At 35.7% G+C, this 72,089-nt stretch overlaps 1 protein-coding gene across 1 annotated transcript; it reads left to right on the forward strand.

The window, feature by feature from the left end:
* The first annotated feature begins 9,099 nt into the window (after positions 1-9,099).
* Positions 9,100-29,705, forward strand: LOC107877803 (WD-40 repeat-containing protein MSI4). The gene is made up of 15 exons (XM_016724528.2): positions 9,100-9,466; positions 18,143-18,206; positions 21,263-21,349; positions 21,439-21,501; positions 24,000-24,065; positions 24,188-24,262; positions 24,465-24,540; positions 24,843-25,029; positions 25,572-25,653; positions 26,189-26,262; positions 27,865-27,976; positions 28,071-28,145; positions 28,855-28,934; positions 29,147-29,246; positions 29,322-29,705. The coding sequence occupies exons 1-15, from the start codon at positions 9,243-9,245 to the stop codon at positions 29,427-29,429; spliced, it is 1,473 nt and encodes a 490-aa protein (XP_016580014.1). The 5' UTR covers positions 9,100-9,242; the 3' UTR covers positions 29,430-29,705.
* Positions 29,706-72,089: the final 42,384 nt, after the last annotated feature.

Here is a 72,089-nt window from a genome sequence, read left to right on the forward strand (position 1 = left end):
GGAATAGATCAATCCCAAAATCAATTTCCCTATTGGGAGGAACACCGAAAAGATCATCGGGAAACTCATTAACCACGGGAATGGATTCTAGAGAAAGCCCTTCCGAGTTATAATCTTTAACTTGGACCAAATGATACAAATACCCCTTTGAAATCATGGGCTTTAAGATAAGAAATGAACCTTTCCTTAGGCACTAAAGAACCACTTTTTGATACAATAACTGGCTCTTTAGGGAATTTAAACATGACCCTATGGGTCCGACAATCTAAAGAAGCATAGCAAAAGTGCAACCAATCCAACCCTAGAGTGACATCAAAATCGACCATGTCCAACTCTATCAAGTCCACAAGAGTATCTCTACCCCCAGCAGATACCATACACACCCTATAGACCCTTCTAGCAATCATAGTCTCCTACCAGGTTAGAAATTTAAAAAGGAATTGATAGACTCTCGAGACCACAATCAAAATGCACATCCATATACGGGGTCACATAAGAAAGCGTAGACCTTGGATCAAGCAAATAATATACATCACGGCAGAAAAGTCTCAACATACCCGTGATACCATAGGAGACACCTCCAAATCCTAGCAAGTAGCAAGAGCATACAAACGGTTCTAGCCAACGCCGGTGCTAGAAATAGAAGCAGAAACAGATATAGCACCCTTTGGTGTAGGAGTGGATAGAGTAGCAATAGGAGCTATATTGGCTCAAGAAGCTTTTAGAGAGGGGGACTCACGCTACATATGCCTGATCTAACCATAACTAAAACATTTGCTCCTCCTCTTCTCATACTAACCATGAGGACTCTGACCATAGAATCTGCAAGGAGGGTGGGGTGGAGCCGACTGGGCATCACTAGACTAAAATTAGGTACCCTGTGCCCAGAACCTACCACTAAATTATAATCGATGATCACCCGACGACTTTAAGTAAGGAGCGCAAATACTAGCCGAGTAGAAAGAACTCAAACTCCCCCAATTCTTCTATGGCCACTTACCCCCATCTTTACCACTATGCTCGGAAGACCTAAACTTCTTCCTTTGCCTTTCACTAAAATTAACTTGCTTCTATTTCTCTTCTTCTACTTATTGCATATACACATTCAACCTAGAAATATCTATATTTTAAATCAACAAAGTTGCCTTACTCTTAAGGACTAACTCACGAGACAAGATCGAGACAAACTTACACATCCTAGCCCTTATGTGAAAAAACATCTCGAGAGCATACCTTGACAATTGATGGAATTTTAAGGCATACTCTTAAACAGACATCTTTCCTTGTTTTAAGTTCATAAACTCTTCCTTTATCACTTTCCTCAACTCTTGAGAAGCGGTTTAAGAAAACCTTGGAGAAATCCTTCCACATGGAGGGAATAACATCAACACCTCTAGACAACTCCCACCCTTCATACCATTGGTACGCAATATCTTTCAATTGGTAGAAATCAAACTCAATGGCCTTAACCTCCGAAACATGCATGATTTGGAAGATCTTCTCCATTTCATTAGTGAAGCCTTGAGGATCTTCCTCAACCTTCATACCCATAAATATAGGAGTGTTCAACCTCATAAATTGGCCAATTCTTGTGGCCTTAGAAGAAACAGTAGTCAAAGCACCATGCTTCGATTAACAAGCTACCAATTGAGTCAAGAGGTTGATAGAGCAATGAAACTCAGCATTAGTAGCATCTCCAGGTGATGACTGGGGAAAGGGTCACTCTCATAGTCGGGGTTGGTAGGGACAGGTGGAACCTCATGAAGATAGTCAAATGCCACAACTCTAGCCTGAGTCTGAACTTCAGAAGTTGGACGAGCTTCATCTATAGGGCCCTCAGTCGGGGAAGAAATGTTTGCCTAAACCTCAGATCTCCTTAAAGGCATGATCTAAAAGATAGCAAATGCAAATCAGAGAAATCCAAAACCTTAGACTCTATAGCTTGAGATTGAAACACAAAAAAGGGAAATATTTCCCAAAATGTCTCGTAGTCCCTCTCCTACAAGTGTGACGCACTTGACACGGCATTGTGGACACCCAACTGACCATGAACCTAGGCTCTGATACTAAGTTGATATGTTAGAAGAAATTGGACTTAAGAGTAAATTTAAGACCTTAGACTCTTCGAGGCATGATCTAAAATGCGAACAAATTGGACATTAGAGAAAATTTAAGACCTTAAACTCTATAGCCCAAAAGTAAATCACAAAAAAGGGAAACATTCTTAAATTCCTCAGAGCCTTTCCCTTATAAGTGTGGTTCTCTACACATCCATAAAAAAGAATCTACTTGACATGGCTTTGTGGCCACCCAATGACACTAAACCTAGGCTCTGATACCAACTTTGTCATTACCTGAACTAGGGCCTGGCCGTGACGGGTATCTTAAGTCCACTAAGGATCGGAGACCACCTTCTTTTCCTAGCCAAATAAAACACAATATCCCTAACATTAGTAGAAATCTAAACATATAATAGATAACTTTTAACCAACCAAAACAACCCAATGCGACCTAAGTCCACAATAGCCCACAAAATTTTCTACCAATATCGATAATAAATCTAAGTCGGGATATGCCCTCAAACCTGACAATGACAATAACAATGTTAATGATGATGTGAACTCTTAATTCTATTCTATGAAAAGAAAACCAATGAGCTGATCAAGTCTTCTAGAAAATAAAAGTTTACCATTTCATTACAAGAGGCCAACGAACCGAGCTGATCCACCTAACTTTGTACAGGAAAAGTAGACTCGCTTTCGGACCCTACATCATATAGGGATACAACATCCAAATATGGTTAGTGGGTTAGGCACTAGTATGTAACTTAAGGATAGAGGATAAAATAATACCATCGTACAAGACTAAGTCAAACCAATACACATGGACACATTCACACATATCCATGAGTATATACATAAGTATAGATACTGGTAGAGAGAACCGATATTAGCATGTACTTTAAAAAACATAACTTGGATTGTGTATCTTAATCGTCCTAATACCACCCATGGGCTATATGGGTCCAATTGTAACCCACTAGTCGAGCCCAATACGTATTAGCCATACAAATCGGGGATATCATAAAAGGTTGGTGATTTCTTTGTACCCTTCGCCAACCATGATACATTTATATGAAGTGTGACACAAGCATAAGGGCATTTAGACCAACCCTCATGTCGGCAAACATGAGTTTTTGGTATCCGTTCTTTGGACTCACACCTTCACAGCCAGCTATCACAACCCCCATTAATGCCCAATTTAAACATTAAACACATAACCTATCCACCAATTATATGAGTTAATTATTAAGAAATTATTAAGTGGTATCATCATACCAGCTATATTTTGCAAGCAATATCACTAGCCAATACTTTGGGGATTCCTTCGTACCCTACAAACTCCATTAATAAAATTACTTGGGGGATTCCTTCATACCCCATGAGGTTTTCAAGATCATCACTATTATTATCCAGTTAGCCATTTATGCCATGCATTAGTTTCAAAAAGAATGAGCCAAACCAAATGATAATTTACATTCCAAAATCCATTATGCAAGTGGCTTGAGGTTATTATCAATTTCCATACTAAAACCAACTATTTGGGGATTTTGTTGTACCCCTGTTACCATAATTTACAAATTTGTGGAGTCCATTATACCCCTATTCCATCCACCATTCCTATGTACCCCAATGAGTGTACGAAAAAATACTTTAATGTATAATAGTTCAATAGTAATCTTGAGAAAACATTCAAATAATTATATCCAAAACCCTCAACCCATAGTTCAAAACCCAATATCAAAACCATGGATAATAAACCAATTTTCATTTCATTAAGAAAAATACAAGTATAGGCAAAGAGGTACATGTCTTAATTACTAAGAAATTTGAAGAAGATAGCACTCTTAGAACCCTAGATGACCATTTTTCTTGAAACCCTAGCCTTTACTAAAATGGGGAATTTGAGAGAAATGAAGAGTGTTAAATATGCCAAAGTACTGAAATAACCCTCCTTAGATATTTTATGGGCGTGGGGTTTAAGTGGGGAAAGGAAGAAATTACCAAGCTACCCCTAATTAAAGACTAAAAATTATTGCCCCATCGATATGGGTGACTTCACGACTCGTAGGGTCACCCTATGACTCATTTAGTCTAGTCGTAGTTTAGACAGTGTCCAAGGCCACCCTACAATAGTCTGGTTATAAGTTGCACCTTACGATTCGTATCTAATCCTTACGATTCGTACCCTCCCCCTGTACCCAAGATAGGAATTTTTATGGCATACACTGGACACCATGCGATTTCCTCCTTACAACTTATATGGAGTCATTACGACTCGTTACCTCTAAGTAGTCACCAAAATAGTAACTTAGGTAAATCTCACTAGCCATCTTACGATTGGGTTCTATGACCCATATAGTTAACCTACGACTTATAGGGTAAGTCGTATTTAAGACAATAAGGATAAAATTTTAGAAGTTTTAAAAGGCCAAAAATTTGAGGTGTTACAGTGAGAAAAGAGGGAATATACCAATATGCCCTTAATTAAAAGCCGAGAATTTATTGCCATTGACGACGAGTCACCATATGACTCATAGGGTCTCCTTACGAGTTATCACCACGACTCGTAATCAAAGCAGTACCTTAAGGAATCCTCTCTGGTCAGGTAACGAGTCTCACCCTATGACTCGTAACCAAACCATACAACTCGTATAAAAAATATGGGCAATCACATCGGTGAGACCACGAGTCACATATTACAACTTATAATGTCTCATCATGACTCGTCGAGTCCCAACCATAATCAGAATAAAAACTTAGGGAAATCTTGGACAACATACTGGTCAGGCTATAATTTGGGTCATACAACCTGTAAGGAGTCATCACGACTCGTTAGGTCCAATCATTGTATGGGCAGTGAGCTCAAAGATCAAGAAATTTTCAAGGGCCAAAATTTAGGGTGTTATAGTCTCTTACCTGACGATGATTTTACCACTCTTTGATTTTATCTTTCATATAGGATAGTAATCCCACAATTTTAATATAAATGATATGATAAATATAATAATTTTAGAATTAACTAACACTAATCAAATTTGAGAGAAAAATTGATTTTATACTTTATTCCAACATTTTTATCCTCATCTCCTAAAAAATGCTTATTCTAAATTACATGTTTGTAAAAAAAAATATATAAAGAAGTGTAATGTAATGACCCTTCAGTTCATTTTCCATATTTACACTTACTTCTGTCGTTTAAGCTTCTCCATAGCTGCCCCGAGTCATTTATGACTTCCTGAGATCGACAATTCATCCACCGGATAGTTCATTTGGTTTTTAGAACCAATTCTCTATTTAGAAGTCTTTGTTGGTTCCAAATGGACACTAAGAAAAAACTTCAGTGAAACGACCTCAGATTGAAAATCCGACTTAGCCAACACTTTTAAAACATTGAAATTTATATGGTTCCATATTTAATTTGCTCATATTAGATTTTGGATGAATCTTGAGGCATTGGCCGAAGCTTGGAGTCAAATTCCATGTTTCAGTTGTCATCTGTCATGGATGGAGATACCGCGATCATTGTGAGTTGAGTGCGATCATGATGGCCACAATCGTAGCCTAGCGTTTATGCATAATTGCACCTTTTGAGAGTTAGGTAAGGTCTATTGAAAGACTCTTTTGGTTGAGAATTGGTCATTTCTTCCATTGTGTTAAGTCCCCAAACCATAATAGAGTGTAAGATCATTAAAGTGAATCTTGTGGGTTGATTGGGAGCTTGAATAGCTTGTGTATTCACGATTAACATCAAATCTAAGGTAAGATTTCTTTAATTTTGGTGTTGATTTCTTGATTTTAAGACCTAAAACCCCTAATGTCTTGAGGGTTGATTGTAGCCCCAAATATGGTTGTTTTGTACAAATTTCTTAAGGGTTATAACTCTCTAATGATATTTGAAGAATGGGATAGTCTAGGAAACTCATTTTCCATATGTGGGACCCACTTGGGGGTTTTGGTGTCGTTATTGAACCCGAAGCACAATAGTACAATATGGGTATTATTAGGCTCTCATTAATGAGTAGATTAGGGTTTTGTTAGTATGATTGCATTTTGGTAATTATGAAGTAAATGCGAGTATATAGTGCATGATGTGATAGTTTGCAATTCGGTTTCGAGGTAGGCCTCTGTCTACTCCTCTTTATAGATAACGTATGATATTTATTGTGTGTGATATGGATGTTAGGCTTGATTATACATAGAATAGCTTAGCCTTGATTTTTGATTCTTTGGGGATTAGATGAGTGTTTTGGACCCATAATATGATATATTTATAAGCCTTTTTAATCCTAGTGTCTTCTCTCTCTAGTTTAGATTAGTTGTGGCATGGTTATGATGTAATACTATGTTTGGGTTGTGGTATTAGCATTTGAAGCATGAATTGTGGATTTGACCTTATTGGACTAGTATGGTAGCCTTGAAATCGTAACTTAGGTAGAGTAGACTTGAGTACCCTTGTTTATAGTTAAACCTCTTGTCTTAAGCTTGAATGTGGCTTATATGATATCTAGAAGTTGAACTAGATACCCTAGCCTAGTTTGGGGCATGGTATGTCTAATTATGGAAATTGAAGTTTAAAAGTGAGATCATCCGGCCCACTTAGGCCTAGACTTATGTTAGTCTGATGGACTTAGTTGCAGATAATAGACAAAGATGAGGCTAGTAAACCTTAGTATAAGGTTACTTCGTGACTTGGTAGCTTGTATTTATGGTCCCTGAATTGTGGGCTTTGAGCTAAGGTTATGTACCCCTTGTGGAAGTGATATTGGGCATTTAGTGATAATATTCCCCTTAGATGCGTTATGTGACCTATAGAGACGCTATTTTCTCTTAGACTTGATGATACGCCTATAGAGATGCTACTTCCTCTTATACTTGATTCTTGGCCTATAAAGATGCTATTTTCTCTTAGATATGATATTGGCCTATAGAGATGTTATTTCCTCTTAGATATGATTGTCGTGCCTATAGAGATGCTATCTCCCTTTTGGTAGCCTATAGAGACGATATCCTTCTTATACATGACAATTGCCCTAGAGAAGTGATATTCCTAATCGTCATGATGTATAACCTATTGATATAAGATATCTTATACGAGAGATGATTACATACTTATTAATATTATGTCTCCTAGATGTGCGATGTCTCCTATGTGTGGGATGATTACATGCTTATTGATATTATGCCTCCTATATGTGAGATGTCTCCTATATATGAGATGACTAGAGATATGCTACGGCTTATAAATATGATTATTGATATGAGTTCCGGCTGTGCATATGGGCCTAAGGTCGTGATTATGATATTGTGATTATTTTGGATATATTATTGGGCCAAGGATCGTGTAATGATAATGATTGGATATATAAGAAATATTTATCATTGTAAAGGATACAATTACAATTATTAATTCATATATATGTTTTATATACACATCTCTCCAGTATGGGACGGAGGAATATGCAGTATGTTGCTTATGACTAATTTGATTGGATACTGGTGATTGTATGCATATATTTGGTATATTCATGATTATTGTATTGGTAACTTATGTAATTCTTGATGAAATGTGATCTTATGATTGTTCTGCTTAATTAAAAGTTAAGCTATGTGGTAGTTAGTTGTCTATTGGGAGACTATAGCACTTGGTGGCTAGGAATCAAATATATTAGTTAATGAATCTTGCTTAGTTGAAATATTGTAGTTAGAGATGGTTGATATGTGGCTAATAATGACATCGGGTTTAACATAGGCAAGGATTAGTGATATTGATGCCTAAGTTTATAATATCGATTAGTTGTTAAATGAGGAGTTGTGTATTAATGAGTCTAGATAATAAGTGATGTTGGTAATAATAGGTGGCTAGTTAATAACGATAGATATTGCTAACTGGTTGATTAATGAATAGTTAAATGAGGATTAATTAGTCAACAAGGGTTAGTTAATAAATGATGTCAGTTAATAAAAGATGGTTAGATGATAAGTGGTTATGTGTTGTCTAATAATGGTTAACGGATGTATGATGATTAGTTGATAATATGGAATAGTAAGTAAATGGCGATTATGGTCTATTGATGAACCTTGGCTAGTTGTTAGATGTTGGCTATCTAATAAATAATGGTTAGTTGTGATCCCTTGAATAAGGTTAATATTTATACTAGTAACTAGAGGTCATGTGATGACTAGCGAACTAGTGGTTTCATTATAAATAGCATTGGTTAGCTAATAATAAGTAGTTGAGAAGTATTTTCTAGATGGATACTTTGTGGTGATATAGTTATGTTCATGAGTATAGTAGTATATGTTATTCCGTAATAATAATTGTGATGATACTGATACCCGGTAAGGTCGAAGGATACTATTGCAATGATATTGATACCCGGCAGGGCCAGAGGATACTATGGTGATGATATTGATACCCGACAAGGCTGGAGATGCGTTCGATAAAAAATATTTTTATTTTTAGTATAAGAGAAAGATAAATTTGGGTAATAGCAGACATGTTATGAAAGCCATGTAGACGATGTAGTGGCTGCCAAAACCACGTGACTTAGAATTATTACAAGGCATAGAGTTTAGAAATGAAAAAATATCACCCATTAATTCATTTTTGGCATCAAACTCATATATGGATCCTAACTTTTAATCTATACTTCCACAATAGTAGAAAAATAAGAGAGGAAAAAAGTGGACCAAGATTGTATTTCGAAAAAACTAAGGCCCTGTTTCGTCATGAAAATAATAGTTTTTCGGAGTTGGAGGTGAAGTCGGAGTTGATGTTGTGTTTGGTTATGAATATAAATTGGAGTTGTTTTTGAAATATTGTGAGAGAAATAGGAGTAAAGAAAAGTGAAAATAAGTAAAACTTATTATTTTTACTTTTTCAAAAATAATTTTCACTAAAGTAAAATAATTTTTATAGCCAAATACCATTATTTTCACTTTTTTTAACTAAAATAAATGATTTTCCCAATAAAATGTAAATTTCCATGGCCAAAAGGCCTACTAATACTACATATTCCAAAAATAGATCCAAGTTGGGGTTTAGGTCATTTTAATTTTTCTACAAAACCCTCTGGAGTTTCACCATCTATCACTATTCCCCTACATTTTGGTAGGTCCGTTCTCTGTTCCAAGGGTTTCCTCCAAGTGTTTTAACTTTCCCCCCACAAATTTTCTACCATGGAAACGCCTTCTTCCCATCCAAAAAGGCGTGGCAGGCCAAAGGGTTCTTCTACCAAATCGAAAGAGGAAAGAGGAGAAAAGGAACCTCACAGTAGCGGCAGGCTGAGAGGTAAAGCTGCTGCTGCTGTCGACGAGAAATATGTTCAGTGGAAGTCACTCGTTCCCGTACTCTATGACTGGTTCGCTAATCACAACCTCGTTTGGCCTTCCCTCTCTTGCAGGTATAAATGTCTTTTTGCTTTTTAATCGCATATTCAGTATGTTGTATATTTCGAGAACCTCTGCCTTTTGGTTTATGTATCTTCCATGTGTGCAGGATTATGTTTTTGCAATGATATTTGATTACTTTAGGTCTAGGATTTAACAACCTTTCCTTTTTGGTTCATCTTTGATTCGTGGCCCATGGCATTCAGGGTTACATTGCCTTGTTGTTTGTGTTGTAATGTTTGTGCTACTCTTTTTCCCTCTTGCTATTGTGAAATAATTGATTTTTGGATTCTGCTCGTAAGAGCGGGCTCAGTGTTATTAAAAGGAAATAAAGCAAACGAGAAAAAACAGAAAGTGAGAAGGGAGAAGTGAAGTGCACATTTTCTTTAAGTGAAGCACACAACTTATGAAAAATTAAAAGATTGCAGACATATATGAATTTGGTCCTATATGCAGTGCTGTTGAAGGTGTGTTTAAGTTTAAGACTTGAAGCGAGGCTCAAAGCATATTGAATGCTTCTCCTTGCTTAATGTGCACTTCGGTGTCCTTTAAGACAATGTTTCCTTGCGAATAAGCGTTCCTTGAAGAGCCATCCGACAGTAAACAACTGATATTTTAATTTATCTTTAAAAAACCAATTTCTTTGTCCATATATTTGCTATTCATGCTTGTATTTATTAGTCTTAGACTAAACATATAAATTTGTATTCTTTTCTATTTGCGCATTTTATCATTAAAGCATGCTTTATTTGCGCTTTATGCTTAAAGCTGCAACGAACCTACGAGTTTTTTTGCGCTTTTTGCTTTTGCTAACACTTCTATAATGATTAATTTCAATTAGAATGACTAATTTCAAGCTTGTTTAATTATCGAGAAATCATTGAGGGGCAGTGTTTCATGCGTCGAAATTTGGTGGTTGATGCCTCTGCCTGTCTACCCTTCTCTACCTTAATGCTTTTGTTTGTGGAGGGTTCAAATTCGTGTGTCTAACCCATATATCATGCGTTTGCGCTCTTATCTTAGATCAGAACCCTGTTGACAAAACTAATTTCAAGTTTTCAACATCTAATATACGATAATGCAAGTACTAATCCAGCTCCCTTTTTATGAGATTAAAAGAATCGATCGTTTCACATTGGGGCCATTTTGTGAATCATTGTCTGAAGCTTCTCAAAAGCACATGATTTTGCCTAGGAAGCACTAACCCCTCACGTCACATTTCTTCATCAATTTATGCTACAAAGCCATAGCCTTCAATAACACTGCCTAAGCCATTGTTGAACTGTCATTTGTAGTGGGTAGTAGGTAGTTTTTCTTTTGTTGATTAACACTGCCTAAGCCTTGTTTCATGCTTTATTACGAATCTGTTTACTTTTCTCTGTTTGCTAGTACTTGTGGGTGTCGTATTTATGTTATGCCATCTTGTTCCATGCTTTACTATGAATTTGTTTTGTATTTCGTGTCTCGAGCCGGGGGTCTATCGGAAACAACCTTTCTACTTCTTTAGAGATAGAGGTATGGACTACGTACATCTTACCCTCCCCAAACCTCACTATGTGGGAATACACTGGGTTTGTTGTTGTTGTTGTTGATTAAGTAAAATTTAAGATAGTAGTAATATGGATATTTGCAGAACATGTTTGAGTAAATATTGAAGGGGAGCCTTCGATTAACCGGTAAAGTTGCTGCCTGTGACCAGGGGGTCACGGGTTCAAGCCTTAGAAACAGCTTCTGGCAGAAATGCAAGGTAAGGTTGCGTACGATACACCCTTGTGGTGGGGCCCTTCCCCGGACACCGCGCAGAGCGGTAGCTTTAGTGCACCGGGCTGCCTTTTTTATGTCTGAGTAAATAATTTATATGACATAGATCCTATGTTCGATTTCCTTAATTCAATACAATCACTGTAGTAACTGAGTTTCTGTAACTATTTGTAATTATCCTTGGCTGACATCTCCTTTTTTGCTGGGAGGTTTCTTCAATAGAATTATCCCTTGGTCATAAAAAATAAATAGGCCTACTATATACCTAAATACACTGTGCCACATGTTTTCAAGTTGACAATGACAGACGTCTCAAACAAATTAAATAGCCACGATTTCCTCTTAGACAGATGCTGCCAAATCCAGCTGCCCCAACCCCAAGAGGTCTTTTCTACTTTGGCACTCTTTTGTGTTTTTATTTGCTGAAATTTTGTCTGTCTTTCATGTCTCTTTCACTATATAACAAGTTTTAAAATTCTATCCATTTGCGTTACAATTTATCTACTCAATAGAGTTTTGTCAAATGTGCAACAGTTTAGCAGCTTCCTTTTCAGTAATGACCAGCGTTGTGCAATATTACTTCTTGTTAAGGGAAACAGTTAGCACACTTTTATAGATCCTTAACTCGACTCTGATCGTGTGTTGTGTTGCTCAACACGCGTGTTTTGCCAGGGAAAAAATTATTTCGTGTCTCACAGCTTCTTTTTGTCACAAGTTAGTGGACTCGAATGTATAAGATTTGAGGTTTAAAGAAGCCTCAGACAACTAACATAACAAAGTTTTTTTATTTATGTACTCAGTATTTCACTGAAACAGAGAATTTTTTGTTGGATCCCATATTTAGTTCCATTTCTTCCGCAACAATTCCAACTTGTTTTCCTATTAGATTGAGGCATTCAATTGCTGGTTGTTGTCTCTAGCCTTAAGGATTGGCCTAAAAAAGAAAAGTGAGAGGATCACTTTTCAGAGCTTTGACATATTTAACCATCAAATTTATTGGCTATGCCTTATTAATGCCATTTCGTTCATAAAGCCCATGGGTGGGGATGCCTATCAGCAGTTTCTATTTATAGAACTCAAAATCAAGACTTTATGTTAAGGGTTGAAGAATTTCAAACTCTTTTGACTTGGTGGTACAACTTCATGCGAGAAAAAGGTATATGCAAACTTTGTTCCGTAGTGCTATGTGTTGACGATTGGCTTTGATTCTTGATTGTTTAGGCTTCCGTTCATGGAACTTTAGCTTCCATACTACAGATTGACGGGGCAATTTGAAGAGCGTGTATGTCCTTTTTTTTGCCAACTGTTATCACACAGAAAAGCCCTATATATACTGTTAATTGGCCTCGACAACAAATAAAACCATCGTCCACCTGTTTACTTGATCTTATTCGTTGGCCTCAACTGCAATATAAATAGGAAACAGAAGAACCATTTAATATGGAGTCCAGTGAGACACAATGTTTCACAAAATTGACCAAGAAGATACCTGGTTGCTATGGCCACACTTTTTTTTCTTGCAGTTGACAGCACTACGGTGCAAGCGGGCATAACACCTGCGGAAGAAGAAAATGCATAAACACCTCCAATAGAAAGGACAAAAAGACCATAAGTCATTAGTCACGCCATGGAAATCAAATTCATAGCGTGCGGACTTGTGTTCACTCTATTTGTTTGCACTTAATGGAGGTCTGAATTTGAATGGTTCAGACTTTAGACCATTAAGTGCATTTGTTTTTAATTAAGATTTTAGCTTTTAACAGGTCTGAATAGGTCTTAATCATTCAGATTTAGAATCAAGTCTTATTAGGTCTGAAGAGGTATTCTGGTGTTGGATAATATTCACCGCTACTCTATTCATAATCATCAGTCACCACCACTAACCACCTCTGCCATCATCACCATTGTCAACCACCACCCACCACCACCACCAACCTCTACCATCACAACTATCATTGACAACAAATATTGCTACTGACCACTATTTTCAACCACTACCACACCTACTACCTCTATTATTCTAATTATATTCACCGCCGCCAACAACACCACCATCATCAACCACTACCGACCAATCCCTACTATCGACTAACTCATCTATCACAACTAGCACCACCGCTAACTACCACTAATACATCATAACCTCCACACATTCTTTGGCTGCCACCACTATTGTCACTAGCAACGTCACCTCTACCATCACTTCAACCACTACCATCGCTACAATTTGTCTCTACTAACAACCGTCTCCACCATCAGAACTAACAACATCTAGCACCAACGTATTGTCCTACTGTCATGCATTCATTTTTCAGCCATCACAATCAACACTTCCAACTACTAACATCAAGCAACATCACATCACAACCACCACCACCACTATCAACCACCACCATCATATCACTACAATACCAACCATCACAACTATTACCACCAACATTACTAATCGCTAACATCAATCATTGTCGCTGCAACCACCATATAAACCATCTCTACTATCACTAACAAATATAAATATTTTTTTTCAATCAAATAATAATTTTATTGTATTAAATTACATACTTTTTTGATATATAATTAGTTTTTTTATTGTATTTTTTATTTTATTATATACACAAATAAAATTTTTTTGCACATTCAGATGTTGAAAAATAAACAGTGTTAATCATTCAGTTTTTAGATCTAGAGACAACATCTTAATTATTCAGATTCAGACCTCCAAATCTTAAAAAAAAACAAATGCAGCCCAACTTTATGAACATAATTGAGGGATGTTTTGGACTTGAGTCAGAAGGTGGATTTTGTTTTTGGTGGCCCATGCTTCAGTTATTTGAACCACTTTGTTGGATAAATACTATGGGTTGCTGCATATTGTTTTCTATGCATTGCTAATGCTCTGGTCTAGTAGATATGGTAGCTAATCCAGTCGATTGTTGTGCTGTTTCATGTTTCCTTTTGAGTATGAGCCTGCTGATTTCACTGACTTGGCTTTAATGTACCTCTATAATTATCTAGAAAGCTACAACTTTTCATGAAGAAGGGTTTATAAATGAAATCACTGATAAAGAATAAACCAGGCCAGCTTATTAAGTAAAACCATAAATACATCCAAATGAAGCTAAAAATTGAATCTACTGATAGAAGCAAAAGATTGACTTCGTTAGAAAGATCTGACCAAAACATTTAGGGTCTGCTTGGAAAGTCACTTGGTAATTGGAATTGGTGTAAATACGAGGTGGTAATTACCAACCTAGTAATTTTACAGCCCTGTTTGTTTGCTACAATGTAGTTACAGTGTATTCCAAGTGTACTATTTGGTTGCACAAGTGTAATCATATGATTATATTAAATTTTTAAAATAAAACTTAATTATCTAAATTTTGAAATTTGTATTAGACAAACAAGGGCCTTTATAAATGATATTGAATTAAATATTTAAGATATATATTGTCTTTTGAAAATGTATTAATTAATAAACATATAGTCTTAACTAATATTAAAAGAAAAAGAGCAGCTCGGTGCACTAAAGCTCCCCTATGCGCGGGGTTCGGGGAAGGGCCCCACCACATGGGTGTATTGTACGCAGCCTTACATTGCATTTCTGCCTGAGGCTGTTTCCACGGTTTGAACCTGTGACCTCCTGGTTACATGACAACAACTTTACCTGTTACTCTAAGGCTCCCTTTCAGTCTTTAACTAATATTATTAAAAAAACTAATTGATTTATATTTTTTAAATTAGTATATTTCTATTAAATTAATCGTAAAAACTAAAAGTACAAGATCTCTAAGAACATCATTAAATGCATGTTTGACAAAAGGATTAAAAAGGTTGGTTTGATACACTAAAGCTCCCGCTATGTGCAGGGTTCGTGGGAAGGCCCGACCACAAGGATCTATTGTGCGCAGCCTTACCTTGCATTTTTGTCAGAGGCTATTTCCAAAGCTTGAACCCATGACCTCCCTGTCACATGGCAAGAACTGTACCAGTTACTATGACGAAAAGATTAATATAACTATAATGTTATAAAATTATTAAAACATTTGTCGAAAAGATCATGTATCAATTCTAACTAAAAAATAAACAACTTGCAATGTGAAATATCAATCCAATACTTCTAAAACAAATGAAACTTAAATATAGCTCAAGTTCTAAATTCAAAATAAAAAAAGTTACCATTTTCTTAATTAAAGATAGCCTTAAGGCCCTAGAAACAAAAGCTCTGTACAAAGGACGCATCCCAATCCAGTAACAAGTCCATACTGGTTTAGGACAAAAACAACAAAAAGGAAATTAAACAAGGCAAAGAAAAATCTAGAAACAAAAGCAAAAGAAAAAGCCTAACGTTGCAATTGCTTCTTCAACTTTCTCAACACCATCTGTGCTTTAACCAGACAACAACGAACATCTAGAGGGAGGCATGACTAGTATCAAGATCTTTTTGTGCAGAAAGCCCCGAATCCATGAAGTAAAACTGAGCTTTAGTTGATTTCACATGGGACATTTACATACTCTCACAAATGTCATGAAATCGATCCAATTGAAGGCTTCTACTTTTCTTTTGATAGATCGGTTCTTCTACTTCTTTTCTACTCCTCTTTTCACGGTTATTTGAGTTTTTCCCTTTCCATAGTGTCAAATAAAAGTATTTCTTCACCCCCCGCCCGCGTATGCGAGGCTTCACTTTTTTTCTACTTTGGTAGTATCAAGAAGAAACCCCTAAGATTTTCCAAAAGGTTGCATTTGTGCGTGCCTCCAACAACTTTGCATGAGTATTAAATAGTAATCCAATTATTCCATTTATGTGGCATTCTTTCTCTATTTGTTTGTTCTTTTTTTTTTTTTTTTTTATAACTATGGTGTCTGGCCTGCCTAAACGCACCTTGACTAAATCCACGTGATACCTGCCACCTCCCACCAGTTCTTGGAATGCCACCTTTCTATATTTGAAAACAATTTACTTTACAATTTAACTTTTAACTTTCCAAATGACATGTTTTCTTAGCCACCCACATAAATGTCATGACACGGAGCCTAGTCAAACATTGCCACATAAAAAGGAGAAGATTTTTTTTTCCAATTACATTCCTCGGCCTTTTTTATTTGAACCAACTAGAGTTTACAATGTCAAATGGACTTTGTTGTTTGTATTATGTTTTAATTCTGAAAATGGTGCTCATTAGTATTTTTGTGTTGTTTTTAGTATGTAAATGTAAATTTCATTAAAAAAAGTTGATAAAAATCCGAATATTTCTTAATGAATATTTACTAAAAGAACAAAGATTGTTCAAATCATTTGTTGTAATTGGTCAATTTAGGATGATTGGAGGTGGCTTTGATGTTATTAAATCAAAGAACACATTTATCCCATGCAAAGTATTTTGTATGAAGGCTTTACAATTTCGTGTTGATCTCTGTCAATTGTCATGTATCTAGGCTATGCTTTCCTTAATATTTTTCTCACATCATACTAGGAAGTCATTGCATTCCACAAGGGCCCAAGAGCATGAAATAATCATAGATGTTATACTATCATTTTGGTGTTTTTAAGTTACTGAGGTTCTGTAGCGATATTCATTTATCCACTTTGAGCCATTAAAACTTTGTATTGGTTCTTGCTTATGTTTATTGTAAAGATTTGATCCATCTACGAACCAACATGCTATTTACCCAAAGTGCTGTAAGAGGCAAGGGCGAAAAACGAAAATGGCCTCGTAGGGATCAAGTAGTGAAGATGGGGAGAAGAGTAGCAAGTATGGTGAAGAGTATCTAATGTGGAAGTCTAATATCCCCGTGCTGTATGATTGGTTCACTAATCATAGCAGTTTATGGCCTTCTCTTTCCTGCTGGTATTAAGAATATCCTTTTTCATTTGCAATATACTATAGTTTTATTATGCTAAACCAAGTTTTATTAATGGAGATCAAAGTCCATTTTATATTTTGCTTTCTTAGGCATGTAGTTGACCTCATGAAATTGAATATTTGCTTATGTTCTTTGTATGTATGGTGGCAGGTTAACGATTAGGAATCAGCGAGTTTGATGTCGAAAGTTAAATCTGAGTATATGCCTAATTTTAAAACTTAGGCAATTATTGTAATAGAACTTTGTAAATAAGTTTTGTAGTTTAGAAATGGAAAACCAATCTTTAAAACATGGAAGTTAGATACTAATCTGGTATATGACTTTGTGATATGCTTTTTGATTGTTCCCTTTCCTCCTTAAAATGAAAATCTCTTTGGGAGAATCTTGTAACCCTTTAACCAAGATCTGAATTCGAGGTACCAGGGGTAGTGGAATAGCTGAGGTGCGTTATAAAAGAAAGAATTTGTATTCGAGGAATAGATGAGGTGCGTTGTAAAAGAAATAATTTGTATCCGTTAAACCAAGATTTGAATTCCCAAAAGAAACGAAAAAAAATATCTGAATAACCATCTGTGTGATTGCTTTGTTAAGTGGTATGATCTGAATGATAAATGGGACACATGCTTATGTATTTATGAATATATTATATCCATACTTGCACATGATGGTCACTATGTGTATGATAGAGTATATGCATCTTGCACATGGTTAAACACGCTATATGGGATGTCCTTTCTACTTGTGAGCTAGTTGGTTTCATGGTTTATTATTTTCTAGTCATGTTGTTTATGTCCTGATCTTAAATTAAGTAAATGGGTTGTTTTGTATATGTTAGTTTTTTTTTGTGTGTGTTTTAAGAGAGAGAGATGTGGCTATTATTCCTATATGATAGTTATCCACAGATTTCTTTGACCTTGCATTTATATGTTTAATGAAATGGGTAACAATCCTGTTTTTTATATTAACGTATGAAGATTGGTGTCGCTATCTCATTGTGATCTTGGTCTTGTCAAGTTGTTCGGTATAAAAATCGATCAGTCACATCGTTATGTCTTTGACAACAGGTGGGGTCCAATAGTTGAGCAGGGTTCTTTGAAAAACCGCCAGCGACTCTACCTCTCCGAACAGGCAAGCTTCATTGCACATAATTATTGTTTCTCTGCTTGATATTTTTCAGCATTCCCTTTATATTTTACATTGATATCCAAAAAGTTCTACCATATCACCACGATTTTGTCAGAGTATTCTCTTTCCTCAATGAAAAAGGTAATCTTTGGGTAGGTGATTTATGTCTTGTTATTTTTCTTTTCTTTTTGGTCTTGAGGACACCTACTTTCCCCCCTTTAACAATATCTCTTTTATTATAAAATTAATACTCCCTTCATTTAAAAAAGAATGACTTATTTTGACTTGGTACGGAATTTAAGGAAATCAAGAAGACTTTTGAATCTTGTGGTCCTAAATTAAAGTTATGTCAAATATACCAAAATGTCTTTAATCTCGTGGTCTTAATATGCCACGTGGAAAGTTGAAATAGAAGTGTTGTCAAAAAAGGAAAGGGGGCATTTTTTTTTAAATGGATTAAAAAGGAAAGTAGGTCAATCGTTTTGAAACAGAGAGAGTATCAATAAATTACTTGTCTTGGGGTATACATTCCTTGATATTCTCATGTGTAGATACTTAGGAGTTCCTGTTGGTCTGTTGAAATGTTTGAGTCGAAAAGGTTTTGATAAAATCTTGTCTGATGTTGACAAGAGAGGGTAGCTCAAGTGGAAACACCTCCCCCTCTGACCTTAAGGTTGTTGGTTCGAGTATCATATAAAAAGAAAGATCTTGTCTGAGGTTTGGCGAATCATGTGAGGAATAGGCTTAGAAATTTGACTTATTGTGGTCTTAGATTATCTATTGCGCTTCTGGGTTGGTACTAAGTTATCATCCCTAGTAAGGAATTTGCAGTTCCATCGTAAAGGTGGAAGTAAAATCCATGAGTTTAGGTATAAAAATACTCTTAGAAAACATCTTTCTTCCTTGTATCCTCCCGAAGCAAAACCCAACAATTTTCTTTTCTTTGAATTTTTGTTTTTAAGCTTCCATTGTAAATTTTTTGATATCTTTGTTGTATAGATGCCCCACTGCCTTTATTTCTTTACTTAATCATGTTTATTGTTAATTTTCTTTCTTCAATCATCTTTACAAGTAGATATATAAAATTCTCAAATTAATCATAACAGGTTCTCTAACATATTGTTGTTGATGACACAATGGGTGCTATTATAAAGCTTTCTATCCCTATCTGACCCTTAGTATGATGAGCCAAGTGCGACATAGAGGTTGTGGATCCCAATCAGAGTAATCCCGTTTCTGCCATCTCATGGAAAAACCTATCTTGATCCTCTTGCTAACACCCTAATTAAGTTCTAGATAATCCAGCCTTGAACTTCCACCATTTAAATAATCATTTAGTACTTTTTGATACACATTCCAAGGATATCTTCTGCCCAATATGTCACAGACAATTGATGTTGATTAATTAAGGAGTACCTCTTTTAAATTGAGAAGCTTTTCTATTTTCACATGGTATCAAAGTCTCTACGACCTTGATTGACTCAAATAGCTTCCCTTGACAACAGTGTTGTCAAAGGTGCGCTTAAACCCTGATGCGAGGCTCAAAATGTGTTGAACGCGTCGCCTCACTTAATGTGCGCTTCAGTGTCATCATCAAGGCTCTAAGGCATATTTTTCCATCTAGTGAGCGTCTCCGATAGGCGAGACTAAACAATATTAAATCACATGCTTTATTTGCGCTTAAAGTCCCAATGGACCTTGGAGCTTTTTTGTGCTTTTTGCTTTTTGATAACACTGCGTACCAGGAAGCGGTATTTGTTGGACTTAGACCTGATTGGTGGATCTTCACTTTCTCTCTGGCTCATTGGTCTGGTTCAAGTCTGGTTCCATTCTATAGGGGAAAGTCTGGAGCCAGTAAGTTTTACAAGGGGATGGGATTGGTCTAGTGCACAACCTTTAACAGCTATATAGTGGCCTGCTTTGTGTTGGTCTAGTTGATTTTTTTTTTTTTGAGTTTCTTCTATTTTATTCTATATTAGTTATACTGACCTAACATGCCACAAAGTGTTGATTGTGTTTATAGTACAATGAATAAAATAAATGCCAAATGTGAGAACACGAAATTACGTAAAGCAAGATTGATATTTCCAAAGCAACTTTACTTTGTGACTGTGTCGCAGTTCTTCTGATTTTTCTTTTGAATGTGAGTACATTTTCAAGATCTAGGTCGCTGATTTGGTGTTTGACTGGTCATTTATTTAAAGGCTTTATTTCTCTTTCCCTTTACATTTTCGCTAATGTTGCAAAACAACTGATACTTTTACTCTTAAAAAGCAGTAAAGTAATAGCATATGAGGACTGAAACCCATCCATATTTTTTACAAGAATATCAGTATTGATTATTAAATTTGATATTTTGATGTTAATTGCTTGATTTGTGAACAGGTTATTTGTTGAAATTTATAGTTTTAGTAGTAATTAAGTTTTTTGTATTAAAGTGTCTGTTCTAACAAGTAGCTATTTTTGTATTGTTGCTTGTGACCGTAAACTTAGAAACATAAGATCAAAGGGATCAAATTTGGAGTAGGATCCTGAAAATTACTTTTGACTTGTGGAGTTAGGAGCCGTTTAGGGGCCACTTTAAGTGAACCAGGTTTGGGCGTTTTCATGGGCTGACCAGGTCCTCCTACCACAGATTGCTAGAGTCCCTACCATTATTATTAGAGTTTAAGATTGGTGCACCGTCGGTGTATTTTCTTTTTACACCATCATGTGACTTTTACCTGATGTAGCTGGTCATTTATTTTTATATTTTTGCCTGAAAAATGGATATTTTTACCTGAGAAATGGATGACCTGTTATAACAGATAATAGTTACTTGATAGTGAGAAAAAAAATACACCGACAGTGCACCAAACTTAAATTCATATTATTATTATTGTTGTTGCTGGTATTGGTATTATCAAATAATGTCATTTTTATAGTTTGCTTTCTGACAGGCAAGTGTTGACAAATATGATAATTTATTTATTGTTTCATTGCATGTACAGTAAATGAGTTGAGTTTTTGGATTCTATAATTAGGCTCATATTTTTTAATCTCTTAACTCGTCTTTCCAGACGGATAAGTCAGTGCCTAATACTTTGATCATCGCCAATTGTGATGTGGTTAAGCCCAGGGTTGCATCGGAAGATCACATTGCAAATGTAAGTATGTTTCACATTTTTAATATGGTTTTGTCCTAGTTATATTGTGAATCAATCATAATGACTGTTTTTTAATGGCTTGGTTCTAGTTCAATGAAGAGGCACGCTCGCCATTTGTGAAGAAGTACAAAACCATAATACATCCGGGAGAGGTAAAAACTGCTTGAACACTGAAAAACAAAACTTGACGTGAACCTATATTTACAGACAAACTAAGTTAACTAATGGTTCTGTGGCTCTTGTTATTACAATGTTGTATTTGGCTTCTTTGATGTTGCCTGCTGAGCTGATAGTGCTCTTACCCAAAGATTTTAATGTGAACTGCACTTCGTATCCTTGCTGTTTCATCTTTCTCTATATCTGTTGTATAGTGAACACTAGGAATAATGCAGTGCCCTACATTTTGTTTAAGAGCCTATTTGCAAGGACACCTTGTAATTGGGTCTTGTGTTGTTACAAGTACAGTAATTAGACAATAATTAGATAGACATGTTTTCTTTGCCATTGACGTAATTACGATGTAATTCCATGTTTTATATATTTTTATTGACAAAAGGTAACATAGATATTTTTGTACTTTAGGAGAAAATTAAATAATTTTTTGTAGATGAACAAGTAGTATACTTTAATGAGTGACAAACATATGTGCATGTAAGAAACATCAAGTTTTATTTATTTCTTGGTGCTTAAAATATATATATTTTTTAAAAATTATATTTAATAATTATAAATTGATAAATGATAACTAATATTGTAAAGAGTAATCACAATGTTCCTGCTTATGTGAATACTATTTTAACCGCACATGCCTCGTTCGTGTATAGTTTGATTATATAAAATTAAATGATTTTGTCTATTGCGGAGATTTTTAATGAACTGTAAAAGTTCAAATTACTTTTTAAAGATCCTTCACACTTTAATATAATTTTAATATAATAATGTAAACATAAACTTATATTTTAGTGTAAGCACATATATATTTTACCATCAGAAGTTTTAAGTGGTTGATGGATCATCACTTTTGCATTTGCCATGCAGTGCTCTTTCGCTTGCTGCTAAAGGCTAAGAGAGACACATCAATTTGAACCATATTTGTGGTACATTATTTTTTTCCTATGTTTAAAACTTTTCTTGTTTTTAAAGTCTAATCTTTGCAAAATCATGTATTACATTCTTATTACGCAATTAAAACTTTTAAAAATTTGGTACTTCATAAATTTTTTTTATACTAACGCTTTTATATTTATTTTAAGATTTTTCAAATCTTCTTAAAATCAAATTTAGTTGATTTAGAATTCTTAAACTAATGAAAAAAATATTAGTTGTCATTAATTCTGGTGACTTCTAATAAGGAAGGGTTTTACCATAAATATATTTAGTTATTTTTAACTCTTAAATATCAGGAAAAATAGTGAAAAGACGATTTTGTCTAAAGTAGTGACTTTCAATGAAGGACAAAAAGTTCAAACGACATTTTCAAGGCCTTCACACTTTTAACATAGTATAGATAATGAGATTCGTGATTTTATCAATTTTTAAATAACACATGAATATGTATATACTAATAAATAGGAAAAAAAACTATTAGATTTCGAAATTGTTTTAAAGAAATATTCCACACATATTTGAAATGAAAGACATAATTTATTTGAAAACTAGAAATATAAGAGAAATTGAAAAATCACCCAATTTCACGCTGACAAAGCAATAACTTGGTCACACGTATTTGAAAAATCATCCAAATTTCATGCTGACCGAGTAATAACTTGGCCAAACAAACAATCCAAAATTTCGAGATTGATTGTAACAAATACAACAACATACCTAGTGTATTTCTACAAAGTGTGGTTTGAGGAGGGTAAAGTGTATGCAGTCCATACCACTACCTCTGATTAAGTAGAGAGGCTGTTTCACACATATTTGAAATGGAAGACATATATTTGAAAAATACAAATACAAGAGAATCTGAAAAATCATCTGGTCATTACAAGATGCATTTACCAGACTCCCTTGAGAATTAGAGTATAATTGCTCCCTCTCAATTACATCCAATTTTATGCTGGCCAAGTAATTACTTGGCCAAACAAACAATCCAAAACTGTGTAATTACACTCAATTGCACCCAAATACAGTTAGAAGGTGTCCTTCCGAATAGGGCCTATAAGGGAGTACAGAGCAATTTTGCTTAATATTAATGATTTAGCTGCTTGGAACCGAATGGATTTGTCACTTTCACTACTTGTCAAGACATAACTTTTTGCATTGCCGGTTTCCTACTGGATTTTCGTTACTTGGTTGTATCCACATTGAGCGCATCAGCTCTTTTGGGCGTAAGGGTTTACTTCATGTCAATGTTCAGTGCTATATCTTTCTGTGTATAATAGTAAAGGTGAGATTTAGTTGCATTCGTAGTTTTGTGATTTATTTAGATGAGTACCTGAATGAAGCAAAGTTTGAATTTTAAGAAAAGACTAAAAAGAGATGTATAGTGTGCTCTATTTTGCTTAGAATATTCATTGTTACTTGTGACATTCTGTGAAGAAAAACACTTGTTGAAATTATTTAAGATTTATTCTCTTGCATAAAAAAATGTGCAGTTTGGTTCTCCATTGAGGATTCTGTTTGAACTATTTTTGGTACACTTCTCCAGGTTAACAGAATCAGAGAACTCCCACAGAACAAAAACATAGTGGCGACCCATACCGATGGTCCTGAAGTAAGTGGCCTCTTTTTGTAAGGTGTTTTATGGAAATCTTTGTTAAGTTACTGTGGCATTTTCCTATTTTAGGCATATCAATATTTTTTTAATTTGTTGAAGTTTGTTATTTATCCATCTAGGTTCTCATTTGGGACATTGAAGCTCAGCCTAACAAGCATGCTGTCTATGGTGCTGCTGCTTCGCGTCCAGATCTGGTCTGTGTACTTGCTCTCTTAAGATCTTTTTGATTGGTCTGTATTTTTGGGTTATCTTCATTATGTTTATCATTCATTGTACCTCTTTGGTGGATTTCATTAACTTTCTTGATTGTGGAATGTGCTTTAATAATTGATCCCATTGCCTGTCAATTGGCACCAGCAATATGATTTGGCATCTTAAGCTATAGATCAATTACAGGTATTAAGTGGACATCAGGACAATGCAGAATTTGCTCTGGCTCTGTGCCCCATGGAACCCTTTGTCCTCTCTGGAGGTTTGAAGTTTTCTCTTTTTAGATGTCTAATTCTCATAATATTTTCTTATATTTTAGAATCAGGTACTTATGTTGCCCATTTTGTGTTAGACTTCATCTGATAAGATACAAGTTTTGATATGTAAGGCTCATAAAAGCTACTTGTGCTAGTACTATTGCGAATCATATTATGAACTTTGGCTCTTTTGGTCTGATGTTGCATCCCCTAAGATGCTGTCTGGAATGTAATATCATAATTCAGTGGGTGTTTAAGTGATTTAGCCACTTCTGGTATCTGCTCATTAGAGGTAATTTTCTGTCAGGAAAGGACAAAACTGTGGTCTTGTGGAGCATTGAAGACCACATTTCAACATTGGCAGCAGATGCGCCCAAGTCTGGAGGATCTGGTGGCTCTATAATTAAGTGTGCTGATAATCCTTCCATTGAACCACGTGGTATCTTCCAGGGCCATGAGGATACTGTTGAAGATGTTCAGTTTTGCCCTTCAAGGTAATGTCGCTTGAACTGGATCCCGTGGGAGGTTGTCTGGGTGGAGTTAGGCTTATAAATTAGGCTTTCAAGTTATTAAAGTTTCTGCTGGTAAATTCTTATTTTCCTTTGGTAACATCCACATCTACTAAGCTATCATCCAGGGATAGAAATATTAAGATATTGTCCTTAGTCCCTGAGCTCCACCTGTTGTTTCCCATTTGCATCGTCATCGTGTTCTTGCTAGATCCTCCTTGGTCCCTTTGGATTTTGTGTAGTTTAAGAAAGTGAAACAATTAAGTTTGCATTGATCAGTTGTTCGTTGATGTTTAAGATTCTCTGTTTGATGTTTTCGTGGAACATTCTGAAGTTACTGACAAGAACAAAGATAAGCTAAAATTCTGCAATTTATGTACTTCAACAATTTGTTCTTGACACACCCTCCGACTTCTGTAACATTCTAAGCAGAAAGTTGGAATATGCATCGAGCGTGTGAGATTAACATGTTTAGAAGTATCTGATCAGTCTTCTGAAACTGACATTTTACTTTACCCTTCATGAAGTTCGCAGGAATTCTGTAGTGTTGGTGATGATTCATGCCTCATATTATGGGACGCTCGAGTTGGTAACAATCCTGTTGTAAAGGTCTGGTGATTGCTTAATGGCAAATTTCATCTTTGAATGAGACTGTTAATAATATAGAAATAGGTAGGATATCATGTGTCAAAACTGATAGATGTGCAACTCATCTAAGGTTTCTGAATATATATCTTGTATGCGATTCTAATGGTCAAATGATGATTTCTTGAACATTTGTTAAAACATAGGCCAATTATCTTCGTACCAAAATATATACCTTTTGAGCAATGATCATATTCAAAATATATACCTTTTGAACGCATGTTAAAACATAGGCCAATTATCTTCATACCAATATATATACCTTGTGAGCATGACCGTCTTCAGCTTTTCCTAGTATTCACGTGTTATTGCTGTCATCATCTGTAACTGGTTTTGTTTAACTCTAGCACCATATATGGTCTTGTTCCCAAATATAGTTCTCATCCATCATATAGCCATTTCTATTGAAGTGTTTTGAGATGTTCTTGATAGTAAGATCTCAGTCGACTCAGTAATATCTCAAACCTAATGAGGATACTGGTATTTGCTGCTTTTACAGGTTGAGAAAGCGCATGATGCTGATCTTCATTGTGTCGACTGGAATCCTCACAATGACAATCTTATCATAACCGGGTATGAGGTTATATAGTATTCATTATTAGATAAATTATGTGGAGTCTGTGCTTAACCAACAAAGAAGAAAAAGGAAAAGTAGTCACGTAAGGGCTTGTTAATGGGGCGTGCTGCTGCAAGTGTCTTTTCTTTTTCATATGAACGACAAACTTACTCTTAGAAATATAAGAGTGAAGAATATTATTGAATTGTTGTAACTACATTATTACATTGAGGCCCTATTTATAGACAATATATTTCAATCCTTTTCCTAATAGGACACTACATTACAATCCTTTTCCAAGTAGGATTTTATATGCTATTTCTATTCCTACTCATATTCTAACACTCCTCCTCAAGATGGTGCATAGAAGACATATGTACCAAGCTTGTTATGGATGTAACTAATATGAGAATCGGTGAGGGACTTGGTGAAGATATCTGCAAGAAAACTGATAAGGACTGGTTTGGATGTCTGGGAGACCTCAGTTGAAACGGAACAAACTGAAAAAATGATCCGAAAAGTAGTAAATATTGTCGTAAAGTCGATGTGTCGCTGGAAAATTGCTGAAAACTGGTATAAAATATACGGATCATCTCGAAATCAAGAGATGAGTAGATCTTGAACATGAAAGTCACCGGAAACTTAGCCGAAACATGCTCACATGCCGGATTATTAGATTTGATGGCTGAAAAGTGACTACAATCTGAGAAAAAAAAATATATGGGTAGGGTCGGAATGATGACACGACCCTACTGAGAAAGAGAAATATGTGTAGGGTCGGAATGATGGCATGACCCTATTGAGAAATAGAAATTATATGAGTAGGGTCGGAATGACGGCATGATCCTACTGGAAAAGAGAAATTATATGGGCAGGGTCAAAATGATGGCACGACCCTACTGAAAAAGATCTGAGGAGCCACCGAAAAGACGTACGGAACTATGTAAATTAAATCTGAAGAGTCACCAGAAAGATGCATGGTGCTATGCAACTCAGATATGAGACAGTAGTACGGAAAGATGCACGGTGCTACGCGAATCGGATATGAGAAAATAGTAACCGCAAAGAAGTATGGTGCTTAGAAAAATAGATATGAAAAAGTAGTCACCGGACAGATGCATGATGCTACGCAAAGATATGAGAAAATAGTCACTAGAAAGATACATAGTGAGTCAGTGACCCAACTTTTGCTAACATAATCATTGGCCAGACGGGCGACATATATGGATTATAGCCGCCCGCCGGCAACGGAAACTCTTCGATTCTTTACCAAGATCATGGAAGTTCTGATACCATGTGAGAAATATAAGAGAAAAATATTATTGAATTGTTGTAACTACATTATTACATTGAGGCCCTATTGGATTTTCCAATTCTTTTCCTAATAGTACACTACATTACAATCCTTTTTCAAGTAGGATTTTATATGCTATTTCTATTCCTACTCATATTCTAATACTTACCATTACTGGTATATTATATCATAAATTTGTATAATATCACTCATCAGTGGTCACCTAGATAGTGCCTCTTATGATGTCTACAGCTGCTTGGGTGCTTTTTTCTTTCGATGTAGTTTATCTAGTGACAGATTTCATACCTAGCGTGGTATCACTCAGGTCTGCTGATAACTCGGTACGCTTGTTTGACCGGCGAAATTTGACTTCAGATGGGGTTGGATCTCCGGTACATATGTTTGAACAGCACACAGCTGCAGTTCTCTGTGCTCAGGTGTTTCATTTGCCGTGTTCTGTTCATCAGTGAGATTGTGTTTACTGATATCTCTGCGTTAGATCGCTGTTAACTGATGGCTTTTCCTTTACAGTGGTGTCCGGATAGGTCTTCTGTGTTTGGGAGCTCTGCAGAAGATGGCCTCTTAAATATTTGGGACTATGAGAAGGTAGAGATACTCCTGTCCTTGGCACTTCATCAGACTTTGTCTCTTTCTCCCTTTATCCCTTCTCTCGTATGTTATAAAAAAAAAGGTTTTTTATTTGGAAATGCTGCTGTGTGATTGTCATCTTCTGTAACAATGCTAGTCTTCAGATAACAAAGGGTTTGGCTGCAAAAAGATACATGATAATTGATAAGTTGATAACTGTAACATGTAAAGTGATCTTACATTCTGCAAATGCAAAAGGGATGGGAGATTGGAGTCATTTTAAAATATGAGATGGCGTATCTGCTTCCAATTAATACTTTTCACAAGAAAAAGAAGCAAACTGAAATCTGCTCATGATATGCTATAAATATAGTTACACGGGGATTATCACTTATCAAATTTATCATCTTGTTGGGCTTTTGATGCTTTATCATACAAAGGCCATGATTCTTTATATTCTAAAATGTTCTGAGTTTGAAATTTCATTCTTCACCGGTGGGCTCAGGTGTTGTACTATGGATTACTTATTTATAAGTAGTGGGAATCTGCCAATCTGGATGCGTAAAATGTAATTTGTTGACTGTTGAGTGGATGTAACCATAGGCAAGTGATCCGTTTTAAGGGGCAAACTCAAATAAAGCAGCCCAATAATGAATTGAGATGTTCTAGATTTATGTACGTAAAACCAAGTAGTTCTCCTTATAGATTTTGTTAATTTTCTTGACAGGTTGGTGAAACAAAAGATACTGAAGCTAAATCTGAAGATGATTCTCCTCCAGGGTTATTTTTTCAGCATGCTGGCCACAGGTTAGAACCTTTACACTAGGTTTGCTGCTTCTAGTCTGTTTTTCCACATTGGACTTGAAACAAAACAGACTATAAATTCTCAGTTTGATGACCCTTAGTTTTGGGTCGTGGTCTTATTGATACCATATGGATGTTGGGGGACAATTGAAGCAATGAGTGCTAACTGCATACTTCTGTATATTGGCAACTGATTTTTTTTGGGTTTTACCCAGGGATAAAATTGTGGACTTTCACTGGAATGCATCAGATCCATGGACTATTGTTAGTGTATCTGATGACTTGGAGACCTCTGGTGGAGGCGGCACTCTACAGGTTCATGATCATTTCTGTTGTTGCCATTTTCAGTATGATTTAATTTGCCTCTAATTGTTAGATAGGATCCTACAGATATGGCGCATGAGTGATTTATTGTACCGTCCGGAGGAGGATGTTTTGTCTGAGCTGCAACAGTTCAAGGACCATGTGAGCAAGTGTGCTCCCAAGTTCAAAGGCTGAGTTATTTTAGCGCAATGGAAGAAATATAATAGTAGGCACCAGAGACACCGAATATGAGTGTAACAGTATCTGTAATAGTTGGAACGGGGTTAGCCTGGACCATTGATATTTGCATGCAGGAGCTATGCTTGAAAGTGGTTACTGTAGTAGACGGTACCTGGAAAGTAATCAAGACTGTAGAGCATGATGTTGTATGTTCTGTATCTGCGGCATTTTGCTACTCGGATGTTTTGCATTTGGCATGCAAAATCCTAAGGTGTTTGGAATTTCAGAGAATCAGGTCCTTGATCTGCGAAACAGCCATAAAAACAAGAGACTACAACATAGAGAAATGGGTTCAGGTCAAATAAGTAAAGACTCAAATTTTATAAGTGAATGAATTAAACTAACAGAAACAAAAAGGGTCGAGTGGAATAGTGGACGTTTAATCCCACCGGATGGTTGTACAGATAGCCAAATGATAACAGCAACAAAATAATTTCGATTGGATTTGGAAATAACTTTCGAGTCCTGGCCGGTATTTGGACTGAAGGCATTAACTCCGTTGGCCAGAGGTTGGAGGCCAAAGTTTTAAGTATTTTAAGTCGACACAGTTTTTAGCACTTTTGTATGTTTTGGGCAATACAAAAGTGTGAATAAGCATTTAGCTTGAAGTCAAATACACAATGAATTATCCTCTTCACACTGGGCTTGGTTAGCTTTTCCACCATTTTATCTCTTACGTTTGGGTATAGAATTCAAAATATATTTGGCTAAGTTATTTTTGGATTAAGATTGTGGTGAAGTTTTATCATGACATAATTTTTGGAACGAAAAAGGGCCTAAAATGCCTTTCAATTATTGAAATGGTGTAAAAATGTTCTTTGTCTACCTATTGTGCTAAAAATGTCCTCATGTTCATTTATTAGGCTTAAAATACTCTTTTCGTCTAACTATTGGGGCTATTTTGCCTTTTTATTTAGACATTATATGGAAAGGCATTTTTGTATACTAATCAAAATTTTATATATATATATATATTTATTGCTTGTCTTCACGATGTCTCCATAAAAATATATGGTATATTTATACCATAAAAATTCATGGTATATTTATATATTATGCAAATTATATTTAAATCATAAAAATACATGGTATATTTATATCATAAAAATTATATTTATACCATAAACATACATGGTATATTTTAAATATAAAAAGTTTATATCATGTAATACTGAAAATATGTATTTATATTTAATAAATAATTTTTTAATAAGAAAAGTACTTCTGACATAATGGGATATACCATAATATCTTATAAATTATATCAAAAATATAATAATAATTTGACTTTGACATAAATTATATTTATACAAACAAAAATACATGGCATATATGTACTTCTAACATAATGATTTTTATTTCATAAATATTTATTCATACAAAATTATGATTAACCCATTACAGTAAAATTTAAAATACACGATAATAAAATAATATTAGATGATTAACATACATGAAAACAAAACGGAACATACACGAGGAAATAATGAAATTTTTTTTAAAAATATTTGAATTTTGAATATAAGAGAGAGATTTGAAAGTAAGGATTATCTTTTTTACTTTTAATTTGAAGATAAAAAATATATCTTTTAAATTAAAGTGAATTGACAGGTAGTTATAGCATTAAATTAGGAATTATAATTATTTTTTCTGATTTTTTTAAATGGCTATATATGTAAAAAAAAAAAAATTATTTTTGTAATATTAAAAAAATACTATTATTTATGTAATTACGTTTTAAGGATGACGTTACCATGTAATTTGCCTAAATAAAAGGGCAAAATAGGCTCAATAGGTAGACGGAAAAGACATTTTAGGTTCAATCAGTTGTTGAGAAGGGCATTTTTGACCCAATAGGTAGACGGATGACGTTTTTGTACCATTTTACATAGTTAAATGGCATTTTATCACAATATTTTATGTTGTTTATTCATTTTAACAGATAAAAAAGTCTTATTATTTCTTTCTTATACTATTTTTAGTAGTAATAAATTACATAAACAGTACTTAAATATAATTTTAATTAAAAACTTTTAAAAAATTATGTAACAACAACATAAAATAATATAAAATTTAGTGGGAGTATTTGTTTTTCATTCTCTTTCCTTTACGTTAGTAGGAGTAATATTAATACGTCTGAATTATTTGTGTTCACACTGATATGGTCCATTAAACTCCTAGAAAATTGATTTCCAAAGTAAAGAAATTATCTTTCATTCACATAATCATATAAATTTATTATAAATAATTTAAAATTCATGAAAAAAATAAACATCAGTTAACAAAATAGTTAAATGAGAATAATATATATCCAAATACAGTTGATATATTCAGTGTTATTATTTAATATGTGATGTATTTATTGAATAAATACAAATAACTGATAAGTTGGAATGTAAAAGATAATATTATACAACAGTTGCACATGTATGTGGATATATTATATATTTAAAAAATAATCTGCTATAACGTATAATGTCATACTATATATTTAAGTATTAACATTAAACATGTATACTTCTGTATCCTTATCAGAAGGTATAATGTAACCTTATACAATATTAATACTATCTAATTGTATAATACCAAATAATACATAAAATGCCTCTTAAATGTAATAAGAACTTCTTAATGTATAATATAATGAAATATATAACAGAAGAATTATGTTATACATTAGTCTTCCAAAAATAACTAGTGTATAATCTCTGATATATCATAACTTACACATTAAAATATAATCTTTCAAAATGTATAATATCACACTATACATATAAAATATTCACCTTTTACATTAATTATCTATAAGATTATAATAATTTTAAGGAAAAATTAGTGTTATTGTAACATTACGCTGGCTACACGATAATAAGGAAAAAGAATGATTCAATTTTCTTTATTACGTGAATTGAAAGTGTACATCTTCAATTTCAATTATAAAAGTAACGCAAATAGGAAGGGGATAAGAGAGTATTAATATTACATTAGTTTGATTGTAGGCATAAATAAAAGAGCACATATATGGAGCAAAAATCAATGCACTAAAATAGGAGCAAAAATGGTATTTTGATATGTATGAGAGGGATGAGAGAAAAAAGGGTGAATTTAAGGGATTTATGTAATTACTTTGAAATTTTGTAATTTTTTTTCCAATATGAGATTTTACATAATAAGGTAAAGTTACCTTGTATATTATAAGTAATTTTTAGTTTTTTTAATTCACAAAGGAGCATTCAGTTTTTCTATTTACATTATTTTTAACAAGTGTCATGCAATAATACTATTACATACTTGAGTCAGTATCAAATTTTATTAATGAGATTCGTTGATAAATAGATATTAATTGAGATTAATAAACGGTGGAGTATTTTTATAAAATATAAAAGTTTGAAATAAAGTTAAAATTCTTAAAAGTTTTCAAATAATAGAATTTGACCCAAAAATTAGTTTTCTAGCATTTGGAAATTTAAATTATTTGACAAAATATTTATTAAATAATAATAAATTATATGGCCAAACACTTCTTATCAATTTTCTCTCTTAATATTACGTGGGATATCTATAGTCAAACGAGTCCTTATATTATTCTTCTAACACACACTCATAAATGATATAAAGGTATTATTATCCTAAATAATATTATTTTTATTTTATTACGGATTATGACCTACTTTTATCCTTAATAGCTTCTCCATTTACACTGTCCTCTATCTCTGTGTTTCTTCTCCACCTCTACTTCCTTCCATCGGAGCTCCATCACAACCATCTTCGACTTCGGTAGCTATCACGCTGGAAAACCTTCACAAGCCATCACAAAAAACAAATCACTATCCCATTCTCTTTTCTCCATTTTTTTCGGCCAAATGGAGAAAAAACCTCTTCTCTCTCATGAAAACTCTACCTTCCTTGACCTAGATCCAACCATCGCCACTTCGGCTATTGGTCAACCATCTTCAATGGCTAACCAGTCTCTCTCTTTGCCCTCTCCATCGCAATTCTCTGCCACAGCTCACCAAAACCAAGCTTCTACTTCCTCTTCAAACCAAAACCTCTTAACCCTCCCAATTCTCTCAATCATCTTACTAATATAAAAACCATTTACGGCAGCAAGGCAGTAACATCCCAAAATATGATATTGCGCCTATTCCATTCAAAGAAGCCTCACTAGTTGATGGTATTCATTTTGTTAGATGGACAGAAATAGAAGTTTCTCGAATGGATCAAATTGAAAATTTGACCTATGCTGTTGTAGGAAAATTCTCTTATGGGGGTCTTTTGATTGAAGAATTATGAAAAATCATACCAATTCAATGCGGATTAAAAGGAGGATGTAAAGTTGGTTTCTTTTGTTATAGACACGTGATGACTCATTATGCTAACAATGAAGATTTTGTAAACATTTGTCAAAGCGTTCTTATTATTTGAAGTCTTAAGGATGGTAATACATATAAAATGAGAACTCTCATATATAATTCTTGATTCAAAGTGGATGTTGAAACTACTCAGGTTTTAACACGGATCTCTTTCCCTAGTTTTCTCCCCACATTCTTTGCCAAAGAAACCTTATTCTCACTAGCATCAATAGTTGCTGAGCCATTGCAGATTGATATGGCAACTATGAACAGGACTTGTCCAAGTTGTGCTAGAGTTAAAGGTCCAAGTAGACCTTGTAGCAAGCCTTCAAAATTTATCCATTAGAATGAGAAAATAGGAGAAAAAAGGTTAGAAACAGTGAGAATTCGATATGGCTTCTTACCCAAATATTGTACAAGGTGTAAGTTACAAGGGTATGCTAATGACAATAGTAGAGTGCTACACCCTAAATTAAATTAAAAAAACAACAAAGATAACATTGGAGATGATCACAAGATAGATGCAATGGCCCAACACCGTCAGGAGAAGCAAGATACTTTACTTCAAGGGAATTCAAGGGTTCGATCAAGTGGAAAGAAAGTAGGAAATCTTAATGTGTAGAATACTGTGAAATCTGAAGGTCTTCCTGCTAGTCTCAACTAGCACGACAAAGTCATTCTCACCAATAATTCTTTTGAATCATTAGAAGAGGATCATGAAATAGGAAGTGAAGAAGTGCAAGTTGGTGCACTGCTGGATGAAGTACAGGCTAATTTGATAGCTTCAATAATGATTATAGTAGAGGCAAGGACTGGGAAGGATAAACTGTCAGAAAGAGAGAAGAATCAACAAAAATTAAATGGCAATGTCACCAAGGCCTGAGTTTCTGAGGCTTGGGGTGATAGAGTAGAGGAGCTATTAGAAGAAGAAGGGGAAATACTTGATAATGGTTATTCAGAAACACTAAAGGAGACAAACATGCTAGTCCATCAAAAAGGTTGGAAAAACCATCAGAAAATCTAATAGGCGAGCAAGTTACTGTAATGACTTGATTTATGAATTATTTATTTCTGTGTGATTTGACTATTTTACCCTTCCTCGTGGTTGCTTTGTGGTATTTCTGGGGTGTGAAAATGATCGATATAGTTCCCAATGCATTTCGGTGTGATTTGTGTGAGTTTAATTTTTGGAGGTTAAAAAGGTTGTATAGTTGACTTCAGTTAATATTTTTTGTTCTGCGCATCGGATGGCAAAACGGACTGCACCAATATTCGAAACAACGATTTTAGGTTGGTAACATAGTTGGTGTGATTTTACAGCTTTTGTCTCTCATTTCGACCCTCGATTTGAGAAATTATGAAATCAGACCTTGGAGTCAATTTTATAAAAATGACATTTTTTCAAAAATTTGGTATTGCCATTGAGTCCGGAGCATCGAATTTAGTCTAGTAGCATATCTCGTTTGCATTTTAGGGATTCCAAACGAATCTCGAGGGCCCCACCAAAAACTTGGAAAAATTTCAAGTTTGTTGGTGCATCACCAGCTGAAGCAGTTGATTAAGTGATCCTAAGGTCTCTTGAGCGATGGCTGCTTAAGAAACCAATAGGCCGCTTAAGCGGCCATGTCTGAGGTGCCCTATGTCACATAAGCGACCAAGGGGCCGCATAAGAGACCATGCTGACAGTAGCCATTGTCGCTTGAGAGACTATCTTCTCGCTTAAGAGACCATTTATTCACTTAAGCGTGCACAATTGGTACATAATATAAAATGCATTTTTCTCAAATTTTCACCATTTTTGCTAATTGAAGCTTCGGGTTTTAGAGTTTTTGGGTTATTTCTTTCATTTCAAGCTTGAGTAAGCTCCAAATTCCTATTTCAATTATTTTTCTTCGATTCCTATCATCTAAAGCTTGTTAAAACATGATTCTAATTGTGGAATTTGAGAATTTTGGCCCAAAAAACTTAAATTAGTATTTCTTCAATTTAAATTCCAGTTTCAACCCGTTTTCTTTTGGGTTTTCTTCTATGGGTTCCTTTAACCACGGGTACTATACTTTTGATCAAATTTTAGTTATCTCCTTCTTTTCCAAAAACCTATTTGAGGGTTCATTTTGACCCCGACCTATAAATGAGCAGTATGGGTATCATTGGCTTTCTTTTTATGCGTAGATTCTATATTTGTATGTTTTAGTTGATTTTGAGTCCATTCATGAGGGGAAGGCTCCGTGTTGAAGTCTTTTGGATTAGGCTTTCTTCATTCAAGGTAGGTTTTGGCTTAACTTTCTTGAGACTGGGTTGGGTAGTTAATACTGATGTAAAAACATGTTATAGGTGTGGAAACTAATCATGAAATGACTTTATTACTGGTTTGTGCCAGTGTAGGGGCCTATGTTGTGGTTATTTGGTGGTTTTGAGACATTATTTATTATGTAATTGTGTGAGATCTTATATGATGTTGTTGGCCTAGTATTTATGTACTTGGTTGTGTCCTCCTTCGTGAAAGTTTTTTGAGTTGGGATTTATGTTGTATCAAATGGCATATTATTATATATCTTATTCTATTGGCATATGGGTTATATTGGATCATGTATGGTTGGAGTGCGCCGCACGAAAGTTGATTCCTACTCATCCCTACTGTGCCTTACTCATCCTATTGGATCATGGATGGTTTGATTAATCCGTACTTATCCCTATTGCGCCCTTTCGGTGCAGATCCAGGTACGAGTGTGCCTCACGGTAGCTGATTTTAGATGGTGCTTGGAGTATTTTTGAGGTAGCGGCCAGTCTTATGCTTCCAGAGTTGTCTACTACCTCCTCTTGTCTAGTTTATGTCTTGTTTTTGTATTCAGAGACAAATTATGTTCTTTCTAGACTATCAATTGTATATTTTGACTTTGAGATGTACTTAGTTGGTTCTTACATTGTGACACCGAATTTGGGGTGATTTATGGTATTATTTTTATGTATTTTTTTGCTATCATTGTATATATTTGGTTCGACTTCATTCTAGAAGACCTACCTCGCAATTTGGTGTTGTTATTCTCATTTAATATCAGTTTGGGTGATTGACTTACTTGTCAAGACATGCCGTGACAAGTGCCATCATTACCCTTAATTTTGGGTCATGAAAAATTGGTATTAGTGCAGCCAGGTTCATTGGTATCATCATTGTAAGAATAATATTTCTAGTAAAGTCTCGTGGATCGATACATAGACACCCGTATCTATCTTCAAGAGGCTATAAGATATCTTTATGAAGATTATCTTATTTTGTTCCTTATCATGTGGATTCTTTCATAACCTGTATTCTAAATTGAGTTTCACTCTTTTCTGTGCAAATGGTGAGGACTAGATCCCGTAAGGCTAGAGATGCAAAACCATTATTTGAGGAGAGAGCGCAGTCTAGGAGACGAGTTGCGGGTCGTGGACGGGATTGAGGTCGAGGACGTGCATGAGTATCTGCCCTTTCCAGAGGCAGTGCTAGGGGCTCTCCCCTGAGCATCAGGCTAAGCATACTGGAGATATGGGGTCTACTCAGGTTCCACAGGGTTCTTATACCCAATCTTGGAGGGGTTATTGATTCGCTTGCTAACTCATTTGGAGGGTGTTCCTTTGAGTGGATGTCACAACCCAATTTCTTGGATTGTGATGGCGCCTACTATAACCCACAAGTAGGCAACCCAAACCCTTAGTCTGGAAAGGCTAGTAACGGGCTACCAAATAAAATAAAGAAGAATGCAGAATAAATGTAACAAAAGATCAATTACATAAATAAATCTCAAAACCTAGTGGTATCAGTACAAGAACTAATAATATAATAAGAGTACAAAAGTGGAATAGAAGAAATAAATTACACTGATACAACTTATCTTCGAATACAACATAGAGACAAATCTAGTACATAATAAGGAGGTAAGTAATACCCGTACGTCGAGAGCTCACTCTAAGTCTCCCAACCATGGCTGCTCCGCACGATGCACACATCAACGACGATAACCCGTACTATGATCTGCAGGCTGCGAGAGTGTAATATGAGTACCAAACGAATGGTACTCAGTAGGCAACTGCCAATCGAGCTCCAAAGATAATGTAGATATACATAACATATAAATGGAATGAAAACTACGCCTAATAACAACCACATAAATAGCCAATGAGATAATAAGGATAACCTATCCTATTCATGTCCAAGAGACTAACATAATAAGACTAAAGAAGTATCAAGGATGAACTATCCTATTCCAGCCATACTAAAAAATCTCAACACGATACTGTATATCCATGGCCAATATGCGAATTAAGGACAAATGAAGACTGTATATCAATATACAAGGCCAAGAAATGAATATACAATATGAACAAAGGAAGAAAGAGATATGCGACAACACCATAGCTATATATAGCTAGATGTATACACACACGCGCATACACACACATATATATAGATGTAAGGTCATCTTGAAGCATAGCCTAGATCATCATATCTTTATTTTAAGGCCTCGTTATAATCCTATCAGGATTAGTACTAACAAGCTTAGGGCCTCTAATCCATTTGTCTCATCAAGAATTAATCAAGCATAATAATGAAATCGTAAGATAGAAGAGACCAAAATAAACATCAATATCATATACTACTCAAGGGCCACGATAAGGCCAATGTGCCAAGATAAATGGGACTCAAACCCAAAAGCTATACCCATAGGGAGAAAATATCAATACAAATCTACTCCATCCACTACTAAAAGAAATAAACCACGGAGTAGTCACATAATCACAAATTCAATAACAAGGCACACAATAACAAATATGAACTTATCAATTCATATAATAACCAATGGCTGTGAAAACCCCAATATATATATACATATATATATTAAGAGGCAAAAGAGGGAAATAAAAACACATCTATCATGGTTAAATCCGTAATTACATGCTCGATGGGCATAGGGGGAGTAAATCTGAACCAGTCCTAACTCAGACCGACCAACTAAATCATCGACTGAGGCGCCAAGTGCACTAGCTCTAACTAACATGCCACAACTTCATGAGGCTGATTTGAATGAGCTAGAATGACTAGAAATCCCATGTCGAGGACACTCTCTAGACCAGTAATCGATATTTCTATAGTAGTAATAGACTCCTGAAGCTCTAGTCTTGGTGAGAAACACGAACTAAGCCCAAATGGCTAGCCAACTGATACTGTGAGAAAACTCTAGTATAATGTCCATCCTTCTCGTAATCATATTATATCTCAGAAGCTCCAGGCTAGTGAGGAATACATGCTAACTCTGCCCGATCACTAACTTATATCTAGGCACTCTATAAACCTATGTCTTATCTCGCCATAACTAAAACACGCTCTTGGATGAAATACCAATATCACTGTACTGATGGCATGACCTCTTGCCACCACCTCTATAAGTCCCAGTACATGCTCTCTTCCTGTCCCTTACCTAATCAAAATCTAAGAGAAGAAAGACCCAATTTCTATCATATGGTCCGATACCAAGCGGATGGGTAATGTCGGTACTATGATAAATCCATACACCATGCCCGACTTAATAGGGTATAGCGTAAGAATATGCCTAGACCACTGTATAAACCCAATCTCATACTTAGAAGCTGGTTAAGAACCATGATGAACACCAATAGACCCAACTCTGGTGTAAGAACTGTTCGATGAATCAAATATCATCTATGACTGTGAGGTATCTATAATCATTACTCGGATTCTCAATGCTGAACCTGAAAGGGATGAAGTAGTCATGAGATCAATTAGAGCCGAGGCAGGCCCCCAAATCCTTTTAGCTAACGCTGAAGATCTTTGATATCCATCTTTGACTCTCTAGTCCAATGCTGCACTGAAACTCTGGAAATGCATGCTGAAGTCTCGTTCACATCTGTCAACAATGTTGCCCATCTTGCATTGTTCATTAGGGACAAAATAAAGTTAAAGAATGTGTTTGAGGTTCATAGCATTGCGGACACACAATAGGGAGTCAAAAAGTAAATTTCTAAAAATGTCCCTGTAACCTCTCGAAGATAGGTTACGGACATCTCCGCAACGATCCATGACTCTACTAAACACTTAGCATTTATAATAACACACCGGTGAAACCTAGGCTCTGATACCAATTTGTCATGACCTAATTTCTTGGATCATGATGACACCTACTATAATCCACCAGTAGGCAAGCCAAACCTGTAGTCCTAAATGATTATTAATGGGCTACAAAACAAAATGATGAAAGAATGCAGAATAAATGTAACAAAAGATCAAATACATAAATAAATTTCAAAACCTAGTGGTATTAGTATAAGAGATTCTAATAATATAATAAGAGTACAAAAGTGGAATAGATGAAATAAATTACACTGATACAACTTATCTTCGAATACAACATAGATTCAAATCTAGTACATAATAAGGAGGTAAGTAATACTTCATAAGTCTGGGGCTCACTCTATGTCTATGAACCATGGCTGCTCCGCACGACGCACACATCAACGACGATAATCCATACTATGATCTGTAGGCTGCAAAAGTGTAGTATGAGTACCAAATGAATGGTACTTAGTAGGCAACTGCTAACTAAACTCCAAAGATAAAACAAATATACATAACAAATAAATAGAATGGAAACTATACCCATTGTTCAGCAACCACATAAATAACAAATGAGATAATATGGATAACCTATCCTATTCATGTTTAAGAGACTAACTTAATAAGACTAAGGAAGTATTAAGGATGAACTATCCTGTTCCATCCATACTCAAAAATCTTAACAATATACCATATATCCCTGGCCAATATACGAATAAAAGACGAACAGAGATTATATAGCAATATATAAGGCCAAGGAATAAATATACAATATGAACAAAAGAAGGAAGAGATATATGGTAATACCATAGCTACACATATACACACATACACACACACACACACACACACACATATATATATATATATAGATGTAAGGTCATCTCGAAGCACAACCTAGATTATCATATCTTTATTTTAAGGCCCCATTATAATCCTATCAGGATTTAGTACTAACAAGCTTAGGGCTTCTGATCTATTTGTCTCATTAAAAATTAATCAGGTATAATAATGAAATCATAAGATAGAAGAGGCTAGAATCATACCTCAAATCTCGATATTGAATCAATGAATGATCTGTCATAAGCTAGACATAACAATGATCATAACATTGATAATAACAATATCAATAACAACACGAGTAATCGGCTATTCCAAACAACCAAATACCTAGTTGAGCCTATGCGTACCACCACCACCAGTCTTAGAAGGTTCAATTAGCATACAAAAACAAAGGCATAGTCATCACCCATATCTATGCAACCCTCTCATACGAGCTGATAGACATAGGTACATACTGGTGATAGGCGATGCACATACAAGTATGAATGCAACCGAATCCATAATATCATAATACCATCATCATAACCATCACTATCATATCCATCATTACCATAACCATCATTATCATAATCAACCTTCGGCCTTGGGGAATATCATTATATCATCATAATATCCTCTACCCTTGCTGGGTGTCATCATAATATCCTCTGGCCTTGTCAGGTATCATCATACCATCATAATATCCTCTGGCCTTGCTGAGTATCATCATATCATCATAATATCATAATCAATGTTAATAATAGAGAGCGATCCCCATGAGGGATAAAGAATAAGCCCTATGAGGGCTAAAGTAAATAAACATAAAAAGAGAAATAAGGTAGAGTATACTTCCATAATCCATTGCTCATCATTAATCTCATATTATTAATTAGCATATATATAACATGAATATTATAACTTTTATTGGGTTTTACCTAAAATTTATATTATCAATCCAACATCTTCCTCCGTCCCATACCGGAGAGATATGTATCTGGATGTGATATGAGCTCAAACCATATCTAAAAGAGTGTAAATCTGTAAGTTTGTTTTCTAGAGTAAAATTCGGGACTAAATCATTATAAAAGTGTAAAAAGGGTTAGAATCCTTCACGATTGGAGTAATTAGTAATATCAAATCATAAACTAGAACGTATCTTGGTCAAGTCTTTAAAACATCATTATTAACCTTTTTTACCTATAAATTATTCATTAAAATGGGCATTTATTATTATGAAGAAATCCACTATTAAGGTAGAAAGTGGGCTTTAGCCCTTAGTTAGTGACAACAATAACAATACTATAATTTAATCTAAATTGTATCGATCAACGATGCAATGATCATGCATGTATCAGATCTATGCATGCCATCACCAATATTCATACAATGGAACCATAACCATTAATATATCAATAAACGACAATCATATCCTTTATAAGGATAGACACTTATCAGATGGTCAAATCATATCATAACATTATCTTGGGCCCAATAATATGTTTGGAATAATTATAATATCATATTCACAGCCTTTATCCCACATACATATCTGGAACCTATATAAATATCACATTTATGAATCATCTCATTTTAAATAAGCCATAGCGTAGTTATGAGGCATAGCATCTCCATAATCCATAAGGTATATCTATAGTCATCTCACATTTAGGAGGCATAATATATTAATAGACATATCACATCTAGGAAACATCTTACTTCTATAGGTCATATATCATGACTATAAGGGATATCATCTCTATAGGCCACATATCATATCTAAGAGGAAATAACATCTCTAAAGGCCATTAATTATAATCTGAGGAAAGTCTTCACAATTTACCAAGACATGAATTAAACTTATTCTAAAGGATCAATAGTCTTAACTATGCCTAATAGCTGTAACTAAATCCACAAGAGTTAACACAAGTCTTGGCCTAAGTGGGCCGAACGATCCCATTGCTAATCCTTAATTTCCATAACTAGGAAATCTATGCCCCAAACTAGGCTAAGGTATTTAGTTCAAATTTTAGATGTCATGTAAGCCATAACAAATCCTAAGATAGGAACTTCATCTAGAAACACGGGCATCAAGCCAACTCTGCTCTAAACTATGGTTTCAAGATCACTAGACTAGCCCAAATAGGGTTAATCATACCAACCATGATTTTAAAAATTAAATCATATCCCAAGCCTAACATTATATCATATCCATGCTACAAATTAGTTCAATTTAGGGAGGAGGAAATGGGACTAAAAAATTATATTAAGCATTTCAACTTACGAGCCAAAACCCTCATCTAAACTGAAAATACAATATTTAATACTAATTCATTCTACCCTTAATCAAACTTAACATTCATATTCACATATAACATATAATATGTAGCATCTTACAAAGAAGAGAAGAGAGAAGCCTACCTAAAAGCCAAACCATAAATACTCATATTATTCACCAAAAGCTCAACTTTATTTCAAAATTCCAAAATGCCATCACACTATAAATATCATAATCTACTCATCAATAAAAGAATAACGATACCCATATTGCACCATTGTGCTCCGAATTCAAAAACGACACCAAAAAACCTAAGTGGGTCCCACTTATGAAAAATGCAGTTTCGAGGTCAACTCAACATTTATACCTCATCAAGGAATCATAACCCTTAATAAATGGGTGTAAACTAAGCAAACTTTAGGCTACAATCAACCCCCAAGTAAATTTAGGGTTTGTGATCAAAACTAAGAATTTCAAGCATGAATTTGAAGGATTCTTACCTTAAATACAAATATATTCACAATAATAGATGATAATCAAGCTCCTAAATCACCCACACAACTCAATTTTGAGTTATCATAAGCATTTAGTATTGTTAGCTCTCAAGAGTGAGGAGAAAATAACCAAATGCAGCCTAAAGGGTCATTAAATACCCCTTTCTAGTTAAGAAGATATTGTGATCTCACTTCTTAGATCATGATCACAATAGATCAATTGCCCATAACCTAGTGCAACCTCCATAGGGAAATCATAACAGCCCTTGTGCGATTGCAATGCACTAGATATCAAAAAGCTTGGAAAATTTGTAACAATGCCTCGAGACTCAATCGGGATCCTATTTTTGCAAATGAACTATATAACCCCACTAGATTTGATGCTTTAGACATGATGGCAAAGTCAGATTTTCCATACAAGGTCGTTTCTACCAAATGTAGGTCCCACACCCATACTTCCAATTTTCTAACTTTTCTACCAGTAGGTCGAAATAAGGTCAGGTGTATTGGGACCCAAAACAAAGGTCTACCTAGCCTAAAATCAATAATTTTGAGAATTTGACATAGTTATAATTTGCTTCTGAGATTTTTTTATTAAAGTTTTCTCTCGGTGTCCATTTGGAACCCATAAAAACTTCTAAAAAGGGAATTCGTTCTAAAAACCAAATGAACTATCTGGTAATCGAACTGTCAATCTCAATAAGTCATAACTAACTTGGGAAAGATATGGGAAATCCCTACCAGCAAAAATAAGTGGGAATATAAAAAATGATTGGAAGGGTCATTATAGTGCACTTGGTGGAAGGGTCTAGCTCCGTGTATTGTACCACTATCGGTGCAAGAGTTTGCCTATGGTGTTCCTATAGTTTAGAGTATAGATCCTCTAGTGGTTCTAAAATCTACATATGGTACTTTACAGGCTCGAGTGTTTTTTCTTATTCTATGCTAATATTCGAGTATGGTATTCCCAGATCGGGAGTTCAACCTTCATCTATATTACCCCCTTAGGTGGATCTCAACCAGCCAGATTTACTATGCCTTTTATTATTATGAGTACAGTTATGTCTTCCGAGGATCAAAAGAGGATTGAGGGATTCTCTTATTTGGGTTCACCCAGGTTTAGTGGTGCTGTGGGCATGGATGCTTATGAGTTCTTGATTCATTATCGTGAGAAGTAACATAACCTTAGATCACTTAAGTCACATGGGATTAGTTACACTATTTATGAATTGAGAAATGCTGTCAGGGATTGGTGAAGGTCACTTGTTAGTTTCAGACCTCTTGGTTCGCCAGAGATGACTTGAGATTAGTTTGCTAAGGCCTTTTCTGATAGGTTTATGCCATACAATTTGAGGGATCAAATGGGAGATAAGTTTGATCACTTAAATCAGGTATTCATGACTATTGTGGAGTATGAGGCACATTTCCATGCCTTATCTAGATATTCTTATACTAGTATTGCCACCGAGTCTAAGAAGATTCAAAAGTTCATAAAGGGGTTAGATGTTTCATATCAGCTTGCTGCTGCCCATATGGTAATACCAGGGGCATTATTTAAGAGTATAATAGATCATGGAAAGATGACTGAGTCTATTCTTCGAGTGTCTCAGGGAGACTCTAAGAGAGTATGTCGACAGTGTGAGTTCAAAGGTCATACTTCTCGAGGTAGATATTCCATAGGCATCTATGGGTATCATGGTAGATCCATGTAGGAAGATTTGCAAGATTTAGGTAGTGGGTCTTGTAGTTCAACAACTTTGGGTGGTTGTTCTAGATCATCCATACCTCTTTCTATTGAGTCAAGCTGCAGAGTTTGCTTTATGTGTGATTAGGCTGGCTATTTGTCCAAGAATATCCCTACCATATTTTTAGTCCTACTCCTATATCGGCATTAAGAGGTACTGGTTCTACTAGAGGTGCGTGAGACAGAGATAGTAGTTACCATGGTGGTGGTCGTAGGGCTACTCAGTCAAGTAGTGGACATGGATAGTGCTATGCTATACCCGTGTAACACCTCAATTTTCTAAACCGGAGTGCTACATGGTGCTTATGACCCCGAAGGACCACAAGCTAACCCATAGCTGATATCTGTGCCTGTACACTGCAATATATGACGTAATAATGTGGAAAACATGAACAATAGGCCATAAGGTTCAATTGCATAGAATATTTGACAAATCATAACATCCATATGAGGTAACGAATACCTAAAACAATTGAAATCTGAATCAAATCTGAGCTAAATCTAAAAGCCTCTAAATACTGTCTGAATAAGGAGTTGAAGGAACATGTCTCCAACTAACTCTGTCTAGAAAAACTGGATTGAAATAATAAATGAAATAAATAATATTGTCCTCAAATGGATGAGGACTCACTGCAACTCTGCGACTAGAATACTACTGCTATTTTTGATCTGGAGCTCGTATCTATGAACCTATGGTGGAACGTGAAAGAAAGCACCATAGTGCAAATGCATCAGTACAAATGGGAGTACTGAGTATACGAGTGAGGTAGGCTAAATGCAAAAAAGGGTTTACATGCATGAACAATTCTAAATGACTGGCTGATATGAACATAAGAGTGCAAACATGCATACATAGTAACTGAGATTATGATTACATGATATCTAGATCTGGACACTAATACATAATCTACTGATATCTAGCATGACAAATCCTAAAATTCTGATAACATAGATGACTGTGTCTGACAGTCCTGAATCTAATAGAACTATCTATGTTCTATTTTTTAACTAAATTGACTGTATGTGACAGTCCTGATATACTGAAATCTGAAGAACTATCTGAGTTCTTTTACTGAGACTGGGACTGAAACTGTGGGAGGTAGTTGTTTGACCGATATGCCCCAATAACACATATAACTAAGTTGGGGTCCAATTTTTGCCTCGATTGGAAGGGTGTCAATACCGCGCCACTGGTAAGGACAGTTGTGAGTGACCTTTAACTGGCAGGTACTCAAAATAAGAACGATGGGAATCCTAAACTGACGGATTAAGCCACCTCATCAACCCTAATATGACAGGTTAAGATGTCTCAACCTACGCTGGCTACGTAGTTCTGGAACACAAGGATGATTACTAAGAATCACAGCCTAAACTGACAGGTGAGTTCCCATCCTTGGGTTCACTCGGTGCTAAATTCTACTCCCATCTGAAGAGACTGAACGTGATTTAACTGACGGTACATGGACTGAGTAACTGACTTCCATTGACTGATAGATTAGTGCTACTATTTGAGAATTAACTGAGATCATGAGATTTCTATGGTTTCCTGAGTCACATGCCCGACTGAGTTCTATAGATCATGGCTTGACTAAGATTATCATGATAACATGACATGGATCTAGGTACACAACTATATTTTTGGGTACAAGTACTCCCAAGACTCAATGGAAGGAAATTGACACACATGACTGACTTGATCATAAGAGTAGAGTCCACAATTTACCATATCATGAGTAAGGGATTTCACACTAAGTATAGTTCTCAATATCTTATACATGGAAGGGAAATTCTTACAACATGTATATACTTTCATAGCTTCAATATCATGGTCAATCCATATCACAACAACAACGCATATCACTCATATGGAATTCATGGGAAATCGTAAAGCATTAGCATGGACTTGTCATTTAAGCACTATTAAATCATGGGACATGAATTCTATCATCTAGGTATATTATCAAACACTTTGCATGCATTCTTTTAGCTTAAGTGTGTTCATGAATTTCACCATATTAAGCCACATAAGGATCATGGGTTTCAACTAACAAACACATATACTTCATGAAATCACCTTTAGATATCATCTTGAAACTTAAACAACAATCATCAACATGTACATGCTCATATCACAACAAGACAATCACAAAATATTTAAAACATGGTTCTTGAGCTCTATGAACAAAATGGATCCATAGATGAACACTACGCATACCTGACTCAAGGTTCTTGATGATTTTGAACTTGAAGGATTTGAAATCCTTTGATTTTTGGAAGAAGATTGGGTCTTGTTCTTGGAGATTAAAGTTAGAGAGAACCCCTAGTTTTTTTTTGTGAAATAATAATGAGCAAAATAGCTGAATTTGGACTCATCTGGATATATATAGGCGAGTGGTAAGTGACCAAATATCCCTATTAAAATGGCCTGGAAGTAAACTAAACGTATCATGTTACGACCCGATTGATGGTCCGTTAAGAACTTGACGGTTCGTTATTTCAACCGTCATACGTGGACCAGAAATGGGGTTCACTGGATAAGAGTTGACGGCCTGGATGACGGTCCGTAAAAAATCTAACAATCCATCAACTCGTTCGTCAATCCTTATCCAGAACGTGGCCCTACTTCCTTGGCTGTGATGGTCAAAGTGCTGGTCTATCACTTGTTTGGCGTTCCATTAACTTGGATGTCCCACCTGGGCGTTTTGGTCAGTTCTAAGTAAAACATCCATAACTTCCTCGCCAGTGTCGGATTTGGAAAAAATTGGTATCGTTAGAAAGCTAACTCAATTTTCCACGTGATAGAAAGTAGACATCTCAAAAATACCACGGGTACAAAAATAGATTTGTATTTCAAAGCAAGTATTAGCATCCTTGACATTATTTCTAGCTAGGAATAAGCACGGGTATTACAACCAGCCAAACCAGAGGCAGATCTTCACATGTTGTTATTACATGTGTCGTCCCAGTTTATTTCAGATCTACATTTATGTTATTTGATCTAAGGTCGACTTTCTCCAATATGTTTGCATATTTTGCTTTGGATTTTGATTTTGCTAGTAATTATCTTTCTATGTGTAACGCCCCAAAATCTGATTCCCGGGATGCCACATGGTACTCTGAACTACAAGTGGTTCTGAGTAACCCTGACTGCCTTTTTCTAAATCTAAATGTCAAATTCGGGAAGGTATGAATGAAAAATCATAATAAATACAAAAACTATCTGAATTATCTGGGTATATCTGAATCATACTAATCTCAAAAGTCTAATAAATCAAATACTAAAAATCTGAATATCGTAATTGAGATCTAAAACTGAATATAGTAGTATGGCAAACCTCTACTAACTGAATCTAGAGAGTCACTAGGATAGGCCCCCAACTGACTCAAACTTTCTGAAATGAATACGGAAACATCTATGAATAAACTAAAAATATGAATAGCTAAGTCCCTAAAATATGAGGACTCACCAAATGTAGAGATACAGATGACATGCTCGGAAATCACTCGTGCTGCTGAGGCTAAGCACCTGAACCTACATTATGAGATAATGTAGCACATAGACATATATGTGGATTTGTACTTTGATGATGTACTGAGTATATGGGGGTGAATGCAATAAGTGAGCAATATAATATCATCACAAATTATAAAATCATGCATGCTAAATGTAAATAACTTACATAGGCTTGGTTAAAATCTAAAATTTGAAAATCATAAATGATAAATAATAAAACATATGCTGTAAATCTTGTGAGCCATTAAACTTAGTTCTGAAATATGCATTCTGTTCTTAATCTCAAATTATATAGGCTAAGTGAAATTAGAAAACTTAGTTTGAAAATATTTACTGTTAGGGAGGTTCTCTTAACAGACATAAACTATGTGAGCTACATGAAATCCAATGTCTTGACCTCCTAAGGAAGAAACCTCACGTTGGGGAGAGGTGTCATACTCTTTCTAGGGAGTATAACCTAATCCAGGTGATCGATCACAAGCTAAAACAGTCATCCATATGGAAATGGGAAAGATAATCTATACCTGCGTTGGCTACGTAGTTCTATGGAAGATAGGGCATGCTAATCCCACACTTCCCACTCGATGCTAAATACTACTCCCTTTTAAAACTGTATGCTTAAACCATTGGAAATTCATTTTTAATACTAACATAAGGGTTCATATGGAAAACCAATGATGCATTTATATGATTAAATTTTTAAATAAAGCTTATCTGAGTTCTGTAAATAGTAATAATCTGTAAAGTGGATTCCAAATCTCAATCAGTAATCGAAAGATCAAAGCTTTTATGAAAAACTATAAATAACCTGCTCATAAGATGCTTAAAGCTTCATCTTTCTTAAAATCATAAAATCAATCTTAGGAAAATAATCCATGCTTCAATCTCATGTTAAAACATCATAATATTCATGCTTGGTAATGTAAACATTCATAACTAAACTTAAAATCTGGAAATTTCAGCAATATGCATAAAAATATGAACATAATTATGTTGTTCAATTTCTAAATTATTGGAAATATCATAAGCTTGTAAACAACATTAATGGGTATAAACCCTAACTTCAATTTCGTGGAAACTCATATAAAATTCAGTAAATTCATAATTAAAATAGGTTTTGGGCACAAGGATGAAAGGAGTATCCTTGTTCATAACCCCACATACCTTAATTGATGATCTTTGATGAAAAACTTGAATCTTGGATTCCTATAAATGCTTTGAAGATGAATTCCTAGAGTTTTTGTGTTGGGGATCCTCAATCTTGAATTTCTTTGAAGAATTAATGGAGGAATTTGGATTTCTTGGGGAGAAAGTTTGTTGAGCTAGGGTTTTGCTTGAGAGAGATTTGATGAAAAGCTGATGTAAAGTGCTTTAAAGGGGTTTAATTCAATGTTTAAGATAGATTAGGGGCTGGGAGAATGTAACGCCCTGAATCTAATATCCAAAATGCTATACGGTGCTAGCAATCTCGAAGGACCATAAGCTAACCCATGACTGATATCTGTAACTGAGTACTGCATAATATACCATATAAATGTGGAATAAAAAGGCTGAAAGGCCATAGGGTTCAAATATATGATAAAACATATTATCTGGAAACACGGTATAACAATACCAAAACTAAAATAAACTGTCTGAACATGCTAGTCTGAAAGCCTCTAAACTATCTAAAAACTATGGAGTTGATGGGATATGTCCCCTACTAACTCCGTCTACTAAAACTAAAATAATGAAGTAATGAAATAATCATGAGATCCTCGAATGATGAGGACTCACTGCAAATCTACTACTGCTGATTGAATTTGAAGCTAAATGCGATCGGGAACTTGAGCGCCCGAACCTATGGTATAAAACACCATAGCGCACAAGAAAAGTATGCGTCAGTATGTCTAAATATACTAGTATGAAAAGTGAGGTAGGTTGAATGCATAAGGTTTATATGCATGAACAATACTAACTGACTAAATAACATGAACGTGAAAATACATGCATGAATACATAACTATAAATGAGATCGTGATAATACTGACTACTAAGTCTGAATGCTGATAACATGAGTTTCGTATAACTAATATACTGTTAATTATGTGACTGTGTCTGGCAGTCCTAATTTTGATGGAACTAGCTGAGTTCTATCCTGAACTGAATGACTGTATCTGACAGTCCTGAATCTAAAGAACTATTTGAGTTCCTTTAATGAGACTAAGACTGAGACTTTGGGAAGTAGTCATCTAACCGACATACCCCTTTTTTGTATAGAGTTGGGGTCTACTCTATAACCCCAACTGGAAGGGTGTCAATATCGCGCCACTGGTAAGGACAAGCTGTGTGTGACCCTTATCTGACAGTGTCCCCAAAAGAGAATAGTGGGACCCTTAACTGGCAGTGTTAATCAACCTTATCAACCCTCAACTACCAGTGTTGATGTCTCAACCTATGCTGGCTACAAAGTTCTGGAATGCAAGGATTACTTCTAAGGGTTACACCCTCAACAGTCAGTGTGTGCCCTCATTCTTAGGTTTGCTCGATGCTGAATCCTACTCCTAACTGAATAGACACTAAACTAATTATACTAAGATAAACTGGACTAAGTTCGCTGAGTTTCGTGGACTGAAGAAATGTTACTGAATTCTGTTAACTAACTGAATTCATAAGATTACTGAGTTTTCTTGAGTTATGTAACTGACTGCATTCTACTAAGTTCTGAAACTAACTGAGAATCCTACTGATTATGAAATGATTGAGATTATCATGAAATTGAAACTGGCTCTAGGTACATAGCTAAATTATCGGGTACAAGTACCCCCAGGACTCGATTGCATGAAACTGACAAGACATGACACTTCTTGAACACATGACCATAGTCAACAAGTTATAGTACAAACATTAGGGATTTTCATGAAGTATTTGCATGTCATACGCTTACACATGAATAGGAATACATATAAATATGTCATAATTTCATAAGTCTAATCTCTCGAGCATTCCACCAAACCATTACAACGCATAACAATAACATGGAGGTCATTGTGAACATAAGGGTAAAGCATGGATTCATCTATTTGGTTACAATTGAGTCATAAAGCATAATTATTATTCTCTTAGGCATTTTAGCAAACACCTTGCATGCATAACTCGAGGCTTAGGTATGGACATTAAAATAATACATCATGGCAACATTTTTCACTTCCAATACAAAAATTCCAACCAGATGCTAACATAATTTCATTATATGTGTTAAGGATTTCAACTTGATAATCATACAACAACATAAACATGGATAGATTCAATTCATAACATGAAATCCAAAATTTATATTTTTGAAAGGGGTTTCTTGAGCTTCATGGGTGAAATGAACCCATGAATCAACACTTTACATACCTTAGATTGAAAGTTCCTTAAAGTTCTTGGACTTAAATAAGGAACTTGAATCTCTTAGTTTCTTGAAGAAGGGTTGGGATTTTGTTCTTGGGGATTGATCTTTGAGAGAAACCCTAATTTGGTGTTGTAGATGAATAATGAAGTTATAAGCTCTGGCCTGGTATAATTAGGGGTTAAAACGGGTGGAAAAAGACCCAAATACCCTTTTTAAAACTTCTTAAAATACTGATCGGAAGTGGCGATGGTTTGGGCGAAGGTCCGTCACTGGCTCGACGATCCGTCGGTCTTGACCGTTGCATTTGGCAAGAACCTGAACTTTCTGCCTCGTCTGCGATGGTTTGGGCGACGGTCTGTCGCTGGATCGATGGTCCATCGGTCCTGACCGTCGCACTTGACTAGAATTGGGTTCACTCCCTTTGTTGCGAAGGCTTGGGCGACGGTCCGTTGCTGGCTTAATGGTCCATCGGCCTGACCGTCGCTTCTCGACAGTTCCAACAGTTCTCTGTAAAATGTTCATAAATTTTTACTCCGATATCGAATTTGGAAAAAATTGGTTTCATTGGAAATCTAATTCAATTTCCCACATGATAAAAAGTTGAAATTGGGGAAATTCTATTTGATTTAAGCATTAATCATTTAGGAAGTCATCACTAACTCTTCTGGAGAGTAGATTTGACTTTAAAAAAGTTTGGGGTATTACAAAGAATGAGCAAAGTACCCATTTTTTTAATAATTAAATAGATTGAAAAATACATATTTTTCCAAACTGGGTGGCTATCGCGACGCACCACTATCATGGTGACTCACTGGAAATTGACAAATGGAAACTGAGCAGACTTCGTAATGCGGAGCCATTGCGGTGCCCCTTTGGAATGCCATTTTGGTACATGGAGAAATTAATGATTGGGAAATTGAACCTCTCCGCAATATTCCAATATTGTAGAGGGCCACTTAAAATTGACAATCATCATTTAAACCCTCTACGTGATACGCTAGTGATCGAAATGACAGTGTTTTACGAATGGAACTTAAAATAGCCATAACTCCTTCACCGAGTGTCGGATATAGATGAATTTGGTATCTATGGAAAGCTTAATAAATTTCCCATGCAATGGGAAGTCTAAATCTGAATAATTCCATATGAAATAAATAGTAATCATTTCGGAAGCTATCCCTTAACATTCTAGGGATGAATTTAAGCTAAGAAGGTATGGGGTATTACACTATGCCTATTTATGTATCTTTCTTTGTAGGGTACTCTTTAGTGGTGGATCAGGTGTACCAATCCTTTATTGTGACTTTTCCAGGTCGTGAGACTTGGGTAGATCTGATTATCCTAGACATGGTAGGTTTTAATGTCATCTTGGGTATGGATTGATCAAATACTTATCATGCTATCCTAGACTATTATTCTAAGGCCGTGTTTTAGCTCTACCAGGTGTTCCAATGATAACTTGAAAGGGTTCTCTTCATTCGGTCCCTAGAGAGTTATATCCTTTTTTCAGACTCTTTATTTGGTAGAGAGAGGGTTGTTCTCTTAGTTGACCCATATTCATGACACTAGTATTAATTCCCCATCATTTTTAGATTCTATTTGTATTGTCTATAATTTCATTGATGTTTTACCTATGGAATTGCCTGGTATGCCTTTGAATTATGATTTTGACTTTGCCATTGATATTGAGCCAGACACCAAGACCTTCTCTATTTCTTCTTATAGGATGGCCCTATTAGAGTTGAAAGAATTCAAGGATTAGTTGCAGGATTTGTTAGATAAGAGATTTATCAGACCTAGTGTATCACTTTGGAGTGCGACTATCTTATTTGCGAAGAAAAAAGATAGTTTTATGTGTATGTGTGTTGATTATTGATAGTTAAATAAGGTAATAGTTAAGAATTAGTATCCTCTCCCTGTATTGATAATTTGTGATTAATTTCAGGGTGCTTCAATCTTTTTGAGGTACGGGTATCACCAGTTGAGGATTAGAGCTTTAAATATTCTGAAGATAGCTTTTCAGACTCAATACTATCATTATGAGTTCTTGGTTATGTCCTTTGGGTTGACCAATTCCCCAGCTACATACATAGAGTTGATGAACCGGGTATTTAGATCGTATCTTGACTCTTTTGTTATTGTATTTATAGATGATTTCTTAGTTTATTCCAAGAGTGAGGTCGATTGAGGAGCATTTGTGAATTATACTCCATAGTTTGACGGATGAAAAGTTGTATGCTAAATTTTCCAAGTGTGAGTTTTGGTTAAAGTTTGTTTCTTTGTTAGGTCATGTGGTTGATCCGAAGTGGATTTATGCGCATTGGTGTTGTTATCCTAGCTTATTTAGCCTTATTTTAAGGACTTCTTGCGTGCTTAATGAGTGAATGATGATGTAATTGAGCATCTAAGTGTCTAAGTATTTGATTACAATGTTCATGGTGTCTTTCAAACACGTTTGTACTTAAATTGGTCACTTAGAGTTCATATGTGAAAACTAGTGTTACTAGCTTGAGCTAGGTGTTTGTCTAGTTGATATCAATGGATTCTATTGTGTTTAATGAGTTTCTAATGGTATTATTGTGTAATTATACATGGAAAAACTTGTTTATAATGCAAAAAGGTCAATTTAACCAAGCCCAGAGTCAAAACAATAACTGTAAGATCAACGTGGGCAAGCCTAGTCTTAGCTCGTGTTTTTAGTTCACGGTTTTTGATATTGTGTTGTTTTGAGCTCTAATAGGTGGTGTTTGGTGATATATCATACTTGGTGTGTTGATTATGATGATATATGAATTATATAAAATCTGGAAATCAATTGGAAACAATACCAGAATGCTGGGAATGGATCAACGGAAGCACAAGACCCAACTTGACGTAAAATGGACACTTTGGATGTCACCAACGCGTGTAAGACCTTGTCAAGGGCTGTTGGGAATTTTCTATGCATAGTCATATTCCTAATGGGCCTAAAAAAGTTTTCCCTCACAATGATCCCACGACGTGACGTCCATCCCGGTGGAATGACCCCCGCGACGCGCCCCTTGTTTCATCGATGGCGAAAAGCCTTGTTCTATAAATAGGACACTTAGACTTGTTGTTATTAACGTTGGACATATTGGATATTTGGATAGGGGCTGCTAAACACTTCTTTTATGGTTTATATCTCTTTACTTTATATTTTTAATGGATTATATTATGTATTCAAGAATTTTGATTACGGTTATGTCTATTAGTGGCTAACCGCCCCTTTTCCGGGGTGAAGGCAAGAACATGTTTACTTTCGCTTTGAATTGATTTTTTTTAAATTTATTATAATATTTGGTTCTTTGTTTATCCTTGTTTTAACTATTTGAAGGAGTATTTAACCTTAGAGTACATATATTGTCGACCTTGTGATCTCGGGAGAGGGAATAAGAAGACCGATCATGGGGATGAATAGAGTAAGGCTCTTATTCTTTTATGAAATAAGGAATTTGAATTAACGTCTAGGATAGGGATATACCTAGAAGCTTTACTTGATTCACTACTGGATGAAATATAAATGCGTTTAGCTTAATTCTCATATCCCCGCTCAAAGATGTAGTTGTGGGTATAAGTTAGATAGGTGATTAGAGGTCGGGGGATCATGATCATAAAATCAACCTCATGAATCAACAATCAAGATAAGTAATCTAATGAATGGGGTTCAATAGTGTATTCTTAGTGCTTTAACCTCGGACTTTTATCCATTGATTGTCCAAAGTCTTTACTTTATCGCATTAGGTACTTTACTTTAAGTTCATAAACTTTCAAAAGTTTTTCGGTTATGTTTGCACTAGTTTAATCTCAATAGTTAAACTAAAATTGGATAGTTATTTAACACAAGTATTTGAGGGATCAATATTCGGCTTTATTTAAGGCCACTGTATTACTTGGTGAGACTATGTACACTTGCGTGTGCGCTTTGGCACAACCAAGTTATTGGCGCCGTTGCCGGGGACTTGTAAAGGTGCAACTATCTTGATTTTAGTTTATCTGTACTGAGTTGTACATAGTTTAGTAGTTTTTCTTTTTAGTTTCTTTTACTTTTTCCTCATATTTCTTGATATGTCAACCTAGGATTGATAGTTTTCAAGTGATGACAATTCTTGTTATTTTTTAGGGGACCCTATCGAGAGGCTTTTTGTCTAGATTTTGATGGAAGTGCATGGAAGGTACCTTAATAATATGAGGTGAATACTGTCCTATCTGTGGAGTAGACCTTAAGTTGGTGTATGGTTTGTGGTAACAGTGGTCATTCTGCAGCTATATGTGCTGTTAATCCCGATTCAAAAATGTTTGTGGGCTATACTCAAAGGCCATATTAAGTGAACACCTATAATCAAACGTGTGATGTCAATCCCGATTCAAAAATATTTGTGGGCTATACTTTGCACTTGTGTTATGGACTTTGGAGGCTTTGTATGGTAGGTGTTATTTCTCTCCAGTTGGTTGATTTGAGGTTTTTAAGATTAGACCTCAAGGTACGAATTTGCTTTGAGAATGTTTGGATAGAGTTTGGGTCATTCAGTATAGAATTCGAGAAGTTCAGAGTAGGCAAAAGTGCTACGACAATTGTAGACTTAGTGCCTTAAGATTTAGTGTTAATGATCAAGTCTTCCTTCGTGTGACTCCTGTCAAGGGCCTGATGAGGTTTGGGAAGAGGGGCAAGCTTAGCCCCATATATATTGGATTATTTGAGATCTTTTGATTAATAGGGATGTGACTTATGAGTTAGCATTGCCCCCCAGATTTACTAGTTGTTCATACAAATTTCATGTTTCAATGTTTCACTATTACATTCCGGACGAGTCTCATATCATTCATTGGAATTCAGTGCAGTTAGATGAAAGGTTGTCTTTTGTTGAGGTGCCCGTCCCCATTCTAGCTAGGGATGTTAGGCGGTTGCATTCTAGAGATATTGTGGTGGTTAAGTTCTAGTGAAGACATCAACCTATAAATAAGGCAACTTAGGAGGTCGAGTTTGATATGCGTGGTAGTTATGCCCTGCTTTTCGTTGATTTAGGTATTTTCCTTGCCTTTAGTTTGAGAACAAGCTAGAATTTTAGTAGTGGATGATGTAATGACTTACTTTTTAGTGATTTTTATGAATTATTCATTTATCTATGACTCGACCTTTTACCCCTCCCTATGGTTGCTTTGTGGTATTTTTGAGATGTGGGGATGATCCGTATGGTTCCCAATTCATTGATTTGTGCGAGCTTGTGATTTTTGGAGGTTAAAAAGGCTCTATAGTTGACTTCAGTCAATATTTTTTATTTGGTGCATCAGATGGCAAAACAAACCACGCTAGTAGATCAGGAACGTTGATTTTAGGTTGGTAACATAGTTGTTGTGATTTTACGGGTTCTGTATACATTTTGATCATCAGTTTTGAAAATTGTGAAATTAGGTCTTGAGGGTCAATTTTGTGAAAATGACATTTTTTGAAAAATCTGATATTACTATTGAGTCTAGAGCATCGAATTTAGTCTAGTAGCATATCCCGTTTGCATTCTATGGATTTCGAATGAATCCCAAGGGCCCCATTGAAAACTTTGAAAAATTCCAAGTTTGCTAGTACATCACCAACTAAGGTAGTTGCTTACATGATGACTGCTTAAGCAACCAAGAGGCCGCTTAAGCAGCCATATCTAATGTGCCATATGTCACTTAAGTGACCAAGGGGTCGCATAAGCAACCATGCTGACAGTAGCCATTGCCTCTTAAGTCAATATCTTGTCTCTTAAGCGAACATTTAGTCGCTTAAGTAATCGTAAGCTAGTACAACATATAAAATGCAATTTTCTCTATTTTCTACCATTTTTGAGACTTAGACCTTCGAGTTTTAGAGTTTTGGGCGATTTCTTCCATTTTAATGATTGGGTAAGCTCAAATCCCTATTTCTATTATTTTTGTTCGATTCTTGTCATCTAAATATTTTTAAACTCGATTTCAAATGTGGAATTTGGGGATTTTGGCCCAAAAATCCTAATTTAGTATTTCTTTTATTCAAACCCCAATTTCAAACCTTTTTACTTGGGTTTTCTTCTATGAGTTACACTAAGCATGGTTAATATATTTGTCATGACCTGAACCAAGGCCTGACCGTGATGGGTATCTCAAGTCCACTAAGGACCGACGACCACCCCTATACCTTAGCCAATCGGAAAACCTTACAACTAGCAACGAATGAGTTTCGAACATATAACAAGATAGAGCTGAGTTCTGAATATATAATAAGATAGAAAATCAACTAACTCAGAAAGGAGTTTAAGAATTAGAATAACCACACCAATCCACAGAAACCCACAAAGCCTCTAATAACCATGAACAATAGAAGTCTGGACATGCCCCCGACCATAGCCAAAATGAGTCCCAAAAGGAATAGTTCAAAACATGAATGAAACAAGACCATGAAATGAGGGTCTTCTATAGAATGGAAGTTCACCACTTTAATGCTGACTCACGAGCAATCCAAAAATTACCTATCACTGCACAGAGAAAGCAGAAGTGTCTCCGTTCCATGCATCGCGTGGGCATACAACATCTGAAGATGGTTAGTGGGGTGAGCGCTATCATATAACTAATATAAGGATAAAATAATGCCAATTCAAACTCCAAACCAAACTCAATGTACATGCTCACATACATGCATACATACATACATATATAAGATGTTGGGATAGGGAACAAGGTTTAGCATATGATTTAAAATCATTAACCTAGACTGTGTAGCCCTCACCGTCCTAAGGGCACCCATGAGCTGTATGGGTTCAGCTCCCCCTACTGAAAAGGTCCCAGAGCATGTTAGCCGTATGAACCAGGAAAAATCCAAGGATGAGCCATGGAATGCTTCAACCCCAACCAATCCAAAATATATATACAAGTGTGAACTATGCACACGGTCATAAAGACCCCCATGCCGACAAATGTGGTTTATAGTATTGATCTCCTCAAGAACTCTAACTTCCATGATGAGCTACGCAACCCCTTTTAAACCTAATTAAAATAAGTTTCACATTCCCTATCAATTTAACAAGGAATTTTCCATTAAGGCATCAACTACAGGTATCGTCATACCATTACGCCTTCAAACTTATTGTTCTGCCATACCAATTCCATCTACTTAGGGGAATGCCATGCCCCCCCCTTTATTCATTCAATCAAGGTGGGGGAATGCTACAAACCCCTTTATTAATTAAATCAAGTTTGAAAATAAAAATTATAGCCAACAAGACCTTCATACCCCTTTGCAATGTAATAGTTTAGGAAAGTAAGCCAATCCTGTGATTAACTATATTTCAAATCCAGTTATGCAAGTTGGTTGATGGAATACAATTTTCAAAACCAAATTCCAAACTAAAATGATCAATTTAGGGGAATACCTTGAACCCCATTCCATTCACCTTACCCATGCACCCCAACGGTTATAAAATACATAAATAAAACATGAACACTTGCATTAAAACCATGGAAATTCAAATCAAGTAGACATACTTCCAAAACCCACAACCCAATTCAAAATTCATATTAAAATCCACAAGATAACCATTTAAACACATACTTTAAGTAAAACAAGTTTAAGGGAAGAGGTACATGCCTGAAAGTATCATAATTATGTAGAGAAATCATCACTTGAAAGCTCTAAATGATCAACCTTGAGAAAACCTCGCTTGTTCTCGACTTAGGGATTTTAAGAGAGTTTAAAAGTGTGTTTGAATATATTTTTGGATGATAATGAGGTCCCAAAAGGGTTTTAAGGTCAAGGACCACAATTGGGGAAAAGGGAAAATGACCAAAGTGCCCCCCAATTAAAACACTAAAAAAATTATCACTACTGACTAGTCACGTCATGATTCGTGATGTCTGGTTATGAGTTTTCGTCATGACTCATAGTTCGGGAAGAGACATAGGGACTCCTCACTATTTACCCTATGAGTCATACCCTATGAATCGTATATGGATCTTGCGACTCGAAGGGTCCTAGTCGTAACCATAACAGTGAAATACAAGTGTGACTAATCCAAGTATGAAATACATGGGTTTTAGAGATATTTAAAGAGGTGAAGATATACATGCCTTAAATAACTTGAATTACCAAGAACTTGATTACCTCTTGCCACTAGATGAACACCTCTAGACCCTAGCCTCCAATCTTGCATCAAGACGCCTTTAGAGTATTTTAGAATGTTTTGGTCTTGTAAATAAAGACTTAGGAGGATACAATGCCTTATATAGTTAGAGGGTTTAGGGTTTTTGGCATGGGAAATGGCCAAAAGGTCATTGGTTAAAAAGTTGAAAATCTCACTCGTGCAAGGGTACAACTTCCTGATATGGTTCCTTGAGCAATCGTACCCTAGGGTACGAGTGGTATCCTAACTCATACCCTAGGCCTCTTCTAGGTCAACAACACTGTTGTGGGTACGAGTGGTTACCCTTGAGTCATAACCAAGGGTACGACTCGTTCCCCAATCGTGAGCGCTATCTGTGACAAAAATAGTTCACGCAGTTTAGAGACTTTACTCTATACGCTTGAGTAGTGTACGACTCATATGCATGGTTACAACTAAGGGATGGCCTTGTCGTATGGAGAACAGTATACTACCTTAACATTATAACTAGGATACGAAAGGGTATTGGGATAAGGTTATGAATTGTGACCAAGGGTACGACTCAATTTTCCAATTCGTAATCAACTAAGAGATATCAAAAGTTGTTTTTCAATGGTTCAAAATCTATGTGTTTCAATTCTCCCTCATTTGGAACCATTCATCTACAAATGAAGGGTAAGGCAATCATAAAAAAAAGTTCACACCTCAACATGCATCAAAACAACCCTTACTAAAGTTAGAAACAAGCACACAACAAGGATATAACACAACACGTATCATTCTCATCATCAATTAACCATTTCATTTTATTCACTAGGGAATACAATCCTATCATTTATCAAGGCCACATGGTTCCTTCAAAGTTTAGGGACTCGAACCCTTTATCAACCAAGACATTAGTCAAAGCAAGAGAATTAACATATACCTCAATTATAAGTTTCTGAAATTTAAAAAATGTGGATACTTAGACTTCATGCCCTCCTCCGCCTCTCAAGTAACTTCCTCAAAATTTTGGTACCTTTATAGAACCTTTACCAAACCCACTTCCTATGTTCGCAATTGGAAAACTTAATGATTTAAGATCCTCACTGGGACCTCATCATAAGACAGAGTCTGAAATATTGACATTCTCCAATGGAAAAACCAATGAAGGGTAACCCATACATTTCTGCAACAAGGACACATGGAATACCGGGTGAATGGAGTTCATACTAGGAGGCAACTCCAACTTATAGGCAATATTTACAACCCTCTTCACAATCAAGTAAGGTCTAACATAGCAGGGACTAAGCTTCCTCTTTTTGCCAAACTGCATCACTTCCTTCATGGGAGACACTTTCAAGAATACCCAATCGCCGACACTTAACTCCAAGTCCCTATGCCTCACATCCACATAGGAATTTTGGCGAATTTAAGTGGTTTTCAATCTATCGCGAATCACCTTCACCTTCTGTATGGCATGGTGAACTAAATTGGGCCTAATCAACTTATCCTCGCTAACTTTGTACCACCTAATAGGAGATCGACATCTCCTACCATACAATGCTTCAAAAGAAACCATGCCAATACTAGAATGGTAACTATTATTATAGGTGAACTCAATCAAAGTCAAGTTGTCATACCAACTACCTCCATAATCAATTACATAAGCCCGTAACATACCATCTAATGTTTGGATAGTTCTCTCTACTTGACCATCTATTTGCGGGTAGAAATAGGTACTAAGGCACACCTTAGTTACCAAACCTTTTTGGAATGACTTCCAAAAGTTGGATGAAAATAGAGGACTACAATTTGAGATAATAGACACTGGAGCACCGTGCAATTTCACAATCTCCACAAGATATAACATACGATAATCTTCCACCGATTAATTAGTTCTCATGGGTAAGAAATGGGTGAACTTAGTCATTCTATCAATAATGACCCAAATGGAATCACATTGATTCTGAGATCAAGGAAGACCGGTAACGAAATCCATATTAATAGACTCCCACTTCCATTCGGGCAACACAATTTATTGGTACAAACTACCAGGCCTGATGTGCTTAACTTTTACTTGTTGACACACCATACATTTGGCCACATAGCTAGAAACGTCATGCTTCATATTATTCCACTAGTAAAACTCCCTAAGGTCATGATACATTTTGGTAGAACCGGGATGACCCTTTCCCTCCATCCATCGACGTCGGGAACACATAGCCTACCTTGTTATCTCAAGACACCATCACCCCTAATCATAAATTCTGCAACATTGTGTTGACTCACATTACTTTTGATCTTCATTAAGTCGGGGTCCAAAACTTGCTTCTCTTTTATTTCAACAACAAGAGACGATTGAGATACCGAATGCACAATCATGTCACCATCCTCATAGTTCGTAAGCCAAACTCTAAGTTTTTCCAAACAGAGAATATCCTTCACCAATTCCCACTTATCCTCATCAACATGGGCCAAACTTTCCATGGACAGCCTACTAAGAGCATTGGTGACTACATTCGCCTTACCGTGATGGTAATGAAGAATCCTATCATAGTCTTTCAATAGCTCGAGCCACCCTCTTTGCTGGAGATTCAACTCTTTTTGGGTAAACACATATTGGAGGCTCTTATAATCAGAAAAGATATCAACATAAACACCATAGAGATAATGCCGCCAAATTTTCAAAGCAAAGACCACGACTAATAATTTACGTCATGGGTGGGGTAGTTCTTTTCATGAACTTTCAATTACCTATAAACATAGGCCACCACCCTACCATGTTGCATCAACACACAACCAAGATCAACACGAAAAGCATCACAATAATTTAGACCACAAAAACTTGACCTTTTTAAGGTTAATTTGGTCAACAGGGCAGCTATGATGGAAAATCTCTCTATAAATCATCTATAATAACCGGCTAGACCCAAGAAGCTCTGAATATCGGTTGGGGTCGTAGGTCTAGGCCACTTCTTAACTGCCGCAATCTTTTGAGGATCTACCATAATCCATTCACTAGAGATGACATGACCAAGAAAAGCTACGAATTTTAACCAAATCTCACACTTAGAGAACTTAGTATTCAAATAATGATTACCCAAAGTTCGTAACACGACACATAGGTGATCTACATGATTCACTCTTAGAATAGACAAGATATCATCAATGAAGATAATAATAAACATGTCCAAGAACGGATGAAAGACCTTATTTATCAAATCCATGAATACCACTGGGGCATTGGTCAACCCAAAGGATATGACATAAAACTCATAGTGACCATACCAGGTTCTAAAGGCAGTCTTAGGGATATTCACATCCTTAATTTTAAGTTGATGATAACCTGATCGAAATAAATCTTAGAAAAATACTTTGTACCCTGAAGTTGATCAAATAAATCATTAATCCTAGGAAAAGGATACTTATTCTTTATGGTCACTTTGTTCAACTGGCGATAATTAAAGAACATACAAAAGGAGCCATCCATCTTATGCACGAACAACACGAAAGAACCCCATGAAGACACACTCGGTCAGATAAAACCTTTTTCTAAGAGGTCTTTCCAATGCTCCTTAAGTTTTTTTAGCTCCTCTGGAGCCATTCTATAAGGAGGAATAGTGATCGGATGAGTGTTCCGAATAAGATCAATCCCAAAATTAATTTCTCTATCGGGAGGAACACTGGGAAGATCATCAGGGAACACATCAAGAAAATTATTCACCACGGGAACAGACTCTAGATAAGGCTGTTCCCAATTAGAATCTTTAACTCAGACCAATGATACAAGCAAACCTTTGCAACAACTTTTAGGCTTTAAGATAGCAAATAAACCTTCCCTTAGGCACTAAGGAACCACCTTCCCATATAATGATCAGCTTATTAGGGAATCAGAACATGACTCTATGGGTACGACAATCTAAGAAAGCATAGCTAGAGTGCAACCAATCCATTCTAAAAATTATATTAAAATAGACCATATCTAACTCTATGAAATCAACAAATGTATCCCTACCACCAATAGATATCACACATCCCCTATAGACCCTTCTAACAATCACAGGGTCTCCGATTAGGGTAGACATCGAAAAAAATTGACAGACTCTCAGAAGCATAATCAAGATGCATAGCCACATATGGGGTCACATAAGAAAAAGTAGACCCTGGATCAAGCAAACAGTACACATCACAGGAAAAAAAGTATCAACATACCCATGATAACATCAGGAGATACCTCAGAATCTTAGTGAGTAGCAAGTGCATATAAGCATTTTTGGCCAACACCAGTGCTAGAAATAGGAGAAAAAGCAGACACAACACCCTTTGGTGTGGGAGAAGGAGGAAGAATAGGGGCCTTGTTGGCCGAAGCAACTATCTGAGAGGGGAACTCCTTCTACATGTTCCCGACCTGTCCATAATAAAAACATCTGGCTCTCCCTTTCTCACACTAACCATGATGGCTCTGAACACAGAATCTGCAAAGAGGGTAGGGTGGAGCCATCTAGGAACCAATAGTCTAAAATTGGGCACCCAGTGCCCAGCACCTGCCATTAAACTAAGACTGAAGACCACCCAAAACCTTCAGGTAAGGAGAGCGAATACTAGCTGAGGAGAACGAACTTGAACTCCCCTAATTATTTTGTGGCCCCTTTTAACCATCTCTATCACTACTCTCGGAAGGCCTAAACTTTCTCCCTTGCCACTCACTAAGCTCATCTTGCCTCTTATTCTCATTCTTTACTTGTTGTATATACTAAATCAACCTAGAGATATCCATGTTATCAATTAATAACGCTGCCGTGCTCTCAAGGACCAACTCATGAGACAATCTCGAGAAAAACTTATGCATTCTATCCCTAATGCTTGAAACCATCTTGGGAGCTTACCTTGACAATTGATGGAATTTAAGGGCATACTCTTAAATAAATATTCTCCCTTTCTTAAAGTTTACAAATTCTTCCGCCTTTGCCTCCTTCAACTCTTGAAGAAAAAAGCGGTTAAGGAAAGCCTCAGAGAAATTTTCCCACATACGTGGACTTGTATCAACACCTCTATAAAACTCCCACCCTATATACCATTTGTACACAACATCCTTCTATTGGTAAGATGCAAACTCTACGGCCTTAATTTCCGAAGCGTGCATGATTTGGAAGATCTTCTCCATTTCATTGATGAAGCCATGAGGATCTTTCTCCATCTTCATACCAAAGAACATAGGAGGGTTCAACCTCATAAATTGGCCAACTCTCATGGCTTAAGAAGAAATGATAGCTGGAGAACCACGCTCTGCTTGAGAGGTTAGCAATTGAGTCAAGAGGTTGATGGATCAATAAAACTCTGCATTTATAGCATCTTTTTAAGAAGATAAGTCAGGGTTAGAGGGTGGAACCCTACGAGGATGGCTAGATGCCATGACCCTAGCCTAAGTCTAAACTCTAGAAGTTGGATGAGCTTAGTCTATAGGACCCTCAATAGTGTTTTCCTGAGTCTCAGATCTCCTTTGAGGCATGATATGAAAGATAGCAAAAAAAAATTAGAGGAATTCAAGACATTTGACTTTATAGCTTGAGATTGAAACACTAGAAAGGGAAAAATTTCCTAAAATGTCATATAGCTTCTCTTTAATAACTGTGGTGAGCTTCACACCCATAAAAGAGACTCTATATAACACGATATTGTGAACACCCAACTAAACATGAACCTAGGCTCTGATACCTGCTTAACACGCCTCTAACTTTGGGCCATGTTATATGGGCACCTCAAGCACACATGTATTAGAGGTCACCCCGTAACCCAGCCTAAACACTTCATTATTTCATCAAAGTTGAAGGAACTCCAATTCATAGGTTAAGATCATGGAATAATATCATAAGTCAACATTTAATTCATTATAATAACTACGCCCAAGTTCACAGTTGTTCACAATACCTTTATACAAAACCCAATTCGATAAGTATATATATCGGGACAAGCCCCCGATTATAGCCAAGCCAAGTCTTAAGGAGACTAAGTCTAAAGATAAGGACTAAAAGATGAATGTATTTTGGATGTAAGGAAGCTCACCCATTTAAGTCAATGCACGGACCGCTTGATCATCTAATCACTACATAGGTAAAGAAGAAGATTCTCTGGCTCCTACGTTACAAGGGTAAGGATAAAATAACATCATCATTTAACAACAAATCAATATATCATCATCTCTCAACAATAACTCAATATAGATATATCATATTTCATATTCATATAATTATCCTTACACATAGGTATTCCACATGCTAATCAAGGGATCAAGGATCAACTTCATTCTTGAATATATTCTCATACACATGGATATATATATCATGACCATATTATGCTACAAGGAAAATGACTTAGCATGTACTCTCAAATCATTCATTCACAATACATGGAGTAAAGAGCTTTCAACCAAGTTAGCCCATTCGACCATCCTCAATTCCATCTCTCTAGACTAGGAACTTGAATCACTTGTAGTCTCACTGGTCTAGGAACTCAAATCACTAGCCATGTTATTTTATTGAACTAGGAACTTGAATCACTTGATATATCACCGATCTAGGAACTTGAATCACTATACATGTCATTAGATAAGGTATTATAACCTCGAGAGATCTCTTTATACTAGAAACTCAAATCCCTAGTCATATCACCAATCTCAGAACTCAAATCACTAGCCGTGTCATTGACGAGGAACTCAAATCACTCATTATTTCGTGCTACTTGAAACTCAAATCATTAGTCATATCATTAGATAGGGAACTTTAATCACTCATTTTTTTATTGGTATCATTGGTTGATATTAAACTATTCACCTATTAGCTCATGCATTCACATTCATACATTACTAGATGGTACTTATGGGAACCTCCATTACTTAATAATCTCAATAGGCCAATGCCTTCATTCCATTCATCATACAATTAAATTTGTGGTCCTCAAGACTCATATAAACTATTCACACATCATTAGTAATATTACATCACATTTTCACCATACTTGGTTCCACACATAATTTAAGTTCATTTTCATGTCTAGGGCTTTACTCTTTCATTAGCCATCACCCAACAAGGTTATTAATTATACAATACATGGCTCATAATACCTTCACAATATAATTCAACAATAATTCATACTCATTTTGGCCATTTCCCTAGCCCAACACATTATAACCTATAACTAGTCATTTCACTTAGACATTTTTACAAACACCATGGGTGCATACCTCTAACAAGGCCATTCTCATGGTAGAAATCATCAATACTAGGGTTCCTCAAGACCACCATGTTAAAAAACATACAACAAGCATCCACATATACAATCTACCATCAATAACATGTATCAACACATATATAAATAAGAATCATCATTATTCATTATTAGGTAATATTAATCTTTTTATTTGATTCAAAACCACCATGTACACTTTCTAATCCAAGTGTAAAATACATTAGTTTTAGAGATATTTAGATAGGGGAAGAGATGCATACCTTAAACAACTTGAATTACCAAGAACTTGACTCCCTCTTGCCACTAGATGCACACCTCCAAAACCTAGCCTCCAATCTTGCTCCAAAAATCCTTTAGAGTGTTTTAAAATGTTTAGGTCTTTTAAATAAAGACTTAGAAGGCTAAAATACCTTAAATAGTGAGAGGATTTAGGGTTTTAGGCATGGGAAATGACCAAAAGGTCCATGGTTACAAAGCTGAAAAGCTCACTTATGTAGGGGTATGACTCCCCCTTATGGTTCCTTGAGCAATTATACCCTAAGTTATGAGTGGTACCCTAAATCATACCATAGTACTGTCCTAGGTTAACCATACTATTGTGGCTATGAGTGGTCACCCTTGAGTCATAACCAAGGGTATGACTCATTCCCCAATCGTGAGCTTCATCCGTAACAAAAATAGTCCATGTAGTTTGGAGACTTCACTCTATATAGTTGAGTAGTGTATGAATTGTATGCATGGTTATGACCTAGGGATGGACTTGCCATATAGAGGACAGTATACTACCCTAACATGCTCCTTATGATACAAAAAGGGAGAGGGGTAAGGGTATAAATCATGAACAAAGGTATGAATCAATGCTCCAAGTCGTACTCAACTCAGAGACAAAAAAAGTTGTTGTTTTTCAATGGTTCAAAGTCTAGGTATTTTACCTATTTCTCTTTATCAGTCCACTCCTTGCTCTGACACTAGTCGGAATCTCTCTAATGCTCTCACTACTCACCAGGAGTCTAAAATATCTCCTAATATTATCCCTGGAATGTTGAAACTCTTTTTTTTATGATTTGTATTATTTACTTATTCCAGGTTCCACTCTGTCTTATGTGATCCTATTTTTGGATGTGCATTTTGATTTTTATCCTGAGTTTATTTATGATCCTTTTTTGTATATACCCCAGTTGGAGACCTGTGGATTGCTAAAAGAGTCTATAGAGTTTGTGTGGTATCTTTTAGTTATAGAGAAACTCTTGTGGATTTAATAGAATTAGATAAGGTTGAATTTGATGTCATATTGGGGATGGATTGGTTGTATTAATATTATGACTCCTTAGGATTGTCGGACCCATAAGGTCATGTTTAAATTCCCTAATAAGCCAGCCATTGTATGTGAAGAGGGTTCTTTAGTGTCTGAAGGAAGGTTCATCTCATATCTTAGAGCTAGAAATCTGATTTCCAAAGCGTTCTTATATTATTTGGTCTGGATTAATGATTCTAACTCGAAAGGTCCTAAAAAAATCCATCCTTATGGTTAATGAGTTTCCTATGATTTTTTGTGATGATCTTCCTAGTATTCCTCCAATAGGGAGATTGCTATTGGTATTGAGTTTGTTCTAAACACTCATCCTATTTTTGCCCCCTCTATAGAATGGATTATTGGTAAAGGTTTTATCTATCCTAGTGTGCCCCGTGGGATGCACTGATGTTGATCATGCGTATGGAAGATGGTCTTCATCAGATGTGTGTAGGCTATTGGTAATAGGATAAGAGATTTAGAATGATCTCTCTATTGCGTAGACTAGTGTGTTCTTGGTAGTTATGTCATGGGCAACATGTGATCATTATTAGATGCTAAATTTAAGATGTTGATGCTAATTGTGGTGATAGAAAGGTTTATTTAGAGATAGTAATACAAGGTTCATGGAAGTAAATTAGTAGGGCGATGTAATATGTGAGAGAGTTTGAGTGATGCCTTATGAAATGGTGGAATATGTAATGGTGATATAGGTGTAATACCTGAGTGTTGAAGTAGAAGTGACAACTAAATCATTTGATGGATAAGAGTCTTAGGTTGCAAGATTAATGTATACTCAGTTCCTAGCAAGGGGGTTGATAACGCTCAATCTACAGCTCTCGTGGGAGTGTAAAGCGGTCGTTAGCAAATATAGAACCCAACCTGGGTTGGGTATCGATCCCACAGAGAATAGCTTGGCCAACAAGCAAGAGAAATTACTAGACTTTTAGTGCAAGTCTCGTAGGAAAGGGGGGATTGTAGTATGTAACCAAAACAAGAATGTAAGAACTGAAAATAGCAAAATAAAGAGAGATTGTCACGTGTGTTGTAAACAATGAGAATTGAGGCGTTGGGGTTATGTCCACCTTCTGAGGTATACGTCTCTATTGGCTATGAGTGTGTAGAGTCTTGACATGTAATTGCTTATAGAGAATTGTAGTCGATGGTAAATCCAAGCGTCTCTCGACCTAAACAAGGACTATTTCACTTTAACTCTCTCGAGCTTAAAGCGTGACTAACGGTACGAATTCTCCAAGAAGTTAGTCCAGGTACGGCACTAGCTTTTTAATAGGAAAGGGTGTCCTACTACCTTGACATTATCTCTTTTCCAGACAAATAACTTTTCTCTCGAACAAGTCAGATGTTAGACTGGCGTTGGTCTATGCGTCTTCTTTTCTAGACAAATAACCTTTCTCTCGAACAGGTTAGATGTTAGAATGGCGTGTTCTTGTGTTTGAACCGCAAAGAATGTAGATTTAAGATGAAGAGAATAATGATATAAGCAATATACTTGTCTTGAACTCACAAACTCATAGCTATAGATAGTAACTCATTCGGCTTCCATAACCCCAACTAAGAGATTTAGTTACCCATGAATGCGAAGGATATCACGTTTTGCATGGTGGATGGCGTGAATAGTAGGTGTTTGGCGTGTGGTTTTAGTGATTCCGTAGCAAGTAACGATTCTCTTGTTGTGGAATTTAAGAGTAGAAGAATGAAGAATTGAGAATGGGTTGTAGGAAGATGTCTTAATTGTAAGGAGATGAATGAATTGTCAGAATGTCTCCCCTCCTCTCTCCAAAATCTCTAACATGATAGGGTATTTATAATACTCCTATCCTACTCCTACTAAACTAATAAAATAAATAACCAAATCCTAATATACTAATGAAATCCTTGACCCAATTGTACTAGGGTAAGGTTACAAAATTATAATCCAAATAGAATGATGAAACACATAACCTAATTGCACTAGGTTAATGTATTATGGCAAAAATCCAGCTTTGTGTCTGTAAGTCCCAAAGTCTTCAGAAATGCTGTTTTAGCCCGGGACAGATTTTCCATGCAGCAGATTTAGTCCTTTATGCGTCCAGCTCCTTTCCATCTCGTTTGTGAGCTTTCTTTTGCGTCAAGTAAGCCATAAATTGCTGTATTTTGCATCATTTATACCTGAAACTTTCCTAATCACATTTGTTAGCTCATTTACAGGAAAAAGGACTAAAAGTGTACGAAATAGATAATTAGTTCTCGAAACTAGGCTAAAATATGGGCAAAATATATTGATATAGGCGCGTAATTTCGCCTATCATCAGGGGTACTGTATGCCTAGCTTATGTCCTTGAGATTTCTTAGCATGGGGAAGTCTAGTGAGTTGTTACCTGGTGTTAGCTAGAGGTAAGATAGGGGAGAAGTAGATGGCCTATGTGGACTTTTATAATAGGTTTAAAACTTATTGAGCTATAGGGATATGATAGTAAAGGAGCAATGCGGGTGCTCTAAGGAGTCAAAAATAGAGTGTTGGGTGTTTAGAATTATAGATGTCTATACCTCTAATTAGTGGTTATAAGGTGATAATTATAGAGGTTACTGGATTTTTGGTGGGGTAGACTGTACAGTGGGTATAGAAAAAGATAGGCTTGAATGTTGTGATTCACAGATATACTAATCGTTGTGTTGAGTAGTTAAAAATCTTGGTGAGAGAAATGTATAGATAGACTTAAGCTCTCTTAGCGGTGTGTCTGTAGGAAATTGTAAGGCTAAATTAGTGAGGCGTGGTATTCGTAGATGATTTTGTAGGTTGAGTACTAAAGGTGAAGTTAATTCGAGATAGTCTTAAGACCACCCAAGGTCGCCAAAAGTCCTATACGGACGTGAAACAAAGGGACTTAAGAGTTTAAAGGTAGATATTAGGTGTCTTTAGGGTGTCTCCCATGAAGGGAGTAATGAGATTTGGTAAGAAGGGGAAGATAAGTTAAGTCCTTTCTATATTAGTCCGTACGTGGTATTGTATAGGGATGGCAATATTGCTTATGAGTTGTAGTTGCCTTCTAATTTGAGCTTAATTCATTTGGTTTTCTATATCTCTATGTTGAAAAATATCTGGGTGATCCTTCATCAATTGTTCCTTTGGAAGAGTTGGGAATCTTGGATTCCTTATCATATAAGGTAGTTCCGATTGAGATCTTAGACCGTTAAGTTCTCTGGTTGTACACAAAAGATGTGGATTCGGTAAAGTTTATATGGCAGAGCCAAAAGTCCAAGGAAGCTACTTGGGAAGCA

The sequence above is a fragment of the Capsicum annuum genome, chromosome 7 (genome assembly GCF_002878395.1).
Source record: "Capsicum annuum cultivar UCD-10X-F1 chromosome 7, UCD10Xv1.1, whole genome shotgun sequence".
NCBI classification, from domain to species: domain Eukaryota; kingdom Viridiplantae; phylum Streptophyta; class Magnoliopsida; order Solanales; family Solanaceae; genus Capsicum; species Capsicum annuum.

Coding starts and splice junctions, on each gene's coding strand:
- LOC107877803 (XM_016724528.2), top strand. CDS start 9,243: ATGGAAACGCCTTCTTCCCATCCAAAAAGGCGTGGCAGGCCAAAGGGT. Junction 18,207..21,262: donor GACTCTACCTCTCCGAACAG/GCAAGCTTCATT, acceptor TCGTCTTTCCAG/ACGGATAAGTCAGTGCCTAA. Junction 25,654..26,188: donor GTAACAATCCTGTTGTAAAG/GTCTGGTGATTG, acceptor CTGCTTTTACAG/GTTGAGAAAGCGCATGATGC.